At 37.3% G+C, this 72,089-nt stretch overlaps 3 protein-coding genes across 3 annotated transcripts; 1 reads left to right on the top strand and 2 right to left on the bottom strand.

Moving 5' to 3' along the window:
• Positions 1 to 15: 15 nt before the first annotated feature.
• LOC131941389 (trifunctional enzyme subunit alpha, mitochondrial) lies at positions 16 to 10,472 on the bottom strand. The gene is made up of 23 exons (XM_059300637.1): positions 10,367 to 10,472; positions 9,221 to 9,265; positions 8,973 to 9,040; positions 8,557 to 8,690; positions 8,319 to 8,457; positions 7,275 to 7,394; positions 6,330 to 6,432; positions 6,005 to 6,074; positions 5,837 to 5,892; positions 5,531 to 5,649; positions 5,315 to 5,371; positions 5,054 to 5,163; positions 4,682 to 4,754; positions 4,465 to 4,562; positions 3,296 to 3,431; positions 2,935 to 3,021; positions 2,664 to 2,751; positions 2,144 to 2,265; positions 1,619 to 1,814; positions 1,384 to 1,495; positions 1,020 to 1,110; positions 841 to 895; positions 16 to 676 (listed from the first exon to the last, which is right to left on the bottom strand). The coding sequence occupies exons 1-23, from the start codon at positions 10,425 to 10,427 to the stop codon at positions 531 to 533; spliced, it is 2,286 nt and encodes a 761-aa protein (XP_059156620.1). The 5' UTR covers positions 10,428 to 10,472; the 3' UTR covers positions 16 to 530.
• A 33,633-nt stretch (positions 10,473 to 44,105) lies between these two features.
• LOC131941195 (uncharacterized) lies at positions 44,106 to 44,934 on the top strand (the record flags this gene model as incomplete). The annotated part of the gene is made up of 1 exon (XM_059300219.1): positions 44,106 to 44,934. A coding segment is annotated over one exon (513 nt), but the record flags the coding sequence as incomplete, so codon positions are not given.
• Positions 44,935 to 47,471: 2,537 nt separating this feature from the next.
• LOC131941378 (uncharacterized) lies at positions 47,472 to 71,880 on the bottom strand. The gene is made up of 6 exons (XM_059300626.1): positions 71,293 to 71,880; positions 53,779 to 53,860; positions 53,089 to 53,326; positions 49,546 to 50,955; positions 48,661 to 48,800; positions 47,472 to 48,363 (listed from the first exon to the last, which is right to left on the bottom strand). Exons 3-6 carry the CDS (start codon positions 53,316 to 53,318, stop codon positions 47,639 to 47,641), a joined length of 2,505 nt encoding a protein of 834 aa, XP_059156609.1. The 5' UTR covers positions 53,319 to 53,326; positions 53,779 to 53,860; positions 71,293 to 71,880; the 3' UTR covers positions 47,472 to 47,638.
• Positions 71,881 to 72,089: the final 209 nt, after the last annotated feature.

Raw genomic sequence — 72,089 nt, 5'->3', positions numbered from 1 at the left:
ACCAACTCATTCAAGTAATTTGGTAAAATTTAATGACAATTTAATTTGTTCTGTTTTATTTGTATGAGTGAATACATAATTTTCAACATTCATCATAATTTTAACAGAGAAATGAAGTATGTACAAAAGACCTCTGTTAGTAAAAATAAATATTAATTGTGATTTATTTACCTAAAAAACTAACAACTACAAAACTTCAACTGAAGGGAATTATGTAATGAACATTTTACAGAAAACTTTCAAATTGTTATATTAAATTGCAGTCCAAGGATGAAAATCATTATGGCACATCACATAAAAAAAGTATAACACATCTGTCATGGTCCAATATGGTTTACACTGGTATCAGTTAAATCACAAATTTGACATCACAAACAAAATCAATACATTTTCATTTAAATAGATCACACACTTATTAAATAAATCCAATGGAATTTACAAAACAGAATGCAAGCCACTTAATCCCACGTATCACAGGTAGTAGGACTTGTGTACACTAAGAGTTCATTTTAATGTAGGTCAAATGTAACTTATTGATGGAATTTTTTGCTAGGGTCTTTAGCATAGTCTTTAAGGAGCTGGCAGGGTTCGAAAGGCACACCGAAAATTTCCCGGTATCTGTTCATGCGATCCACAAAAGATTTGGCACCGTTGATATCGATATAACGGAAAGGACCTGCAAAAAAAAAAAAAATTATTTTTATTGGTGTAGATGAGAATGTGGTTCACACGTCCACTTTAACAAACGTAGTTAAGACATCCAGAGGCCAATAATTATTTTCAAACTGAGATGACCAATCAAATAAAAGCCTAGAACAACATTGAATTATGTCCACTCACCACCAAGGAAAGGAGGGAATCCAAGGCCAAATACTGCCCCAACATCACCATCCACCTATTTAGAAAAAAAATATTTAAGAATTAAATTGTTCTGGCAATGTTCAGTTATTGGTTGGAAGTCAGTTTAACAAAATAAATTGGTTTTGAGAGAAATAATAAAAACAAATCATTAAATTTACTGGATTTGCTAGGATTCCTTCCTGAAGGCAAAGAACGGCTTCATTGATGAATCTGAACAGGAGACGGTACTTGATGTCTTCATCAGTCAATCTAAAACAAAATAATTTTTGCTTTTAAATGTTGAAGTAATACAATTTAATTTATTTTCTAGATCCTAATAGATTTTCGCAGCTTACATTTTAATATATTAAGTTGTTGCTTAAAATATAAAGTGCATGTTAACAGGCTGAACTCAGAGTTAACAGGTAATTCTTCATTATGTTAAAGATAATCTCCTCCAATAATACAATTAAAAATAAAGAAAAGAATTTTAAAAAAGTCTAAACCTCATAAACCTCAAAATCCCCCAAAAATGTAACATACCCTGGACTAGGTGCTACTGCAAAATTCTTGAGCAGATCAAGAGCCCCTTGATTTTCTGGTTTACTTTTACTTCCTACGTCATACTGGAACCACCCTTTACCACTTTTGCGGCCTAAAATTGATACAGAATTTGTATAGAGTTAATAAATGCAGGGAATAAGCTTTAGACATGATAAATACAATATTTAGAAAATATTTACATCAAAACAATACAACGAATGTGTAATTTAGTTACCTAAAAATCCATTCGACACCATGGCTTTGAGCAGCTCTGGATCTCCACCTTTAAATCTGTCTTTAAAAATCTTCCCAAGATCCTCTGCAACATGTGCGGCTACATCAACACCTACTTCATCAATGAGTGTAGCAACACCCACAGGAAACCCTGCATCCTTTGCTAATGAATCTAACTTTGAAGGTGCAACTCCTTCCTATTTAGAAAAACAAATGAAAATTCAATTTAAGTTGTCAGCACTTAAATAACAAAAAATAAATCACTTAAATTTATTAGTAGTAGAAGGCAATAATATCTTTTTAAAATGAAAACAGATTGATTAAAAAAAACCAATTCTTTGTATTTAAAAAAGTTAAGAAAAACAACATAGTGATAGTTTTTATCATTAGTGATTAATTCTAATGTGCTGGATGTAATTATAGTAATTGGAGACCAAGAAATGGAATCTACTTAAAACAAATAAGAGAGTTTATAAATTTGAAACAGAGTAAGAAAAGAATATTTCAAAGTTGGAAAAATCCTTGCCTGTAACACCCTAATTGCCTCAGACAAAATTGGGGCCAGTATTCTCGTGGTATAAAAGCCTGGACCATCTTTGACAGTGATAACAACTTTACCTTGTCTTAAACCCACATCAACAGCAGATGCTTAAAAAAGAAAAGGCTATTATTAGAATTCAAAACAAAAAATAAAAATACTTTTTGCACAAAAACCTTGCACAAATAAGAGGATTTGAATTTTAAAAGACTGATTTTAGCAATAATGCAATCAACGTTAAAGCCAAAATAAATTTATGGGACTTTATTTGTTGTAAATATTTTTTTTAAAACCAATTTAATCCATTACATTTTTTTTTTAGTAATTTGTGATGAAACTAGGGTTAGCAATCTTTTTGGCTTTTAAGAGCTATTTGAAGTTTATTTAAATAAAAATGTAAGTGTTAGTAAATCTTCATTATTTAAATTTAGAACTGGTATCAGTTTCTTCCCCATTGTGTATTAACACCTAATACAAAAGAGGCACATGCATATATTAACTAGTGTACCTGCTGTATCTTTAGAGGTTTGTTCTGTGGTGATGATCTCAAGAAGTTGCATTTTATCAACAGGAGAGAAGTAGTGCATGCCAATTACCTAGTGTCAAGGAGACACATTAATTTAGTGTATATATATATATATATATATATATATATATATATATATATATATATATATACACACACGATATAAATATATTTTAATTTTTTTTTTTAAAATCTAACGATTTAATACATTTCAATTAAATATAATATCAAACTTTGAAAAGATAAAAAAAACCTTTTCTGGCCTTGCACTGGCTTGAGCTACTAGTGTAATAGGCAGTGCTGAAGTGTTGGAGGCAAATATACAGTCTGGTCTTATAACCTACAGAAATATATTTATTTTCACCTCAGTATCAAAAAGGCAATTACACAATTGCTTACATATTTAACAAAAATAAAGTTAACTCATTATAATGCTTATGCCCAATAACAACCTTATTATAATTTATAAATATTACAATTGTTTATAAATAACTAAGTTGATTTTTATCACATGTAATTTTCTAATACTAAGACCTTAATCTTTTTACAAGAAATTCTAGAATGACTTATGACGTGTAGGAACGTGAGTAAAACGTCAAGAAGCAAAGGCTCACCTGCTCCACTTCTTTAATGACTTTGTGTTTAATGTTGATGTCCTCAAAAACAGCTTCTATTACCATGTCACAAGTCTTGAATCTGTCGTAATTCAAAGTGGCATCCAAGTTGGAAAAGATGACATCTCTCTCCAGACTGAAAATAAAGAATTTAACAATGAAAAGTTATGAGCAAAATAAATTTTTAGACTGAATGTATTTACTTAAGGAAAAAAAAATTAAAACCAAAGTAAAGCATTAAATAAAGTTGTAGGCTGAATTTAAAAAAATGCTAACTAATATAAAAAAAACCCAGCATTCACATATTCAAGGGTACATGTTATGCATAGTGATGGCAATAAGAAATGTAGGTTACGTAAGATAAAAGAGACTCTTTCCCATAGTTGAAATTATAAGCAAAAAAAGTTGGGGAATTCAATTTAGTCAAGTCTTTAAAGGCATAGTAAAGCCATAATGTACTGATGCTTTCTGTTTAGTTTGTTTGTACAACACTTACACTTGATTAAAAATCGAGGTGTCTGTGTGGAAGGGAATGCTTTCAGCCCAGTCTCCCCAAGACCTTAGGCTAGGCTGCATGCAATATTTATGAGCATGATCTGCAAGAGGCTCTAATTCTTATGCTAATGTGTAACTGAGAGGTGAGAGTCCAGTCACAATTGGGATTATATTTATTGCATACTTTTTAAAAATGTGATTTGTTCACTTTTAGGAAAATTATTTAATAACATGAAATTTGAATAATATTAAATGATTATTAATAACAAATGCAGTCTGTGAATCTAAACAGTTGATACCCATCCCATCAAGACCTTTGTTTATTTTTTTACATTAATTAAAATTAGTAATTGGAAACGAGCTAAGTTAATTACTAGTTAATTAGTTAGGGAAATTATTGATGTTACAGAACAATCAGATCTTTATGCGGCATGTATTTTCATTCATCCATACTCAGATGATGAACTAAAAATAACAACAAACATAGAGGATGAGAAAAACCAGGACATGTGTAGTGCTGTTTTGTAAACATAGGCATGCACAGTGGAACAAAAATATTGCCTCGATGGAAGTAAATATTTCCTTACCATTACCCATGCCTATCCCCTATCAGCCTACTAAAATGTTTAATCCTTACAATATTAAATGTTAAAATAATAAAAATTGAGACCTACCCTGAAATCTTCTTCCTCTTAACAGCCCCATCAAGTCCTTTTTGCACCTGATCCTGTCCCTTTGCTAGACCACCCATAGACATATCTTTAAGCAGAACCTAAACCAGCACAATTTTATAAAGTGTAAACATTTCATGAGACACTGAAACTTTCTAGGTATATCTATGGATATAAATTGTAAAAAAATAAAGGAAAATAGTTCAAATAAAGAGCTTACCTTCATGCCTTTATCAATAGAAACCTGTGCAATACCAGCCCCCATCAAACCTGCTCCTAGAATTCCTATTGTGCTGAAAGTTAAAATTTGACAACATATGTACATCCTTTTTTGGAAATGTTGTCAGAAGCAGTAAAAACCTTTTAAAGAAATATGTAAAGAGAATAATCCGTCACCCATCTAGTGTATCTGAAACTGCCTCTATTTTACACCAATCAATATTTTTTTTAGAAATTAACATGAGTTTTTCCTTATTATGTTTTTTAATCTTTAAATATATTATTTTAAAAAAAAACATGAAAAATTTAAGTTTGGTTATAAAAATATTCTGACAAAAGAAATAATAAAAAAAAAGAGTTGGGGAAAACTTACTTGACTTTTTTCTCTGGTTTCCCAAATGGGTTTTTCTTGCAAGCTGTCTGCCCATGGAATAAACCAATCAAAGCTTTGGATTCTGGTGTCATTGCAAGAGATCCAAAACCCTGCAAAAAAACGTTTTTAAATGGTGACAAGCGAACATGTCAATGCCTAACTTATTTTACTTTCATAGAAATACTTAATACTTTTCCATAAAAAGCATTTTAAAAATATGAAATAAAGACGTCTGAAATGAAAGAAGAATCACTGATTTACCTCTGCCTCTGCAGGAAATCCAGCAGCTGGGCCTTTATCAATGCCTGTCCTAACAACCTATAGATCACATGATGGAAATAATGTTACACAAATTACTAATAGTTTTGATTAAAGAAAATTAATTTAACCTCAGTATTTAACATTTGAATTAAAATAATATTAACTCAGCCTACAGCCATACAAAACTAAACTAATCCACAATATAATCATGCATACCTCAAGAATTTTAAGCGGGGCTGGATAAAGTCCTCTAGATAATTTCATAACTTGGGCTTTTGCTTTATTAAATACAAAGTTTTTTCCAAAGTCGTATTTCATGAGGATATCCATAACCTCTGTAAAAGGAAAACAAACCCTATTAATCAATGGCCTTTTAAAATGAACCTTACTATTCTCAAAGAACAAAACAAGCAAATAACTTAAGAGGATATTGGGTGAAAATCTGAACTTATATAAAAAAAGAAAACTTGTATTTAATAGTCAGAAAAACATTTTTTTCAAAAAAGTTGAAAGTAAACTTACTATCTTGGAGTCCTTTCTTCCTGGGTGCCCTCTTCAAAGAGCCATTGGCTAAATCTCTAAGAAAATTAACTTTCACTTAATTATGGGTATTTGGAAAAATAAACTTTTTTAAAAATGCATCATAATTTAAAAAAAAAAGTTGTAAGTAATATCAAAAGAAAATATTACCTTGCAGACTGAATGGCTATGTCTTCTAAGTAGTTTAAGGTTGTAGTGTCGGCATCAACTAATCCAGGGCCTGCAGAAAAAAACAACACATTGTATTTAGAACAAAGTTCAAATGAAAGTACGATTTTTAACTTCTAGTCTGAAAGAAAACATAGGATAAAAACATTGTATTTACTATTAGAAAACAGTTCAAATAAAAGTATGATTTTTAACATCTAGTCTGAAACAAAATATAGGATGAAAACATTAAAAAAAGATATGATTTAAAAACCATAATCAGCATCTAACAAAGAAAGATAAAAACCAAGAATGTTAAAGGGCTTACCTAATGGTTCTATGGTCATGTCCACTAAGCCCATCTTTTTGGCTTTACTTGGCTTGATTGTTTTGCCAGTCAGCATCATATCTAATGCATCAGGTACGGATACCTAGACATTTTTTAAAAGAAAATATTATATTATTAGAACAAACATGGGCAATTTTACATGTTTGTTTAAGGTCTCAGTTTTCTGTGAGTTTGTGGTCAAATTCTATAATGCAGTTTTGATACATTTCTAAGAGAGTCATCTATTTCAATCTTTCCACATAAGTTCATTTCCAATGTCAATTTAAAATTATCTCATTTTCAATGTAATTAAGATATTAAGTCATTTTATCTTGCTCTGTGGTGTCTGTCTAAGAGCAGTCTTTGCTCTCATTTCCCTCTCTGTGCCTAATGACTACTGTCAGTGGTCATTGTTATTCTTTTGAACAAAAATGAATAACTCCTTATTTGTGATGGTATTTGGCCAGAACATTAAATTGGTCATTAAAAATTTAATTAGAGGTTACTGTAATCAATAACAAAAGGGGAGATAACTAGTTAGTGGCATCACATCAAGTGAGCTGGGGTTTACTTAGAATGTTTACAATTCTGAAAAAAAGTTAATAAAGGGCAAATAATACTTGTTTTTTATACATCAGATATTAGTGACATAAGGCAACCAGGAAGAAAGTTAAGTTTGGTTTAGTCATGAGAGAGGGGTGTCAACTCAAGAATGAACTAATTGGAAAGAATTAATAAAATACCAATTTTTTTTTTTAAAAATACACACAAGTTCTGACACTTACTTTTACATATTTGAATACTAAAAGTATAAAAGAAAATTATTAAAGTTAAAGAAAAGAATGTTTATTTTCTTATTTCGATTACGCTTAGTAAAAAGTTTTTAAAAATACATATTCCTTTCATTAAAAAAAGAGATGGTTAAGTAAAGGATGTGCCAATTACCAGTTTAGGGAGTCGCTGTGTTCCACCTGCACCAGGTAACAACCCAAGCATAACTTCAGGTAATCCTAATCCAGTCTTTTTGTCATTCACTGCTATTCTATAATGACAGGCTTGAGCTAACTAATTTTTAGGGAAAAAAATGTTTAAAAAATTTAGGTGAATTGAGTTGCAATAACTTCATTAATTTGCATGTAGAAATGAAAACAAAAAACAAGCCAAAAGAAATTACTATTTTGTGCATTCCTGTTTAACTACAAATTGAGTATGAAATATTTAAAAACAAATCAGCAATGAGTGACATTTATTTCTTACTCGGCATAAACCAACAACACAATTCAGCACCTGTTAATACCATTCATCCATCACTGTGACTCTACAGTGCACAAATGGATTTTTTAGCTTATTTCACAACTTTCTTACACTACTTGTCTGCTGTCTTCTTCCATGGATCCTAAACATTAGAGGTCTGTCTCTACAACTCTGAGTTTAGAGCTGCCTTTTGGTCATTCCACTTTGGTGTTTTGGTCATACACCACTTTGACCCATTTTTGACTTGACATTTTTTCCAGACAATCAAACCATTGCAGTCTTTCTTTTTTAATTTATGTGATTACTGAAGGGTCCTTATACATTTGAAATATCTCTTGGTTGCTTTGTAACTCAGACAAAGCTAGTCCCAAGCTGAGTTAAAAAAGGAGGTGGGTCAAGCATGGGGCTAACCACACATCTTAATAGAACACCATACTAGAGAAACTGCAAGTAGTACATCAGCCCAATGTCAGTTTAGTTGCGGAGGTTCCTCTTTTGGAAGTGGTCATCATACAAACTAGCAACTTAAACATGCCAAACTAATGAGAGCCAGCCAAAATAAAGTGTGTTGGAAAAGTGTAGCTACAGCCATGTGCTTTATCATAGCTTCACAGGCTTAGGTCAAACTGGTTGATTGGTATTCTCGTTAATCAATTCCGTAAAGCATTAATCAACAACCAGCAGACAAGAGTAAGACATCTAAGAAATATATTGTGAGATGTAACAAATTCTTACTTCACATCCTCCTCCAAGACAATTTCCCATGATGGCTGCCACAAATGGTTTCTTGCTACTGGCTATCTTCTGGAAGGCAGCCTGGCCTTTAGTCGACAACTCCGTAACTTCTTTTTTTGTCTTGCACCTGGCAATCATACTAGTAGGAGAGAAATTTAAATTATTTGATAAAAATGACTGAAAGGATTGAAGCCTTAAAAAAATAACATATTTGTCATTAAGTGGTAATAAAATTTACTTTATGTCAGCTCCTGCTATGAAAGACCCCGGTTTCTTCGAGATAAGAACTGCTGCCTTGACGCTATCATTGCTCTTTACTTGTTGTATTACATCCTCAAACTCACTTTGCATTTCAACAGACAAGGTATTTACCTACAGATGTAAATATATTTCTAATAATTATTTTATCCCTTTAAAAAAATGCAAACATTTATACAATTAACTGAATTTACAGAATAATTTTCAAATTAAAAAGGTGTTTTAGTTAAATTACTTGAAACAATGAACACAGCTAATTTTTACTGTATTACCATCCCTGGCTATAACACTAAAAGCATTACATTACATTACAGTAACATATTCTATATCATATTATATTGTCGAACCATAATGCACAAAAGACATTTTTAAAATCTCATCTTGTTTTACACTTACCTTTGCATCAGGGTTATCAAATCTAACAACGGCTACATCTTTTTTCACTTCAACATTTACATACTTTCCTGGAAAATTTTGAAAGACAAAGCAATAAAACAGGAATAAACTACAACTATATCTAGTTGTACTTGTAGACATTGGAATTGGATAGATCGTTCTGAGATAATAAAATAAAGCCAATGTATGAGATAACCTGATAAAAATTTTACTATAGAAATAGACAAATTATTTTCTCAAATGCTCACCGTTCATTACAGACGAAGTAGACAACAGCCTGGTTATGATATTCCCTAATGAGACAAGAATAAAAGCCATTATGAATTTAGTGTTTATTTAACGTTTGCATAAAAAAGATTTTGTATATATTTTGTACTGTGGAATGCAAACAGTCTATAAAATGCCTGTACTGCCACTCTTTCTTATGGTTATATAAATATAAAGGCCTATATGTAGGCCTACTAGTTCGTTTGAGGAAGGGGGGAAGGTACTGGGTGACACCCTACTTACTTAGCTATGCCAATGGTGAAAGCATTCACTATGTCAGCGCAATGGTTTTTTAAAGTATTAATTAAGCCTTCAGTAATAGGTCTGCAGTCTACTGATCTATTTTAATTTTGGAAACTTTCAGCTAACTGTGAGCAACAACAAAAACAATTTAATAATTTATTAAAAACATACAAGACCTAGATCTAGAGAGAGTCAAAGCTCTGCTTTTTTTCTTTCATTAGCATACTATTATTGCTATTTAGTTTGTCTTAGTAATTATTAGTTAGATCTAGATCTATAATAACTGTTACAGCCCCCCTAAAGCCGGCCTAAAATGATAAAATTGTTTGTAGGCCAATATTATTGACTGAAAATTATAAAATTAATATTAATTAGGCCTAACAGTAACATTGTTGGTTTCAAATGAGTGAAATAGGCTTACTCCTAAGCTTTCATAATAATGAAAAATAATATTAAATAACGTAATCTGGAATGAATAGTCATGTCCTTAATCTAATGACTAGGGGTTACAAGTTTCAAAGTCCAAACTTTGGACTCAAGTGTTCTAAATCTTACATTAAATTTATTAATTTATTTAAGGCTAAAAGAAATAAGATAGGCCTACTTAGCTAATAGTAAAATTGATGTAGAATTTAATATTTATTAGATTCTGCATGAAATTAAAAAACTGCTCTGAATTAGAAAGTGCTTAACAAAATTTTCAAACGTTTTGAGTTGAAAAAAAAAGTTGTCAAAAAAAAAATCAGTCACCATCGCGTCTCCAAATCATTCACAAGTCGTTTAATTATTAATTAAATACATTTTGTGGCTGTAGCGCAGATGATAAACTATTTAACACATGTAAGAATCTATATTGTTAATTTTTCAATTGGTTAATAAAATACCTCTGGTAAATGCTTTGGACTGAAGTCCAGAGTAATGGCCTAGCCTTAGGAAACCAGCCATGTTGAGGTTTCTTCTAATCTAACAGTAAATGAACCTTGATCCCAGATTTGTTTTCTTTAAAAAAAAAAACTAGAATCAGGAGAGATAACTAGAAAAAAAAATCCAGCTGACAAAATCACCGTAGCAGTAGCAGGGGCGGAACTACAGTGCCGCCAGACCCCGCAATGCGGGGGGGCCCACGCCATTTAGGGGCCCAGAGCCGACCATAATACACATTTTTTTAGTTAAAAAAAATTAAATTTTCTTTCACTTTTGACTTGATGGTTGTTTTGTAAAAAATTAGCTGCGGTTGGATTATCTTTATTCTATAGACACCACCCCACGCTCTTGTATATTCTTTTTCCCTTTGTTTTTAAACCACTGTGAAAGCCGAGTCTTTCTCTTACCATTAAACTTATCAAAGATAAACAAATGTTCAAACCACTTCCATGACTTATTTCCCTTTTTTTTAAAATAGTCAAATAGGGGTGATCATAAGCTCCTTTTAATAGATTTGTACTAAACAAATTAAAAAGCAATTAATTCTATTAATTATTATATTTTTAATATGTATTTACTAAATAATGACAATGAATAAAAAAGGCAATGTATTAAATCAATATTTAAAAAAATAATAATATAAATAAAAAAAAAACATAAAAACAAACATAACACGAGACACCATTACTTATACAAAGCTTTCATGTTTTATATTATTTTGGCAGATGTGATTTTTTAATTGGGATCCTATCAGTAATTAATTAAAACTGATTTTCACAAAACACAGTAATGCACTTACGACTTACACACATAACATGATGCTGAAATTTTTTAATTGATTTTTTTCAAATCCCGAACAGGCCAGCAATGAGTATCCTATGTTCGTATTTTGTGATTATATATATATATATATATATATATATATATATATATATATATATATATATATATATATATATATATATATATATATATATATATATATATATATATATATATATATATATATATGGGGGAGGGGGGGCCTAAAAATTTTTTTTGCGGGGTGGCCCTTTTTTTCTAGTTCCGCCACTGTTAATGGGCCTATTGTTTTATATGCGTTACGTAGGTGGTATAGAGCAGCTACATAAGAGGCTAGAAACAATTTGCTAAAGAATAGGGGGTCATCCATAAATGACGTCACGCTTTTTTTGACGATTTTTACCTCCCCCCTCTCCTCCGTCACACTTCGTCACAAAAAGCCAGACCCCCCCTAAAATGACGTCACACCTCAACCTACAACCCCCCTCAAAATTGCAGTTGAATTTTTTTAAAACATTGATATTTTTCCAAAATCTTGTCTAAACTATTACAATTTATTAAAACAGTTATCTAAAACGCAAAATAACGTCTAAAATTCGTTTTCTAACATTGCTTTTTTATAATGCAAAAATGTGACGTCGCAACATCTGACCCCCCCCCCCTCCCCCTCATCACACATCGTCACAAAATTACGGACCCCCCCTCCCCCCTACGAGTGTGACGTCATTTATGGATGACCCCTAGGATCTTCCTGACCCACACACTCTCAATAACGCTAATGACAATATCACCCCTACATAATACATTATAGGACCAATAACAAATCTATACACCCAATTCAGAACACGTAACTACTAAAAGTTTGGAGTGTTAAATTATTAGATCAAGTAGCAGAATTATTGAAAAATACAAACAAACAAGGAAAAAATGAGTGAAAACAATGATGTACTAATGCACATTTTTATTTTCTAATATTTAGTTCTTGGGATTGGTTGAATGAATGGCTGTCCATAAATGACGTCACACTCGTAGGGGGGGAGGGGGGTCCGCAATTTTGTGACGGTGTGTGATGAGGGGGAGGGGGGGGGAGGGGTTAAGATGGTGCGACGTCACACTTTTGCATTATAAAAAAGCAATGTTAGAATACGAATTTTAGACGTTATTTTGAGTATTAGAAAACTGTTTTAATGAATTGTAATAACAATTGATTAAAATACTCTATTTTGAAAGAGTTCAGACAAGATTTTGGTAAAATATAGCTGTTTAAAAAAATTTAACGCAATTTTGAGGGTGGTTGTAGGCTGAGGTGTGACGTCATTTTAGAGGGGGGGGGGGAGGTAAAAATCGTCAAAAAAAAGCGTGACGTCATTTATTGATGACCAGAGTTTTTACCAGGCATCTCTTCAGGGGTGCGGAGCCCGCTCGAAGAAAGTCTGGAATTTATATAGTAAACATACAATTTTACTAGTGTCCGCCCCCCCCCCCCCCGAAAAATGTTGACCGCCCTCCGAAAATATCAAGTGGGGTAGAAGTTATATAAAATACGAACTGGTCGTTATAGTTGGTGGATGGAAACAGTAACGTAGCGAGGCCGGGTGTCACCCGGTGCGGCACTCAATGGTGTTACCCCCCCCCCCCCCCCCCCACCAGAGGCGTAGCGACCCTTCCGGGGGACAAACTTTCACATTTTCGATTTGCACCCCCTCCTCGAATTTCCGATTTTCACCCCCTCAAATTTTCGATTTGCACCCCCCCTTCAAACTTTCGATTTGCACCCCCCTCAAACTTTCGATTTGCACCCCCCTCAAGTTTTTCTCTATATATTTTGCTATTTTTTTTGCCTTGGTGTCACCCCCCTAAATGGTGTCAATCGGTGCGGTCCGCACCCCCCTCGCTACGCCTCTGGATGGAAATAACAAATTTTTTTGTATATTATAATGCACGATCACAAATCTGGGCTGTCTAGATCAAAAGTTCAAACATTTTAAACACTGGGCACATAAAGCCCATTTCAATATTATTTTGATAAGTAAACACAGATAAATCAGCTGCTTTAATAACAATATCACTGAACTAAAAAAAAAGATCAACTGTTAGTAAAAATCTCATTATTCGAAAATTTAAATAATAAAAAAAATAGTTTTATTCTGACGGTGTCATACTCTTATTAACCTCCAGATTTTATTTCCGGTGTCATAATTATGTAACTTAAAACCTATACTATCTCTAATGACCCGTATAAATTGTCCACGAATAAACAACAAATGACAAAACAAGTTTTACACGGTTCTACAAGGCAAGTATTTAAATTTGTTTTCCATATGGTTAAACACAATTAAATAAAAATTTTAAAGTCCAGGCCTATATTTCTTTTAATTTTAATTTAACGAAAAATGATATAAGACTCTATTTTAATAAAGTAGAAAATATAAGGGTAGGTGTCTTATGGTTCTTAGGCCTACCGAAACGATCTCAAAGCCATATTTCTTTCCATGATTACTATTCCAGTACAGCTTTTTAAAACACCTGGTTATAAAATCCGAGGTGGTTACTTAAGTTCTACGAAGTAAATGATGTTATGAGTTCGGTTCACGGACATGAGTAGGCAAGACGTTCCTTAATAAAGCCAACCCTGATTGATAACTGATTTGGAGAAGTAAAGGCGGCTGGACATAATGCAGGTCATGCTATTTCTTTAAATAACAAAAAAGAGCGAAACAGATGAAATCTTTTCCACCTGCCATATGGAACACCAGACCTGAAAATTTCTTTTTACAATATAGTTTTTTTTAATAAGCCGCACTTCCCCTACGTTTGTTTTTTTATATTATTGGAGCATGTTTTTAATTAACTTACCACCCAACCCCAATTAAAACAATTAAACGTATTTGAAATACTAAGCATGCATTTTTTTTGCATTTATTTTTTAGATTGGCGTCAGAATGCGTATGCTGGTGATTCTACTAGTTCAAAGTTTCACGACGATTATGTCGGGCAATTTATCACAAGTCAACCCGTCAAAGTTCTCTACAGAACATGATTTAACTTCACTCTGGGACTGGAGTAACTACACAAATACAACATACAACAATTTAACCAAGACTGCCCTCTGGGACTGGAGTAACCACACAAATACAACCTACAACAATTTAACTAAGACTTCACTCTGGGACTGGATTAACCACACAAATACAACCAACAATTTAACTAAGACTTTATTCTGGGACTGGAGTAACCACACAAATACAACCAACAATTTAACCAAGACTTTATTCTGGGACTGGAGTAACCACACACATACAACATACAACAATTTAACTAAGACTTCACTCTGGGACTGGAGTAACCACACAAATACAACCAACAATTTAACCAAGACTTCATCCTGGGACTGGAGTAATCACAGAAATACAACCAACAACACGGAAAAACAAAACTTGTCTAGGAAAAGTAGAACTTGGCAAATAAGCGAAACAAATAATATACTGTCGTGTAAAAACAAATGCGGGGAACTGCAAGGGACACCATGTTCATGTGACCTCATGTGTGCGGTATACAAAAACTGTTGTGAAGACTTTGAATCCGAATGCCCGGATGTTGAGGAAGAGAGCAGAACTATTATTAGAAACACCGGAAGAGATATTGTCTGTACAACATCCGGGTATTTTATGATTGCTAGTTGCCCGGGTGATACATTCCCGTCAGACCCCGAACACCCAACAACTGAGGTAGGAAGCTTGTTGTCTATATTCGCGCAATCGGAAGGTGGCAAAGAAGAAAGCAAGTCCGGATTATCAAAAAATCTGGAAAACACACAGAAGAATAATTCCAAGGATTCTAATCGGCTCGACCGTCTCCTCAGTTTAATACAGAGCACCCCAGTTACGGACTCCGCCACAGATTTGGATTTTATCAACGAAACAATTTTTCTGTGCCACGCAACAACCTCGTCCAAACCGGTGATGTGGAGCTTGCAGCTTGAGCTAAACCAACTGGCCACCGCGCCACACAACGCCACCTACCTGTCGCAGCTTCTAAGCCAGGTCATTCCGCCATATTACATAATACCACGTCATCTGAATGAAAGGTCAAGGTGTTTCCCTAGAGGGGTTAGCTCCTGCCGGGACGGGAATAACTCCGACGTGTTGTCAGTAAAATGTGGGAAGTTCACGTCGTATGTGTATTTACTAGCGAACGAAAGAAAGACGATTTATGCGAATAAATACTGCGCGGAGTGTAACGGAGTGAACAGTTCAAGTTTGTTGAGGCCCGTCAAGATTCCATTCAAAACCAAGCACGATTTTCACTTCTCTATTCTTCTCTCACTGGTGACAGGAGGTCTTAAACTGGAGGCTATTCAAACTTCTAAAGAATCAGTCCACATGCCGTGGGCAAGTGCCACTTGCAGATCGCCAGCCTTGACCTCTGACCTTACATCTCTCGGTAACCTTGGATGTGAAGTTGACTCGTGTAATGAACATCACGTACACAGACCTGATGGAGGTTGCAGAACTCTTTTTCTTTGGCAGATCGCGATGTCTGCTGACGAAATGCCTTTGACAACAACAGAGATGAAGCAGCTTCCCAAACTGTTTGAATGTTTTCTGGGGAACCACCTCAAGCTTGACGTGTCACATTCCGGGGGTGTGGCCGAGCTGAGGTTTGATGTCAGAATGAACAAAACACTGTACGTGTCTAGTATGTATCTGTACAGTAGCGCAGACGTGTCTTCATCATCGGAGTTTTATTTCAAGTATTTTCTCAATATTGTGTCTCTGGTGAACTCCTTAGCATTGTACCGCAAACAGAGATATACACAATCGTCTGATGGTCAAGGGGAATCTATTAATAGACGTCGGATGTTTTTAGAAATAATTGAAACGGTCAGTTATTTCTCTACGTCTGCATTCGTCTGCGCCAACACAACGGACGTTAGCGTCTGCTTCTGTACCTCGCACGTGCGCCCTAACCACCCAATCACGTGCCAGCTCAGATGCGTGCAACAGTGTGATGACTTGCGCAACGACAGTGCTGGACCCGAGTACAGCGACTGTCTGCACGTCATTAGCGGTGGCAGCAGGGGTGTTACGTCATCAGTACTCGCAAGTGTCGTCATTACAGTTTCCATGCTGGAGAGGATGAAGGAAGGCCAAGCCCCCGTACACAACATCTAGCTCGGACACTGCTGTACCGCAGACAAGACGTCGTGGATAGCCCAGCGAAGCCCCCCACCCCCCGAAATTTTTTTACCGCCCCCCGAACGAAATGAAATTTATATAATTTATATAGAAAATATATACTTTTAACAGTGTCCCCCCCCCCGAAGAAAGTCTACCGCCCCCCCCCCCCCCGAAAAAATTTCAAGTGCCCCCCCCCCCCCCCCCCGGAGAAAAAAGTCTGGAAGAAACACTGCCGCAGGCTAGAACAAGTCGTGGACAGCTCAGCTACATTTGTACCGCAGGCTAGAGCAAGTGGCCCAGCTACATTTGTACCGCCGGTTAGAACAAGTGGCCCAGCTACATTTGTACCGCAGGCTAGAGCAAGTGGCCCAGCTACATTTGTACCGCAGGCTAGTTCAAGTCGTGGACAGCCCAGCTACATTTGTACCGCAGGCTAGAGCAAGTGGCCCAGCTACATTTGTACCGCCGGTTAGAACAAGTGGCCCAGCTACATTTGTACCGCAGGCTAGAACAAGTCGTGGCCCAGCTACATTTGTACCGCAGGCTAGAGCAAGTGGTGGACAGCCCAGCTACATTTGTACCGCAGGCTAGTTCAAGTCGTGGCCCAGCTACATTTGTACCGCAGGCTAGAGCAGGTCGTGGACAGCCCAGCTACATTTGTACCGCAGGCTAGTTCAAGTCGTGGCCCAGCTACATTTGTACCGCAGGCTAGATCAAGTCGTGGCCCAGCTACATTTGTACCGCAGGCTAGTTCAAGTCGTGGACCAGCTACATTTGTACCGCAGGCTAGAACAAGTGATGGAAAGCCCAGCTACATTTGTACCGCAGGCTAGAGCAAGTGGTGGACAGCCCAGCTACATTTGTACCGCAGGCTAGTGCAAGTCGTGGCCCAGCTACATTTGTACCGCAGGCTAGTTCAAGTCGTGGCTCAGCTACATTTGTACCGCAGGCTAGAACAAGTGGCCCAGCTACATTTGTACCGCAGGCTAGAGCAAGTCGTGGCCCAGCTACATTTGTACCGCAGGCTAGAGCAAGTCGTGGCCGAGCTACATTTGTACCGCAGGCTACAGCAAGTGGTGGACAGCCCAGCTACATTTGTACCGCAGGCTAGTGCAAGTCGTGGCCCAGCTACATTTGTACCGCAGGCTAGAACAAGTCGTGGCCCAGCTACATTTGTACCGCAGGCTACAGCAAGTTGTTGCCCAGCTACATTTGTACCGCAGGCTAGGACAAGTCGTGGACAGCCCAGCTACATATGTACTAATCAAATTACATGACCACGACTGATAACAATGTTTCTTTCAGAATTTTTATCTAATTCCATCATTGAGGAAATGAATATTTCAAAACAAATTAAAGACCATAGCAGTAAAATGTTTTAATAGGTTGAAAATACGATGTCACTAGTGTTGTTACTGTCTCTTCAGATAGTTTGATATCAAATAAAATGATCAACTGGCAATGGCGTTACAAGGGGGTGCGAGGAATATGGACCACACAGTCTTTTTCAATCAGTGACGCCCTTGTTAACTACAGATTGTTTACATAATTTGTCCTCGATATTTAAAAACCCAGATGTTCCTAATCAACTTTTGAAGCGAGGGGAAGCCAACTAACTTTTTTCTCAAAGATTAACAAGAAAATAATGAAAGGGTATCATTTGTCGGAGATAATTAAAGTTAATGAATGCCAGCGAAGCTTAGTAACACACGCTTTACTTAAAGGTAGGGATAGACCTTGAGGGCTGCATACAACTAAAAAAAACCGTGCAAGTTTAATACACTGAAAGAGGAAAAGATGGTTTGTAAATATATTTAGCTTGTCGAATATATTTTATATTTCATCACTATATCTAAATACATTTTTATTTTTCTAGATTCAAAAGACTATTTACAGTAAAAAGTGAATGTCAATTTATGAAGTATACAGACTCTATATATTTGTGTATCTTTTTAAAAATAAAACATAAGTTGAAGGACTAGAAACTACCGTTCAGAGCTAAATAAATGGCAGCAGTAGTTTTGGAGCTCTATTCAGACTCTTCGTCTGTACTCTTTGTTTACTAATATGGAAATTTATTTTTAATATTTTATTGATCTCGTGGAATTACACTGACAGACCAACTAAAATATTAACCAATATATGCATGAAACAAAAGAAATACGACCAAAATGAAAGGAAGATCTAGAGTCAGTTTTAAAATACAGTGAACTTTTAGTCTTTTTGTATGAGCGTCAATAAACGTGGTTCAAACTACAGCAGTGAAACAAAATCTCAATGTTTTCAATAGTGAAACTTGTTGATTTTTTAAAGTGATAAAAAGAAAGGATATTTCATCTCGCCTAAGTCTAGACTGTATAAAAATGAACTAGATATATGTAGTTTCCGCATTAGGGACGTATTAATTTATGCATTGAACTTCATTAAAGACGATCCAAGTTCTGTTTGCTTTACCAAGATCTGTATTGGGCTTGGGATGATGGAAAGTTGATTAAAATGCGAGCAAGTTTAGCATAGGTTACCACTGATCAATACAATGACGGTAATTTGGGCTCTCTTTGTATTGTCTATAACTCAAAGTGTGGCAAGTTTTGTTACTGGACCTTTACATAAGAGTCACAAGGATGGCCCGCTTGGACGCGAAAATGGCCAATCTGTACACGAAGATGGCCCACCTGTGGTCGAAGATGACTCACCTAGACAAGAGGATGGCCCCTCTGGACAGAAGCATGGGTCAATGTTACTTCCCCCTGCCCGCCACAATGTTGCAGCTACAGATTCTAGCAAGAAAAACTATTCACTAGAGTTTTTAGTAGAATCTTCAAAGTCCTTAAAAAATTCAACAAAAACTGAAACTCACATAGTAAGCACAACTTCAAAACTGTTGAGCAATTTGGCAAACACTATAAGAAAAAATGTAAGCACATCTCTCAACTTGTTAAGCAATTTAACAAAAGCTACGACTGACAATGCAAGAACATCTTCTAAACATTTGAACAATTTGACAAACACTGCAACAAACAAACGAAGAACTTCTTCTAAACTGTTGAGCAATTTGTCAAACGATACGACAAACAACATAAGCACATCTTCTAACTTGAGTAACTTAAAAAACTGGCCAACCAACCTTCCTATCTTAGACTCTGGCAATTTCTCGTGCAGGTACAGCTGTGGAAGCGTCAGGGAAATGCCCTGCTCCTGTGACCTCAAGTGTTTGGTTTTAAGAACCTGTTGCGAGGACATGGCAGCGGAGTGCCCAGACGTTGTCATGGAAACCAGACAAACATACGGGCATATGCTTGGCGCTGGGACCACCTGCAGCAATCGCTTAGGTTTCGGATATTTTCTGATCACAACTTGCCCAAAGCACAATTTGACATCGAGGTATCAGGAACCGAAAAACGCCGAGAACAAAGACGATACATGGCAGCCGAGAATTTTTTCCAGCTCCCAGCAGTCTCGTAAACTTGTTGAAATATTTAACAACGTCCCCATCGCAGATAAGGCCACTAATTTTGATTACGTAAATCTAACAATATTTGAATGCAACGCAATGAACGAGTCAGTTCCTGTGAGTTGGGAAGTGATGTTTTCTGTGGACATTTACATCGGGGCCCCACTCAATGGGGCGTATTTGTCTCAAAATATCTTTAAAAATGACCAACGTTTGTATATTCTGCCTATTGAGCTTGTAGAAACTATGTCAAGGTCGAAATGCTACGCGCCATCTATCAGTTCATGCATCAACAAATTCACAAACAGAACTGAAAAGTTCGTTGATAAATGCCGTCAGTTTTATTCTTTTGTGTTTGATTTTGATTTTGATTATTTTTACAATAACAAATATTGCGCCATTTGTAATGGGGTGAATGAAACGAAGTTAAAGCTTTTTATTGATCCCGAAAGCGACCCAACACGACATGGTAATGAATTATCCGTCCTAGCCTCGTTTGAGGGTCAAGGTTTTAAAGTGACTCCGTTGGGAAAAAAGTTCTCCTGGGAGACTTCTGAGTGCACAGCAAAGGGCCCCAAAGTCGATCCAACATTCCTCGATAACTTTTCTTGCCAGATGGAAAAATGCAAGCCTGGCTTCGAGAAAATGCCCAATGGATTGTGCGTGAAAAAAAATGGAATGCAGGTCGCTGTTGAAGACAACGGGTTTCCACTGTCGGCCACAGAACAAAGACAGTTACCAAAGTTTCTGGAATGTTATTTGAAGGCACATGCCAGTTTTCATGGTCTGCATGCCGAATCCCCGGTTCAGATACGCTTCGCTGGTCGACTGAATCAAGTCATGTACAATACAGTGATGCCTTATTTCGAAACGGCTTTAAGCCAGAAAGATTTCCAGTTTGAAATGTCAGCCTTTAAGAGTATGATCAAAGTTCTGACTCTTCACAGATTACATCAAAATAAAAAGTTGTATGCAACTCATACAAATCGTAACGAGAGCGTACCGCTGGCTCTGTTATATGTCGACAGCATCGTTGCTGAGCCATGCATACAAGTGAATCACACCAGCAAGACGATAAATGCTACTTATTGCATTAGCCAATGTCTTAATCTGTCGGAATGTGCATACAAATGTTACACAGTTTGTGTGGAAGTGAGTCATATAAACGCTAATCACACTACCACAAGCCGCACTACTACACGCCACAATACCACGAGCCGCACTGAAAAGAGTCGCACTGACAAAGGCGATGTCGGCAACATTTGTTTTCATCTTTTAAATAGCCAAAGCCGTTCTGTTTGGCCATCTATCTTGTTTGTCTGGACGATAGCTCTAAATAATTATTTGGCTGTTAACACAATCTGATTGAATTTTATCCTTTCTATTCTTCTTCTTAGTTCTTCATTGCTCTGTATCAATAATGGTATAATAAAGCATTGCATATCACAGTGTTTTGGATTATTTGAAGTTTTTTTGTTAGTGGTCAAATTCTGTGTACATATTTAATTCAATTATGACTTACTAAACACGGTTTTATGGGAAGTCGATGTAAATTTTAGTGTGTATTGTGACTGGGTGTTGTAACCTTATTCTGTGTGAATGTTACTCTATGATTACCACCAATGTTTCTTCCGGGAATCTTCGGGGGGAGGGGGGAAGGGGGGGGGGGTAGGTGTGAACGAAATGGAATATATATAGAAAATATGGTTCTCAGAAAGAAGCGCAACGGAAAAAAGCGCAACGGAAAAAAACGCATTTTTCCGTTTGCGCTTTTTTCTGTGTGCCCTTTTTTTCCGTTCGCGCTTTTTCTGTGTACGCTTTTTTCTGTTTGCGCTTTTTTCCGTTTGCACTTTTTTCTGTTAGCGCTTGTTTTTCCCATTTGTGCCTTTTTCCGTTTGCGCTTTTTTCTGTGTGCGCTTTTTTTCGTTCGCGCTTTTTCTGTGTACGCTTTTTTCTGTTTGCGCTTTTTTCCGTTTGCACTTTTTTCTGTTAGCGCTTTTTTTCCATTTGTGCCTTTTTCCGTTTGCGCTTTTTTCTGTGTGCGCTTTTTTCCGTTTGCGCTTTTTTCTGTGTGCGCTTTTTTTCTGTTTGTGCTTATTTTCCGTTTGTGCTTTTTTCGGTTTGCGCTTTTTCTATTTGCGCTTTTTTCCGATACGGTGCTTACTTTTTGATGTCTCGTGTGCCACTGGTGTTACGGGCCAGTTGTAGGTTAGTTTAGAATAGGTTAGAATAGTCTATAACTAGGGGAGAGTGCCTGTGTGAGTGGAGTTCACCTTACTGTGTAGTTACCCTTGTGTGTTTATGTCTTGTAATCCCAAGGTCGAATGCGGGTATAAAAGGGCGAGTGAACGATTGTGGGGGGGCGGTCAGCGGGTTAGTAGCGGTTAGGACGAGGGCTGTTCTGGTACGCTTGAATGCATTGAGACGAATAAAAGTAGTGAAGTTAAACACGAAGCGTTGTTATTGATTTGAAATGAACCCAGAACGTAACAACTGGTGGCCAGTATAAATCAAGTAGAAGCATAAACGTGATGCTGTCCTGTCGTTTGCCTGATGCTGTCCTGATGTTTGCCTGATGCTATCCTGCCGTTGCCTGATGCTGTCCTGTCGTTTGCCTGATGCTGTCCTGTCGTTTGCCTGATGCTGTCCTGTCGTTTGCCTGATGCTGTCCTGTCGTTTGCCTGATGCTGTCCTGTCGTTTGCCTGATGCTGTCCTGATGTTTGACGGTTGCTGTCCTGATGTTTGCCGGTTGCTGTCCTGATGCTTGCCGGTTGCTGTCCTGATGTTTGCCGGTTGCTGTCCTGATGTTTGACGGTTGCTGTCCTGATGTTTGCCGGTTGCTGTCCTGATGTTTGCCGGTTGCTGTCCTGATGTTTGCCGGTTGCTGTCCTGATGCTTGCCGGTTGCTGTCCTGATGTTTGCCGGTTGCTGTCCTGATGTTTGCCGGTTGCTGTCCTGATGTTTGCCGGTTGCTGTCCTGATGTTTGCCGGTTGCTGTCCTGATGTTTGCCGGTTGCTGTCCTGATGTTTGCCGGTTGCTGTCCTGATGTTTGCCGGTTGCTGTCCTGATGTGTGCCGGTTGCTGTCCTGATGTGTGCCGGTTGCTGTCCTGATGTGTGCCGGTTGCTGTCCTGATGTGTGCCGGTTGCTGTCCTGATGTGTGCCGGTTGCTGTCCTGATGTGTGCCGGTTGCTGTCCTGATGTGTGCCGGTTGCTGTCCTGATGTGTGCCGGTTGCTGTCCTGATGTGTGCCGGTTGCTGTCCTGATGTTTGCCGGTTGCTGTCCTGATGTTTGCCGGTTGCTGTCCTGATGTGTGCCGGTTGCTGTCCTGATGTGTGCCGGTTGCTGTCCTGATGTGTGCCGGTTGCTGTCCTGATGTGTGCCGGTTGCTGTCCTGATGTGTGCCGGTTGCTGTCCTGATGTGTGCCGGTTGCTGTCCTGATGTGTGCCGGTTGCTGTCCTGATGTGTGCCGGTTGCTGTCCTGATGTGTGCCGGTTGCTGTCCTGATGTGTGCCGGTTGCTGTCCTGATGTGTGCCGGTTGCTGTCCTGATGTGTGCCGGTTGCTGTCCTGATGTGTGCCGGTTGCTGTCCTGATGTGTGCCGGTTGCTGTCCTGATGTTTGCCGGTTGCTGTCCTGACGTTTGTTGGATGCTGTGGGGATGCCGTTAGCCCGACGCTATAGCTGTTTGACAGAGTATGTAACAACATTGACTGCGAGTTGCAAAATTTTTTGATGTAGAATGGTTGAGATATAGGTAGGAGTCGTAAACCAGTGTAGCCATAGAGCGCAGGTTGACTCAAATTTTTTGTGATGTAGAATGGTTGAGATATAGGTAGGAGTCGTAAACCAGTGTAGCCATAGAGCGCACAGGGTAGACTCAACTTTTTAGTGATGCAGAATGGTTGAGATATGAGTAGGAGTCGTAAACCAGTGTAGCCATAGAGCGCAGGTTGACTCAAATTTTTAGTGATGTAGAATGGTTGAGATATAGGTAGGAGTCGTAAACCAGTGTAGCCATAGAGCGCAGGTTGACTCAAATTTTTTGTGATGTAGAATGGTTGAGATATAGGTAGGAGTCGTAAACCAGTGTAGCCATAGAGCGCAGGTTGACTCAAATTTTTTGTGATGTAGAATGGTTGAGATATAGGTAGGAGTCGTAAACCAGTGTAGCCATAGAGCGCACAGGGTAGACTCAAATTTTTTAGTGATGCAGAATGGTTGAGATATGAGTAGGAGTCGTAAACCAGTGTAGCCATAGAGCGCAGGTTGACTCAAATTTTTTGTGATGTAGAATGGTTGAGATATAGGTAGGAGTCGTAAACCAGTGTAGCCATAGAGCGCAGGTTGACTCAAATTTTTTGTGATGTAGAATGGTTGAGATATAGGTAGGAGTCGTAAACCAGTGTAGCCATAGAGCGCAGGTTGACTCAAATTTTTTGTGATGTAGAATGGTTGAAATATAGGTAGGAGTCGTAAACCAGTGTAGCCATAGAGCGCACAGGGTAGACTCAAATTTTTTAGTGATGCAGAATGGTTGAGATATGAGTAGGAGTCGTAAACCAGTGTAGCCATAGAGCGCAGGTTGACTCAAATTTTTTGTGATGTAGAATGGTTGAGATATAGGTAGGAGTCGTAAACCAGTGTAGCCATAGAACGCGCAGGGTAGACTCAAAAAAAATTGTGGTCTGGAAAGTTCTTAGATTCGGTACGATGCAACTGGGTGTGTATGATTTTTTTTTGTTTGTTAGTTACACGGATGATTTGTGCTAGCTCGAAATTGTAGCAGTTCTGGATATTGTCATTATGTATTTCATTGTATATACAATCTGTCATATACATTCTTCGGAATGTATATTTTTAACTTGTGTATGTTTTTTATGTATGTTTTTTGTGTATGTATATTTTTTAACTAGTGTATGTGTATGAAAGGCTTTGTGTTTTTTATTTAGCTAGGATTTGTTAGTCAGTATTTGTAGTTATTACTACAAATACTTAGGTGGGGGGTAGTGTTACGGGCCAGTTGTAGGTTAGTTTAGAATAGGTTAGAATAGTCTATAACTAGGGGAGAGTGCCTGTGTGAGTGGAGTTCACCTTACTGTGTAGTTACCCTTGTGTGTTTATGTCTTGTAATCCCAAGGTCGAATGCGGGTATAAAAGGGCGAGTGAACGATTGTGGGGGGGCGGTCAGCGGGTTAGTAGCGGTTAGGACGAGGGCTGTTCTGGTACGCTTGAATGCATTGAGACGAATAAAAGTAGTGAAGTTAAACACGAAGCGTTGTTATTGATTTGAAATGAACCCAGAACGTAACAACTGGTTCTGATTAAAGATGATCAAATTGGAATTACGTTTTAATCCCACATACTTCTACCCCCTGCTTCGCACACATACGTTTCTCTCCCTTTACCCACGTATCAGTGGCGGAACTAGAAAAAAAGAGCCACCCCGCAAAAAGAAATTCTGGGCCCCCATATATATATATATATATATATATATATATATATATATATATATATATATATATATATATATATAAACATTATACAAACATTGGATACTCATTTCTAGTCTGATCGAGCTTTGAAATATTATTTTTTTCAATTTCAACAAATTACAATTACAACATGTCATGTGTGGGAGTGCATTAGTCTGTATTGAATTTTTTTTTAAGATTTAGAATCAGTCGGGGTTTTGGTGCCGTTCAATTTTGCTCAACGTCCCGGCAAGACTTTTTTTAAAAATACTTTTATTAACAATTTAAAACAAGTGCAACAACATCAACATATTTTACATTTTTTCAAATGTTCTTATTAAAAAAAAACAACAACATCAAGATGAATTTACAAATGTATTTTTTTTAACTAGATTTTATCATCTTATGAATTAGAATTATTCTATTCAAAATGTTTGCTGTAATACTGCCTACACTAGTATGAACACGGCCCCTAACAATTCCAAGGATGCATGTACCAACATTACAACCTGCCTCAGTATTAGCAAAACTCCCCGACCCTAGTATGAACTCGACCCCTAACAATTCCAAAACATGCATGGTCTAGCTTCGAACCCTTGCCTCGGTGAAAACGTCACCGACTCGTGTATAAAATCTGTTCCAACCAACTCCAAACTTCCCTGGGCACCCGAATAAAAATAACTCACCCAGCCCCTTAATAAATAAAAATTATTGATTTGTACTTTAGAATGATTAGATTGAATGATATGTATGCTAACGTCATATCATATTTAGTTTATACATCATTATTTTGGTGAAATTTAAATGTAGACATTTTAACGGTGTGTCATTTGACACGACGTACTATAACGTTGTTGATTTTTAAAACTTGAAGTTTATAATCTTAAGCAAATTTACCACCACCTTACCACCACCTTACCACCACCTTACCACCTTACCACCACCTAAGGTGATCAAAAATTAAGATGACAATGTAAGATATAGAAAAAGAAAATACATTGAGTGGTAAAAATAAAAAAATTGTCATTAGACGTAATGTATTATGTATAAGTAAACTTTCTTAAAAATTAAAGAAGTTCAAGTCAAAAAGAAGATTGATGAAAACTGTAATACTAAAGCGAACATGGGAAGGTAATCTGCTGCAAGACTAAGATATATATTTTGTTAACCCTTGTCTTCCTAAATTATTTTTTAACTTTTTAAAGAAATTGACTGTTTAGTTAAGGATTCTGACGCGAATTTTTTCACAAGGGACGATACTCGTGTCTGTAGCCAAGGCTGTTCTAATTTTAGAACAGTTGTCTTTCTTCTCGTTTCTCTATTAGGGAAGCCGTAAGGGGAAGACACGCGAGACGTCTTTTAAAATGTAAACAAGCGTGCACGGGGCGCACTTAAAATAAACCCCGCTGCGACAATTGTTAAATTTATCTGGCTCAGTGTGGTCAAATGGTGGTCAGATCAAAAGAAAATCGGAACGGTCATAAAAAACGTAATTACTTTTCCAGACTTGTAAAAAACATGTCTACCCCGCATACCTACGTACCAACGCACCAAGTCGCCCTGTCGCCCATTAAAAAACACGAACCTACCGAGACTTCGTTTCGTCTCAAAACCTGACTTAACGGTGGTTGAAAGAAAATTCCGACCCTTAAATATATTTTTGTTTTCGGTGACCCTCGCTATAAGCGCATAGTTACAACCAATGTCCTTAGTCGGCGTAATTACAGCACCAGCTGTTACGTGATGGCTTCTCACTATAGTAACCGAGCGGGGAAAAAATCGATTAACGTGGTAACAGGTGTTCCCACACTTAACGCTAGCTTCGGGGAGAGACACTTAGCTCTTTCAATTAATTATCATACCCCCTGCTGTGTTCGCGTCCGTGAACAACACATAAACCCACGAGGCGTGACCAAATTAATTAGGTGTGATGGGCCAGCGGCTGCGATCAATACATTCCCATTAAAACGGGCAGCGGTGAGAAAACTTCGCGGGCGGGTCGATACGTAACAGCTGTGGCTGATCGTTATCTTTAATGGATGTTCTATGTTTGTAACGTTCGTTGTGGTGGAGAATGGTCCATAACGTTGTTGATTTTTAAAACTTGAAGTTTATAATCTTAAGCAAATTTACCACCACCACCACCACCACCACCACCACCACCACCCGCTTGGTAACATCTGTCGCCAATAATTAACAGCAAACTAATTAAAATGAATTTCAAACAAATAAATTATACAAAGTAATTAAATTAAACAACAAGTAAACAACAATTAAAAATAAAATTTAAAAATAATAATTTAAAAAATTTTTTTAAAAAATTTAAAAAAAAAATTAAAATCAAATTACGTAACTAGTTAATAATAATTTAACTAATTATAAAATAAAATAAAATTAAAAATAAACAAAATAAAAATAATTAAAAAGTAAACAAATAATCAAATTACGTAACTCGTTAATAAAAAATTACACAATATAAACAAAGTAATTAAATTAAACAACAAGTAAACAAACAAATTAAACAAAATAAAAATACAATCAAAGTAATTAAATTACGTAACTCGATAATAAAAATTAATTAAAAATTTAAAAACTCCTTAAAAACGCATTAAAATTACGTAACTAGGTCAAAAATTAATTAAAATTTAGCAATTCCTAAACATGCATGGTCCGAGTTCAAAACCAACCTCGGTGAAAACTTCACCGACCTTGGTATAAACTCTACACCAACCAACAACAAAACATTGCCTAGGTGAAAACAAAAAACCTATGATACTGTCCGTATAACTGTTAGTGAAAAGCACGGGACCCAACCGGGGGAAAAAAATCGATTAACGTGGTAACAGGTGTTCCCACACTTAACGCTGGCTTTGCGATAATTACCATAACCCCTGCAGTGTTCGCTTCGCGAACCCACATAAATCATCATGACCTATCAAACCGCTCGGGGGAAACTCGGTGAAGCATAACAAAAATTTAATTAGGTGGGACATCATGCTGTGATGGCCCGTGGGTGCGATCAATACATTCCCATTAAAAACCGGGGAGCGGTGAGAAAACTTCGGGGGCGGGTCGATACGTAACAGGTGTTACATGTCTGGTTAAAGGCTGGTATACAAAGACTGTTCTAGTACACGCTCGTTGTAGGGGAGAATTTAAAAACAGACATACAATCAAATAAACAAACCAACAAATTAAACAACAAAGAAAAGAAATATATCAAATAAATAAATTAAACAAAGTAATTAAAATCAAATTACGTATCTAGTTAATAATAATTTAACTAATTATAAAATAAAATAAAATTTAAAAAAAAAAAATTTAAACTAATTAAAAAATCAAATTAATTAAACTTATTAAAAATAAACAAATAAGCAAATTAAATTAATAATTTTAAAAAAAAAAAAAATTTAAAAATTTGAAAAAATTTAAAAAATTAAAATCCAATTACGTAACTCGTTAATAAAAATTACACACTATAAACAAAGTAATTAAATTCAAACTCATTAAAATCCAATTACGTAACTAGGTCAATAAAAATTAATTAAAAATACAATCAAAGTAATTAAATTACGTAACTCGTTAATAAAAACTAATTAAAATTTTAAAAACTCATTAAAACTCATTAAAAAACGCATTAAAATTACGTAACTAGGTCAATGATGACGTCACAAAGTCACTAATTACCTCACAAGGTCAATGATTACGTCACAAGGTCACCAAAAGGTGACCTACTTCCCCACCACCTCCGCCAACCCCAGTTGGCGTAGTATTTTACTATATGTCTTTGCGCATCCTGCGCATCCTGCTCACCCACCCTTACCCTCCCGATGCGCCAGGCTGGGAGTATTTTGCTATATGTCATTGCGCATCCCGCGCATCCTGCTCCCGAGTATTTTACTATATGTCATTGTTCCTCACCCTCCCCACCTCCGCCAAAAATGATACCCAAAAGGGACCTAATATACTACTCATGTGTGGGAGTGCATTAGTCTGTATTGAATTTTTTTTTAAGATTTAGAATCAGTCGGGGTTTTGGTGCCGTTCAATTTTGCTCAACGTCCCGGCAAGACTTTTTTTAAAAATACTTTTATTAACAATTTAAAACAAGTGCAACAACATCAACATATTTTACATTTTTTCAAATGTTCTTATTAAAAAAAAACAACAACATCAAGATGAATTTACAAATGTATTTTTTTTAACTAGATTTTATCATCTTATGAATTAGAATTATTCTATTCAAAATGTTTGCTGTAATACTGCCTACACGCTAGTTTTTTGCCTGTCAAAAGAATATAAAACGTGAAAGCTTTGTATGTGTAATGTTTTCTCGTGTTATGTTTATTTTTATGTTTTTTTTTGTATTTATATTATTTGTTTCAAATATATTTCCTTTTTATGCTATGTCATTCTTTAGTATGCATTTCTTAAAAAGTAATAATTAAGAGAAGTTATTGCTTTTTAATTTGTTTAGTACAAATATATTAAAAGGAGCTTAGCAGCGCCCCTATTTAACTATTTAAAAAAGGGAAATAAGTCATGGAAGTGTTTTGAATGTTTGCCTATCTTTCACACTACAGCTCAGGCATATATTCCCACGTTTTCTTTAACTTGCTTTCGCGTCTGTTTGTTTGTTTGTTTGGTTCTATAATCAAATCTTGCGATCAAAATTTCTGGCACTTCCCAGTTAGCTAGCGCACTGAAATTTTCAGGGAAGCTTTGTTTCCGATGACAATAGAATATTCAGTTGTTATTATTACTAAATTGATCCATGGAAACATTTTATTGATCATTTTAGACCCCTATATATTTGTACAAAAAACGTGGGGAAAAAGGGACATAACCCAGTAATTGTAATTTGATGAAAACAAGGTTCGGTACTCTCCCTCTTTTGGCTTACTGAGTAGTGGTCACGCGGTGTTTGTGTACAAACAACGGTGAAAGAAACGGAAACACAGAAGAAACGTCGTTTGGAAAAGGCACGTGTTTTTTACGAGTTATCTTCGTTTACCCAAAAACAAAGTGAATGCGAGAAGATAAAATCGATAGCAAGATTTGAATGCAAACAAACAGACAAAGACTAAAAAATAGAAAATAATTATCATTAAAAAAGTTTAAAAAAAACCCACGTTTTCTGATTGAACTAAAAAGTAGAAAATAAATGCTGTACATCACAATAATGCAAGCGATCACTCTACTATAAGCGATGAAAAACGTGGGGCGCCGTGATTTTCTTACAGTTTCTAATACTGTTGACTCTCTACAGGCTCCCTAGTAAAACTCAATAATATTATCTAATCAATAGTAATATAACTTTTACATCTTATATTAACAATGACCGATAAAAAACTTTTACTTCGGCGCCCCACGTTTTTCATCGCTTATAGTAGAGTGATCGCTTGCATTATTGTGATGTATAGCATTTATTTTCTACTTTTTAGTTCAATCAGAAAACGTGTTTTTTTTAAAAACTTTTTTAACGATTATTTTTTTTTTTTACACAACATCATGTGTTAGCTACTGTATAACATCACTACTGTAGTAGATCTGTTTGCTATTTACAAAAGCTTTTACCGTCAAGTCAAAAATGCAAGAATTTTTTTTTTTTAACTATAAAAAATTTATTATGGTCGGCTATGGGCCCCCTTGACTTGGTGTAAGTATAACGGCGTATGTTTGTCTTTGAGTTTTTAGTTTTGTGCTTGACTTGGTGTAAGTATAACGGTGTAAGTATAACGGTGTAAGTATAACGGTGTAAGTATAACGGTGTATGTTTGTCTTTGAGTTTTTAGCAGTGTGCTTGACTTGGTGTAAGTACAACGGTGTAAGTATAACGGTGCAAGTATAACGGTGTAAGTATAACGGTGTAAGTATAACGGCGTATGTTTGTCTATTAGTTTTTAGCAGTGTGCTTGACTTGGAACAACGAGACCACCACACCCAAGTAGGTGGAATACATTTCCCAGCAGTAAAAAATATTTAAAAAAAAAGACAACACCGAAGCCTATAGGTCTTTAGAAAACGAAAGCAACCAAAGTTAAAAGAGTATCCGTCTTTGTCGCGAGGTTTGAATAGAATAAATTAAGCCTTTGTTGGGGTGCCTGCGCTGAAAAATAGGTCTCCTTGTGTGCAAGCTTTGGCAGTGAATAATGTCAATACATCGACGTGATTTCGATCACAACCTACACTAACTTTCTGTACTGGAATTAACCTTTAACAAATTTTTAAAAATAAAAGTAGCTCATGATAAGGTATTACAGATAAATTACGGTAAGGTATGTAAAATTTGATTTAAAATTTTTTAAATGGTCCTCCTCCATGCATGACGTCAGATTCTTAGTTGTGTACGGGGTTCCGACTGTTGTGATCGGGGGTGGGGTGGGGGGGGGGGGGTGAATCAGAAATAATGACGTAACATGGTTGCATTCCAAAATTGATACTAATAATATAGTGTGAATTTTATTTTGCGTTTCCTCAGATAATATTCTTTTGAACTCACGCGAACGTAGGTACCATAGCGTACACGGGAAGGCCCGGGGTGCCAAATAGCACCCTGTCGGGATGCCGGAGGACGCCCGGATTTGATTAACTTAAAGATTATAGTAACCTTTCTTATCCATAGTCTATCGCACTGTTTAAAACAAAATTATGCAGCATAGCGCTCACATGATAGCCCAGGGTGCCAAATCGAACCGTGCAGGGGCGCCGGCGGACGCGCCTGTTTCAATTTAGTGAACAAAATGATAATACTCCAAGCTTATCCGTAAATGGAAAGAAATAAACATAGGATTTGTAGGACCTGGCTTATTAAATGTTATTGATTAAAAAAAATAATTATTGAACAGTATATTCAGTGTATAGAATAAATAAAAGGCAGTATTAAAAATACCAACGACATTGCACTTAATCAATCCCCGCTAATTATGTAATTATTTTTTTTCTTAACACCAAAACAAAGTAATAAGAAGTAAATTCTTTCTTCCCCCGATTTAATGATTTTTTTAAAAAGGGAAATAACTGTGTAGTCAATACATTTCAGACACAATTTTAGAAATTTTATAAACGTAGATACACTTTTTAAAAATTTTGTTATGTTCATAATTAAAAATTATTATTCTAAGTATATAAAATGAAAATTGTTTTTAAGGACTTTCAATAGTAATTTTTTAACTCATAAATTTAGACTATGAGCACTATAATAATCTAACACATAAATCCATTGAAGTATCCACGACAAACAAATTTATTTTTACAAATATTTTACATACAGAATTGAGCTTTATATATTAGATTTTTCTCCCCCCCCCCACTCAACCTGACAGGCGGATATTTCAAGGTAGCGTGCCTTCATCGCCAAGGGTCAATTTAATGTCATGGACATTTTTGGAATGATAGATCAGTATGAGTATTACAGAGACACTTCTCCCACGGTCGTTTCTATTTCTGTCCATGGGTGTCTACAATGTGACTCCACAGCTAAGGACTGAGCACAGTGAAGAGAAACCGAGTTTGCACACTTTATTTTAGTCTAGTCTTATGCCATTTTATTTTCTCTCTTTGATTATTATATATGCAATTGATGTTCATATCTTTGATGCTGTTTAAAACTATCAAACAAATTACTATTACTGATTTAAATGTTTAAAACAATTGATTAAAAAAAAACTGTTTGAGGACTGTATAGATATAGATGTTTGAAAGAGAAGAATGTTTGCTTTGATGTGTCTCGTTGTAATAACATAACTTTTCCGATTGCTTAAAATTTGTATCATTTTAATTATCTGTAATCACAAATTTATTTCAGCTCTACTTAAAAACCGCTCCCCCCCTCCGCCCCCCCCGCCCCCTCACCCACCACGCCGAGGGAAAAAAATCCATTGAATCATCATTTAATTACACATTTGCATTTTCATGTTGTTTTTTATTTATTTTTTAATTTTTTTTATATTTAGACGTTTTGTATTAGATCTATGTATAAGTAAACCATCTTAAATGAATGAAAGTAGGCTACAAGTAAGAAAGAAATATTACTATTGTAAATCTGTATCAGTCCTCACAAGCCGATGATGAAAACTGTAATACTAAAGCGAACACACAACTGATGCTGTAAATTACATGTCTGAGTCAAAAAAAAAAAAAAAAAAAAAAAAAAAAAAAAAAAAAAAAAAATTCAGCTCTACCCCCCTCAGCCCAACACGCCGATGAAAAAAAAATCCATTGAATTAGTATATAATTACAAATTTGCATTTTCAGGTTGTTTTTTACTTTCTCGTATATACAAAGTATAGAGAAAGTCTTGTAATCGTGCAAAAAAAAAAATCGAGATTTTTACAAATCTCGACGTTTCACACCTCACTGATACGGAAAAACATAATTTTGAAATCTTGTCCGTATGTCTGTGTGTCTGTCTGTGTGTCTGTCTGTGTGTCTGTCTGTCTGTCCGTGTGTAAACACGATAACTTGAGTACCTTTACAGCTAGGTTGATGAAATTTCATATATAAGTATTTAATCAAAATCGTAGATCCGTATCAACTTTTGAGCGATTTCCGATAACCGGAAGTGGTACTTTTCCTACTTTGAATTTTTCAAAAGCCTATAACTTGAGTATTATTTCAGATAGATAAATGAAATTTCATATATAAGTAAAAGATCTAATTCTCTACCTTGCATTAAATTTTGAGTCATTTCCGTTGACTGGAAGTAGTACTTTACGCTACTTCCAATTTCTCTAAAAACTAATGTAAATTTTAAAAGTAATAATAATATTGCGCACTATTATGCGCTTTTTTATTTGGCGTTCACTTGGTGTGCAATTAATTTGTCTACGAGATTTTATTCTATTTTTAAAACTTTAAGTATTTAAAATGGATTAAAAATCATGTCTATAGCCCGAGTTCCCATCCCCTGTTATTTTATATAAGAATATTCGAGAAAGTTTAGGGGAGATCACTCCCGGTTTTTTTTAATAATAAAATGGAATTTTGAAAAAAAAAAAACAACTATTATTTCTGATAATAATTAAAATAGGATTTGATATTGTGTATTTGTTTTAGAGGCTAATAATAATTAAAATAGGATTTAATTTAAAATATATATATATATATATATTAGATTTTCTTATGGGCAAAATATTGGCAATTAAACAATTGTTTCGTCTTTCGCTATTATGTAGTAAATCATAAAAAATAGTTAATTTATTTACCTTTAACATAAAACAATTAAGTGGGTCGATGGAGCAGATGAAGTAGAGTACATCTGTTTTTTGTGATCACGGCATATTAAGAAATAGTGTGGTCAGCACTATATTCAGCCGCCTTTACTTTCCCTATCAGAGCTGGGTGGACTCAGGGACGTGGTATAGACTCAAGCCTAAGAACTGACCTCGAAGTCTTTCACGTTGGTCATCAACGTCGTCTTGCGAACCAATAAAGTGTATGACAACAGCAGTTTTACAGTAAAAGTCTTACACCATGTCTGTTATTAGGGTCGAATTTTATCATTGAAAGCTTTCATCAGCTGAAACGATATTAGTAGGTAGCACTACAGAACTGAACAGCTAGGAATAAGACGGAGTCGAATTGTAGAGTTGGATCATATTTATCTAGTTTTACTTGGTACCTGAATCTCCAGATTAGGTGTTCCACAGTTACAGGTAGGTAGCCAAGTAGGTAGCTCGAATCTAGCCGTAGACAAGGTTTGCTTGTGTTGGTGAAAATTAGTTGCCGACAACAAGTAATTTGGTTGTTTTCAATGTTGATAGTACTTTATAAATTATGTGTACACCCAGCCTGATAAGTGGCAGGGGGTGGGTGGGGAAAGGAAGATTACCTAGCTTTAGGGGGTGGTGGATCACCTTCCTTAAAATATAAAAAAAGTATACAGTATCTATTTGTTAAACGTTTTGTTTTCTGTAGTGTGCAATTCAGTCTCAAAATAACACAAACAATATATATGTGTTGTTACATTTAGTAATTTTCTATATGATTTCTGTTTACCATGGTAAAAATTACATCAATTTAAAAAAATACTTAAACCATCAAAGACACCCAATCTTTAGTCAAGTCCTACGAATACCTCACAACAAAGTTTCTGAACATCTATTTTCCCCACGTTTTCTTTAACTTGCTTTCGTCTCTGTTTTTCCAATCAAATCTTGCGATCGAAATTTCTGGCACTTCCCAGTTAGCTAGCGCGCTGAAATTTTCAGGGAAGCTTTGTTTTGGATGACAATAGAATATTCAATTGTTATTATTGCTAAATTGATCCATGGAAACATTTTATTGAGCATTTTAGAGCGCTATATAATTGTAGTAAAACGTGGGGAAAAAGGGACATAACCCAGTAACTGTAATTTGATGAAAACAAGGTTCGGAACTCTCCCTCTTTGCTTACTGAGTAGTGTTCACGCGGTGTTTGTCTACAAACAACCGTAACAACTGGTGGCCAGTATGGGGGAGACGATATGGTCGAGTGGTTGGGCACACGATTGCTATCTCACTCGACACGGGTTCAAATCTATGTGTTCTAGTCAGTAGCGTATTCACACAACGTGTTTTTTACGAGTTGTCTTTTTACGAGTTGTCTTCGTTTACCCAAAAAAAAGTGAAAAGATAAAATCGATGGCAAGATTTTAATGCAAACAAACAGACAAAGACTAAAAAGTAGAAAATAATCATCATTAAAAAAGTTTAAAAAACCCACGTTTTCTGATTGAACTAAAAAGTAGAAAATAAATGCTATACATCACAATAATGCAAGCGATCACTCTACTATAAGCGATCAAAAACGTGGGGCGCCGTGATTTTCTTACAAACAAACTTGAGTTTTAGTAGTATGTAGATTTCTGTTTACGTCAATTTTTAAAAAATACTTAAACCATCAAAGACACCCAATCTTTATTGAAGTCTGACGAATACCTCAAAACAAAATTTCTGAACATCTATTTTTATAACACCCCACATGACTTAAAAAATATTTTCAATAAACCTTTCAACACAATTCCGCTGGAGTACATTAGAAGAGTGCTCGTTCGTCAAAAGTACTTTTATATTTTACCTGTCTTAATATAATCTACAGCTTTGATCCTATTCGTTTGCTTTGTATGTGTTGTAAATGTAATTTAAATAACACTGAATGGCGCTTTTTATGTGTGGTTGCATCTGTTGTATGTGAATGATTTAATCACTTGAATGGTTGCATGTTTTGTGTGAATGATTTAATAACTTGAATAGTAGCATCTTTTGTGTGAATGATTTAATAACTTGAATGGTTGCATGTTTTGTGTGAATGATTTAATAACTTGAATGGTTGCAATGTTTTGTGTGAATCATTTAATCACTTGAATGGTTGCAATGTTTTATGTGAATGATTTAATAATTTGAATGGTTGCATGTTTTATGTGAATGATTTAATCACTTGAATGGTTGCATGTTTTGTGTAAATGATTTAATCACTTGAATGGTTGCAATGTTTTGTGTGAATGATTCGATTACTTGAATGGCTGCATGTTTTCTGTGAATGATTCGATTACTTGAATATGTTGCATGTTTTGTGTGAATGATTTAATCACTTGAATGGTTGTATGTTTTGTGTGAATGATTTATTCACTTGAATGGTTACATGTTTTGTGTGAATGATTTAATAACTTGAATGGTTACATCTTTTGTGTTAATGATTCGATTACTTGAATGGCTGCATGTTTTCTGTGAATGATTCGATTACTTGAATAGTTGCATGTCTCTTGTGAAAGGTTCGATCCACTGATTGTTCGCCCCTGGTTTTTGTGCCTGTTCAATGATTGGTCTACACATGTCGTGTTTCGATTCCTTTGAACGGGCCATTGAATGCCGTATGAATGCGTTATTTCACAGGGGGTGTGTAGATCAGGGTTCCCACGATACATGAGACGATTGCATTCTTCGATAGTTTTTCTCAGAGGTTCTCCGGTTTTTCATCTGTTGGGAGCAGAGCCAGTAGAAGAATAGGCTTAGAGAAGTCCGTTTAAAAGAGATTATACCCAGTTTTTAGCTTAGTAAAACAAACTTGTAAGTAACAGCTTCTTTTCACTGCTAGGTATTAGAACATGACGGTCGGGTGGATAAAAAGATGGGTGGATATAGATATGTATGGTCGAGTTGATGAATAGATAGTTGGATGAGTAGATGGGTGCCTGGGTAGATGGATGGATGGGTAGATGGGTGGATGGGTGGTTGGGTGGATGGGTGGATGGGTGGATGGGTGGATAGGTAGGTGAAAAGATGGGTGGAATGGTGGACAATAAGATGGGTGGAAGGGTGGATGAATGGATGGGTGGATGGGTGGAAGTGTGGATGAAAAGATGGGTGGATGTGTGGGTGAAAAGATAGGTGGATGGGTGGAAGGGTGGATGAAAAGATGGGGGGGATGTGTGGGTGAAAAGATGGGTGGATGAGTGGATGAAAAGATGGGTGGATGGGTGGAAGTGTGGACGAAAAGATGGGTGGATGGGTGTTAGGGTGGACGAAAAGATGGGTGGAAGGGTGGATGAAAAGATGGGGGGGGGGATGTGTGGGTGAAAAGATGGGTGGATGGGTGGATGAAAAGATGGGTGGATGGGTGGAAGAGTGGATGAAAAGATGGGTGGAATAACGAAACGATGCATGGGCCAATGCGTTGATTTACGGATAGACTGGGGGAATGGGTGTAAAGAAATATGGAAGGACAGAGATCTATGAATCGCTGGATGAATGGATGGATGCATGAATGGATACATGGATGCACGAATGGCTAGATGAAAGGATGCATGAAAGGATGGAGGAGTGGATGGACGAGATCTGATATAATATAAAATTAATTCATATTATTAATTTTTTTTTATCAAAACTAAACTGACAGTCCAATGACGTTTTCCTTTGACAAACCCGATCGCCAGCGACTGACTGCAACAAAGACGTGAGTCTACAGTGTGAGGACCGCTGATACAGAAAACTGATTAAAAAAATCCCCCGAGTAAGTAATCGTGTGTAGAAACCCTGTAGATCGAACCGGCATAAAGACCGGTGTGCAATCAATCAATAGCGGCGTTGCCGGCTTAATGAATTTATTTGTTCCCGACCGAGACACAATGCCTAGCTCATGATATTCTTGTCAGGTTTATGGGAGGTGGCAGCAGGCAATGATAAACTCCTCAGGTGGCTTATAGGTAGGTAGGTAGGTACGTATATATACAAGTTATATTTTTTATATGTACGCTACACATTTGTTAACAACTGTATTTACACCTATATATATATATATATATATATATATATATATATATATATATATATATATATATATATATATATATATGTATATATATATAGGCCTACATATATATATATATAGGCCTATATATATATATATATATATATATATATATATATATATATATATATATATATATATATATATATATATATATATATATATATATATATTGTAAATATAAGTACAAAAGTGTGTGTATAAGTACACACACACAAATATATATATATATATATATATATATATATATATATATATATATATATATATATATATATATATATATATATATATATATATATATATATATATATATATATATATATATGTGTACTAGCCGTCCCGGCCAGGCCCTGCTCTGGCTTCTGTGATAAACCTTTCTGTTAAAGACCATTACCTGTGTGTTTAGTAATCATCATAAACCCGGCATTGCCCAACCAAACCACAACCAACCAAAACCAAAACAACAAAACGCAAACATAACGCTAACACAATTACAAATACAAACGAAAACAAAAACTTACAACAAACCAACCACAACCACAAACACCAATACGAACACAAAGAAAAAAGCAAACGAAAACAAACCAAATCCAAACACAAAACCAACCACAAACACAAACCCAAAGAAAAAAACAAACGAAAAAGCAAACGAAAACAAACCAAATACAAACGCAAAACCAACCACAAACCCAAAGAAAAAAAACACAAAAGAAAAAACAAACGAAAAAAACCAAATCCAAACGCAAAACCAACCTCAAACACAAATACAAACACAAACCCAATGAAAATAAAACACAAACGAAAACGAAAAAAGAAAGAACAAAAACGAACCAAATCAAAACGCAACCACTAACGCAAACCCAACCTAAACACAAAGAAAACACTAACGCGAATATAAACGCAAAGTGCTCACGGGGCTGAATCGCCTACTTCAACTTAATAAACGACTATAGTACCCCAACTTATTCATAGTCTTTTGCACTCACTTTAATGAACGTAGGCGCGAAACCGAACACGGGAGGCCCGGGACCCCAAAAAGCACCCTGTCTGGGCGCCAGAGGACGCACCATGACGTCACCGCCTGATTGAACTTAGTAAACGCCTATAGTGCATAACTTATTTATAGTCTTTTGAACTCACGCGAACGTAGATACCATAGCGTACACCGGAAAGCCCGGGGCGCCAAATAGCACCCTGTCGGGGTGCCGGAGGACGCCCGGATTTGATTCACTTAAAGACTATAGTAACCTTTCTTATCCATAGTCTATCGCACTGTTTAAAACAAAATTATGCAGCATAGCGCTCACATGATAGCCCAGGGTGCCAAATCAAACCGTGCAGGGGCCCCGGCGGACGCGCCTGTTTCAATTTAGTGAACAAAAATGATAATACTCCAAGCTTATCCGTAAATGGAAAGAAATAAACGTATATGATTTGTAGGACCTGGCTTATTAAATGTTATTGATTTAAAAAAAAAAATAAGAATTATTGAACAGTATGTTCAGTGTATAGAATAAATAAAAGGCAGTGTTAAAAATACCTAACGACATTGCACTTAATCAATCCCCGCTAATTGTGTAATTATTTTTTTTTTCTTAACACCAAAAACAAAGTAATAAAATGTTAATTCTCTCTTCTTAAGGATTTATTTTTCATTAAAGGGAAGTAACTTTGCAGTCAATACATTTCCGACACAATTTTAGAAATTTTATAAACGTCGATACACTTTTTAAAAATTTTATGTCGTGTTCATAATTGAAAATTATTCTTCTAAGTAAATAGAATGAAAATTGTTTTTAAAGACTTTCAATGGTAATTTTTCGACTCGTAAATTTAGACTTTGAGCACGATAAAAAATCTAACACTTAAATCCGTAGAACTGTCAACGACAAACTTTTTTTTTTTGCCACACGTTACAGAACTGAGCTTTATATATTAGATATATATATATATATATATATATATATATATATATATATATATATATATATATATATATATATATATATATATATATATATATATATATATATATATATATTTACCCCTCACCTTCTCTGTTTTGTCAAGATGCTACTCGCTGTTCGTCCTCCCTCTGATTCAACCAACCCTATCGTGTGCCTATATGATGCGCCTAGCATAGGATTGCTTTACTCTAATTATACAAGCACGATTAGCCTATCAAACATGACAACATTCAACTGCTAATAGACAGTTTTCATACCCTTGTGAAGTCTTAAATTTAAAAAATGTTTATATATTATAAGAACATTTAACCCTTTCTTTTTCCACTTGTATTTTTACTTTTTACTGCCCACTTCTTACTTTAACCCCTATATGTAGCTAATTTTATATTTATAGGTTTTCATATCGCAGCCCCTGCCCCCTGCCCTCCTCCCCCAATCTAGCTCTTGTCGAACGTCAGATTTACTAAAGCCCTACCACAAGGGCAACTGTTGACTTATCTTAGATAAGTTTTAGATTGACGTAATAAATCGAGAAGTAAGGAATCAACTTTGACCTTATAAAGAGCGTAAATCAATTATTTATTTGAGATTGGGCGTGTTTAAAGGTCTAGTCAGTACTAGGGCTCTGATTACAGGTGTTCTAATGTCAGTACTAGTGCTCTGATTACAGTTCTAATGTCAGTACTAGGGTACTAGGGCTCTGATTACAGGTGTTTTAATATCAGTACTAGGGCTCTGGGGCTCTGATTACAGGTGTTTTAATGTCAGTACTAGGGCTCTAGGTCTCTGATTACAGGTGTTTTAATGTCAGTACTAGGGCTCTGATTACAGGTGTTCTAATGTCAGTACTAGGGCTCTAGGGCTCTGATTACAGGTGTTTTATATCAGTACTAGGGCTCTGATTACAGGTGTTCTAATGTCAGTACTAGGGCTCTGATTACAGGTGTTCTAATGTCAGTACTAGGGCTCTGATTACAGGTGTTCTAATGTCAGCACTAGGGCTCTGATTACAGGTGTTCTAATGTCAGTACTAGGGCTCTAGGGCTCTGATTACAGGTGTTCTAATGTCAGTACCAGGGCTCTGATTACAGGTGATCTAATGTTAGTACTAGGGCTCTAGTGACACATGTTAAACCCCCACACGCTAAACCTCACACGTTAAACCCCCACACGTTAAACCTCACACGTTAAACCCCCAGACGTTAAACCCCCACATGTTAACCCTCACAGGTTAAACCTCACACGTTAAACCCCACATGTTAAACTCCTGCTGCATTTGCCCACGACTCAAACATCACCAGTCACGTGATCTACCTGTGATTGAAAAATTCCTCACTAGTCACGAACGTGACAATTCACCAATCCGATTCTTCTTGAGCCTGACGTGATGACGTGCCTGTATCATATATCAGTGTTTTAATATTTCGCGCGACATAATTATATCGTTGCCCTGGGGTGTATCAGATTACCTAACTAATTAGTCCCGTGGTGTTTTAATTACTATAATTACACACCAGCGAGAAAAACATTTGTTACAAAAATACCTCGAGTTAAAAACATAATTAATATTTTTTGTTTGCTAATTACGTGCCACAGAGGGACACATTGTAAAGCAACAAAAATGGTTAGAAGTTTTTTCGGTAAAAGATGTCCAGATAAAAAAAAACACTTGAAAATATTCCGTTTAGTTTTACATAAAAAAGCAACAATATTTAAATACACGTTGATCCAGTGAGTACCGTTGATTTTGATCGCGTATGTATTTTATCGAAGAAACCATTTGCTTTATAATCGCTTTCTATAATATTTATTGTGTTTTTTCTCTCTAGCGTCTGGTTTTATAATCTTCAGTTTGAAACAATTATCGCATTAGAAGATCTGGGATGGGATGGGTGGGGACAAGAGCAGTGTTTCTTCCAGACTTTTTTCTCCGGGGGGGCACTAGAAATCTTCGGGGGGGCGGTAAACTTTCTTCGGGGGGGCGGACACTGTTAAAAGTATATATTTTCTATATAAATTATATAAATTTCATTTCGTTCGGGGGGGCGGTAAAAAATTTTCGGGGGGGCGAAGCCCCCCCGAAGAGATGCCTGAAAGAAACTCTGGACAAGAGGGTGGGGGAGGTATGAACGAGATATGTACAAGACAATAGCGAACATATATGCAACGAACAGATATGGACGAAAGATGCAAGAAATATAAACTAGAAAGAGCAAGATATGAACAAGATAATAGCGAAAAATTGACGAAATATACAAGAAATATAAACTAGAAAGAGCGAGATATAAACTAGATAATAGCGAAAATAGGGACGAGATATGCAAGAAATATTAACAAGAAAAGAGCGAGATATGAACTAGATGTGAAAGAAATAAGACCAAGAAGTGGTCAAAACGTGGTAGGTTTGCCAAATGGCGATAAGTTCTAAATCTTAAACAGCATCCAATTATTTAAATTTAAAAAAAAACAAAATCGACCTGATTGCAATAATTTCCTTCCGATATGGTTGCGCCAATCTGAACCTTATAACTGTTATGATAGTTCGATTGTTCTGGGTCTGTTAGGTAACTTGATGTTGATTTACAAAAACACCGTCAGTGGCTCCCTGTAGAGTGGCGCTTACATGTTTCAAATTACCGGTCACGGCGGAAATCAATAATAATATTGAACTTTGTTTCGAATAAAGAATTAAAATCGTATTGTCGAAATATTTATTAGTTGATTATTCCGCCGAATATGTGTGTGTGTGTGCGCGAGTGTGTGAGAGGGTGGGTGGTGGTGGGGGGAGGGGAGACACGGACCAGCACCTCTGGTGTGTTAAGCACAATTTAAATAGGTCAACCGTTCAACTGCTACAAACACGCCGTTTGTGTAAGTCTAGTGTACTGTGACTCGCGATAATAGCATTAAGTGCTTACAAAACACAAGTCTACGACTTAGTTTAGTTGCGGTAAGAGCATTAAGTGCTTACAAAACACAAGTCTACGACTTAGTTTAGTTGACAAACATAATTAAAGTTAATTTAGCGTAAACACGTGTGGAGGGGGATTGGGGTGGGACGGATGGTTATGGGGGGGGGGGGGGGGTGTAGACACTGGTTAAAGTAGGTCAATATTATATCCTACATGTTTATAAAAAATTGTATTTTTCAAAATTCAGATACTGGAACGAAAATCGTTTTGATTCTTTCTTGCTCAACCACACCTTGCGTTATAGCATAAAACATGACCCTACCTCAAACCTATTGAAACGAACATAGTTTTTGTGAACTTATCGAGGTGTTTTCAAATACAAAATGTAGCAATGTTTTAGTAGACTCATAGATCTGTTAAAACTTCTTATATTTTATTTGCTTCTTGTTGCAGCGCGCTTTATTGCAGCCAAGCCAAACAGTGGATTGATGATTATACCAAAGTATTTTCCATGTTCGTCTCGACATTCTGTGCCATTAAGTCGGAAAATGAATCTAGGTTCATCACTGGATAAATCTCTTTAAAGACTAGAGAAAAATGTCTCGGGCCGGCAAAAGTTCGGCCACTGATTTCTTCTCCACATTGACCAGACCAAGCCTGCTGACCGCTTCCTACTCGTCCGTTTACCAAACCGAGGGTCTCAAGTCTGCAAGCAGCCGCACCCTCTCCACACCCGCCGCGCGATGGGACGCCTACTCCCACGCCCTCCTCGAGAAAGGCATCGTTTCTCGTTTTGCCGTGTACTCTCGCGATAAATTCCGCGAGTGGACAGCCACGCGAGATTTCCGCTTGGAGCCGTCGGAGATCCAAGCTATCATTTCCGGTTTCGATGACGACATTAAGCTCCGCCTCCACGGCATTAAGATCCAGAACGAGGCTTACACCCTGACGCGGATGGGCATGAACCGTGTGATGATGGTGGGCCGGTCCTCCGTGGACGGCTCAGGTTGCGTCATCTATTTGTGTCGGACTTGTGTCTTGGTGGCCCTGCACCACGACGGCCCACAAACCAGCCTCTGCTTCAACACCATAGAGAACATCGGAGACTATCTGGTACAGCACGGCTTCTAGATCACACAACAGAGAACATGGCTTCTAGATCACACAACATGAGTTTTTGACCTTTTAAAAAATGTTTTAGATTCAAAACTATATTGAACACTACATTTAACACCACATCCAACTCCACATCCCACACACCATTCAACACTATTTTGAACACCCCATTAAACACCACATCCAACACCACATCCAAAACCACATCCAACACCACAACCAAAACCACATCCAACACCATATTGAACAGCACTTTCAACAGCACATCCAACAGCACATCCAACAGCACATCCAACAGCACATCCAACACCACATCCAACACCACACGTAACCTGAGACTATCACAATTGTGTCGTACCCCTCCCCTCCCCCATACCCCCCCCCCCCCCCCCCCCCAAACGATTCTATCCGAGGACAAAACTAACGAGATCCCACAACTAATTAGATCTAGATTCTAATGATATCACAATCGAAATCATTTTAATTACCATGTTTCTATAATTATTTAAAACACCATCTTGTTACAACTCCAATTTTTAAAAGTCTGTACTCTTCTTATTTATCTACACGAACAAAGTAGCTGATAAAGAATGTATTTACTGACAATAATGCTTGTAATAAAGTACAAACTAATTGATAATTCGATCAAATCTGCGAAAATAAACGCAACGTATACTAACCAAATACCGCAAAGACACATGAAGAATATGTCCATTGTGTATTATGAGCTGGGAATTTTTTTTAAAGGAGGTAAGATTTAGCGACACTTTGTTTACATTAATGTTACTGTGACCTACAATTTGACTGTACATTTTTTTGATTTCTGTGTTTTAAAACTTATATTCACATTTACTCAATTAGGGGTTGGCGTGGTCGAGTCGGTAAAACTCATGGTTGCTAAAACGAAAAGTCTCGAGTTCGAACTCTCGGACAGATGAGGCTCGTTAGCTGGAGAGACAACTCCAAAATCAAACAACTGCTGCCTTGTAGTTTGTTCTTGGTTGAACAAAGGCTATGGAAGCAAATCCAAAAAGAAAGCAGGCTGAAATCGGAGTCAATGGCCTCAATGGCGCATAACCAGTTGACACGTATACTCAATTGTGTTGGAGAGTGATCCCTTCAAACACTAAAATTAAGAAGGAAGAAGAAGATTTACTCAAAGACCACTATGTGCATTTTAAAACCATTGGCAATATATTCGCTATATAAAACAATATACAATAAAATATTATGTAAAATACTGCCATCTTTCGATTTTTTACTTTCTCGTATATACGAAGTATAGAGAAAGTCTTGTAATCGTGCAAAAAAAAAAAATCGAGATTTTTACAAATCTCGACGTTTCACACCTCACTGATACGGAAAAACATAATTTTGCAATCTTGTCCGTATGTCTGTGTGTCTGTCTGTGTGTCTGTGTGTCTGTGTGTCTGTCTGTCCGTGTGTAAACACGATAACTTGAGAACCGTTACAGCTAGGTTGATGAAATTTCATATATAAGTATTTTATCAAAATCGTAGATCCGTATCAACTTTTGAGCGATTTCCGATAACCGGAAGTGGTACTTTTCCTACTTTGAATTTTTCAAAAGCCTATAACTTGAGTACTATTTCAGATATATAAATGAAATTTCATATGTAAGTAAAAGATCTAATTCTATACCTTCTATCAAATTTTGAGTCATTTCCGTTGACTGGAAGTAGTACTTTACGCTACTTCCGATTTCTCAAAAAACTAATGTAAATTTTAAAAGTAATAATAATATTGCGCACCATTATGCGCTTTTTTATTTGGCGTTCACTTGGTGTGCAATTAATTTGTCTACGAGATTTTATTCTATTTTTAAAACTTTAAGTATTTAAAATGGATTAAAAATCATGTCTATAGCCCGAGTTCCCATCCCCTGTTATTTTATATAAGAATATTCGAGAAAGTTTAGGGGAGATCACTCCCGGTTTATTTTTAGAATAAACCCTTTTTACTTTCTCGTATATACGAAGTATAGAGAAAGTCTTGTAATCGTGCAAAAAAAAAAATCGAGATTTTTACAAATCTCGACGTTTCACACCTCACTGATACGGAAAAACATAAGTTTGCAATCTTGTCCGTATGTCTGTGTGTCTGTGTGTGTGTGTGTCTGTCTGTCTGTCTGTCCGTGTGTAAACACGATAACTTGAGTACCGTTACAGCTAGGTTGATGAAATTTCATATATAAGTATTTAATCAAAATCGTAGATCCGTATCAACTTTTGAGCGATTTCCGATAACCGGAAGTGGTACTTTTCCTACTTTGAATTTTTCAAAAGCCTATAACTTGAGTACTATTTCAGATAGATAAATGAAATTTCATACGTAAGTAAAAGATCTAATTCTCTACCTTCTATTAAATTTTGAGTCATTTCCGTTGACTGGAAGTAGTACTTTACGCTACTTCCGATTTCGCAAAAAACTAATGTAAATTTTAAAAGTAATAATAATATTGCGCACTATTATGCGCTTTTTTATTTGGCGTTCACTTGGTGTGCAATTAATTTGTCTACGAGATTTTATTCTATTTTTAAAACTTTAAGTATTTAAAATGGATTAAAAATCATGTCTATAGCCCGAGTTCCCATCCCCTGTTATTTTATATAAGAATATTCGAGAAAGTTTAGGGGAGATCACTCCCGGTTTATTTGGTAAGGACCAGTGTTTCCAAATCCAGTTTTGCACACAAACACACAAGCAAACAAACACACAAGCAAACAAACACACAAGCAAACAAACACACAAGCAAACAAACACACAAGCAAACAAACACACAAGCAAACAAACACACAAGCAAACAAACATTCCTTGTAAACTAAATAAAAGCCAACAATAAAGCGAACGGGCATCTCAAATCAATCAATTTTATTGCTGGTATAACAACAATCAAACAAAGTTAAAAAATAAATATACACACAAACATGGAATTCTTTGCTTACATTAAAATACAATGTTTCATATCAACAATCAGTCAAGTGTTCAGCTGAGCTAAGGCCTGGTTGAGAAAATTATCCAATGACTGGCGGGCTTTCTCCAGAACTTGGGCAGTTTTTCGCTGTACACCTGGGACCCGCATTTGTACACTGGCAACTGTTACAACCCTCCGCGTAAATTTCTCCAACAGCATGGTCCCCGCAGTCCGCGACCCCGGGTGGGGGCCTGTATACGATAGGCCCCGTCCGGTGCCCCCATACGACCGTGTAGGGGATCATGTACTGGAACGTTGTGGTTCTGGGGGTGGATCTTACGGAGGGCGTTGTCGTGGGTACCGGTGCTGTAGTCGTTACCACATGTCGAGTGATGGTGCTGCTTCTATTTGACGATGTAGTATTTACCCGTACCGTAGGGCGTACCGTATATCTTGGCCGGAAGTTCAACCTTCGCGGCAGTCGAGCGGAAGTTGTCAGGCTACCCGGGGATCGGGTCGTGTCGTGTGTTTCCGTGACCCCCGAACGCTTTTCGGCATTTTCTGAGCTCTGAGACGATGAGTTGGATTTAGAGTTAGTCGCCCCTTGTTTTGTTTTGGATGAGGTGTTTATCTCCCTTTTAATGAAACTGTCAGGCCGGTCTACGAATTCTCCGGTGCTGTCGACGTTTTCATCCACGAAATTCCAAAGGTGTTGGATGGGAGGGGTGGCTGAACAACTTCCCTCACCTGATCTTGAACACAGAGGAAAGCCACTAAACTGACAAAGGCAGACGAGACAATAGTCTAAGAGTTCAAACTTAGATCCTGTTGAAAGAGAAGAAGCAGGTACTTTTTAAACGTACAACTTTCTATATGGAGGAGTCATGTTTTCTCCATGTTTTCTAAATTAATCTTTAGAGTAAACAAGTACAATTTGTATTTGTTGTATTAAATTAAACACCCCCGAAGAAAGTCTACCGCCCCCCTCCCCGAACGAATTGAAATTTATATAGAAAATATATACTTTTAACAGTGTCCGCCCCCCCCCCACCTGAAAATTTCAAGTGCCCCCGGAGAAAAAAGTCTGGAATAAACACTGCTTGTTAGGGTCACCGGGCTTACCTTTTCGACACTCCCAGTTGACCAGCCTGATGAAACTGTCGTTGATGGCGTTGACAGAGCTTGGCTCCCCACAGGTCACCGTGGACCCAGCATCGAGACACCGACAGCGGAGACTTCCGGTATACCATCGGTCAGCCAACCTGATCACGTGATAGAAGAAACAATGGCGCGCGTGATAAACTTGCTGATAACAGATGGGCTTAAAATAAATGGGCCGATAGCAAATGGGCAGATACATGGTCAGCTACCATATGGGTAAAAGGCAAGTCAGCAACTTGCATACATGTACATGACTCCCCCCCTCTTCCCCCCCCCCCCCCCCACTGCCGTAGAACTAACACAGAGATATTAATCTAGAGGGAATGTAGTAAGTAGGGCGTGTGTCGCCAGCATCATGTTCAGCTTACTGCTCAGTTGAGGTACTCATTAAAACTGAGTTCGCTCACTGAAATCATGCAAACACAAGACTAGAACCGAACTCCAGATTTATGGATAAGTAATCTCGTGTTCTGTGGGACGGTGTGGTCTAGCGGTAGAGAGCTGGACTGCTAACCCGTAAGTCAAGAGTTCAAATCCGGGTTCAATTCAGTAGAACGTCCCTGAGTCCACCTAACTCTGATGGGTACCTAACTCATGCTAGGGAAAGTAAAGGCGGCTGGGCATAGTGCTGACCTCTTCATATGCCGAGGTCACAGAAACAAGTGAACTCTACTTCACTTGCCCTATAGACCGTCAGGTTTGAAAGGGGAACTTTTAACTTTTAATCGAGTGTTCTACAACAGTTTCGATTATATGCGTGTACACTACCTAAACAAATTAATAGCAGCAATGTACTGAAGGATTATGTGTACACTACTAATTAGGATTGCAATTTAGCAGACGTACTTGCAGCGATTGTGAGATACCCGTACAGGCTTCGGATGCTCAACCCGCGTAGGTTGAAAGGGTTGATCTCCTTGTACCCCGTTAGTCAACCACTGCTTCAGCATACTGGGGTCGAAAACATGATGCGGTATCATGTCTTCGTCAGATCTCTTGTTTGGGTCTATATGTGGCTCATCTCTCTGTTGATCTTTCGTCCCTTTTCTCCCATCATGTTTTATGTTCCTATCACCAGTAAACAATGCCCTAACGATCTGACCCAACTCGTTATTTAACTGTTGACTGTCTTCTCTAAAACTATCAAATTTGTGTCCTAGATAATTGACTTTATGTTTATGAGTTTTTTTAAAGTGCCTAGCTGAATTAAGATATGTTTCTCTTTGATTTGCGGGTACATTATTTTGGAGTCTTGGCATTGGTTGGAAAGGATTGTCCCCGTATAATCCTTGATGTCTCGTCCCCTCACTGTTTTCTCCGTGATCTTGTGGCAGTCTATTGTCATTGAAATAATGCGAAGGTTGATACAGATCATCTCCAAACAAGTCGTTCAGGGTGTTGCTCTCATCAGTTGTCCTGTGGTGTGGTCTATCTTTACCTTTTGGCTTGTGGTTCTTTACCAACTGATTGTCTTCTAACTTATCTGGATGGATTGGCGTTTGTTCATAACGATAGTCTGCAAATGAATCTTCTTCGAGTAGTCTGCTGACATCAAGCTGGCTGCTGTCATCAAGCAGGCTGCTGTCATCGAACTGTCTGCTGTCATAGAACTGTCTGCTGTCATGATATTCTCCGTGCTTCTGTCTACTGTTGCCCGTGATAGCTCCGACTAACTCCCCTAGTAAGTTATCCAAACTTTGACTGTTATGTCTATAACTATCCAACTCCCGAAGACCGTCACCTTTATTCTTGTGAGAACGACCTTCACCTTTATTCTTGTGAGGACGACCTTCACCTTTATTCTTGTGATGACGACCTTCACCTTTATTATGGTGTTGACGACCTTTACCTTTATTCTTGTGAGTTTTTACAAATGAATTGGGTGGACTAACTTCTACATCTATTTGATTGGTCGGCAAGTAATCATGACGTCCCGACTTAACCAACCAATCAACGTCACGCTTATGAATTCGTTTCGCCTGGTTGTAGGGCTTTGCCAGGGAAGGATCGTGGTGGCCCGGTCGTATCTTGATCTTGGTCTTCCTGTTGGCGTTTTCATCTCTGGCTTCGGCGCTGCAGAGCTGAACGCCGTCGATGTCGCAGACACAGCGACGGTCGTTGATGCTGGTGCAGGTGCTCTGGGACTGGTCCTCCCACCCCGGGACCTCGTGCCACAGGTGATGGACCAAATCTTTGTTCGGCTCACACGTGATGCCGCTCTTGCTGCACGTGCAATAGTACGAGCCGTCTCTCCACCTGTGGAAATATTCACACATTGTCTCAGTCTATGGGGCATCAATCCTGCTCCTAAATAATACACACATTGTCTCAGTCTATGGAACATCAATCCTGCTCCTAAACAATACACACTGTCTCAGTCTATAGAACATCAATCCTGCTCCTAAATAATACACACATTGTCACAGTCTATGGAACATCAATCCTGCTCCTAAATAATACACACATTGTCTCAGTCTATAGAACATCAATCCTGCTCCTAAATAATACACACATTCAGTCTATGGAACATCAATCCTGCTCCTAAACAATACACATAGTGTCTCAGTCTATGGAACATCAATCCTGCTCCTAAATAATACACACATTCAGTCTATGGAACATAAATCCTGCTTCTAAATAATACACATAGTGTCTCAGTCTATGGAACATCAATCCTGTGCCTAAATAATACACATTGTCTCAGTCTATGGAACATCAATCCTGCTCCTATATAATATACATTGTCTCAGTCTATGGGGTATCAATCCTGCTCCTAAATAATACACATTGTCTCAGTCTATGGAACATCAGTCCTGCTCCTAAATAATACATTTTTAAACTAGGTATCAGTATAAAAATGTGTTAACTTTACCAATATAAAGATCTACCCGTGGAAAAAATTCCCAAAGTATATTATTTGAAATATATTGGGCAGTTGCATTCACATGTAGGATTGTTGCAACTAAGGTTCCGTGTAAACACAATATAAGTAAAATAACTCGATTTTATGCTAGGACAGTACCAGGGGTATAACACAAGATAATACAGTAAACAGGAAAACAACTATATCTTATCTGCTAATACCAAAACAAATAGCGAAGGATTATAGACAGAAAATAAATGGTTTAAAAACTGCACCCTTAAAACATTAACAGAAGGGAGACAACTAAGAGATATATGCCCTCACAACATACAAGGGAAGTAACCAGTATAAAACGAAAATCTACGACCAAAACAAATCTTTTACAAAGGTACGCATTACGCAACACTCCTAAGTACGCCCTACACCACACACATCAGTACGCCCTACACCACACACATTGTATTAACTAGCCAAACGTTCTTTTAAAAACATCCAAAATAACCACAAACTCAAATGTAACATATCACCAAACAGACTAGTCCACCCGTGGTATCTTGTTTCCATTCTTACTCCTCTCACATTTCAAGTGCTCTGACACGTTCGTCTCAGGGTAGGTAAATGTGAAAGGAAGATGGCAAGTTCCATTTAAATGGATTACCTCCCTGCTTTTATCGAGTTATTCCACATAAATCCACAACTGTCTACAGGGCATTAATCATATTCCATTTTTTAAAAAAAGTTCACCATCGTAAGCAGGTAAACAAACGCTGGTATTTCTTAAAAATAACATTTTATGTATTTATAGGAGTAACGATATAAAATTTAAAATTTGTTAATTTGATGGATAGAAAACAAACTACGATTTAAGCTGAACTTAAACCTATGGCTAGATACGGTTAAGGTTTGAACTTAAGTAATGCTTTGTTTATTATTTATTTTCAATCGATTCCAGCACTTTGTAACTCATGTCTTATTGGAAAGTGCTGTGAGAATCCAGTAGAGATTGTATAAAAATCTTCTATCTATAGGTTTTATCACGAAAAGAAAAGAAAAATGAAACAGGACTAGTGGATTGTACACAATAATTTAAACATTTAAATATACCAGTCTGATTTCTCTCAGCATAATCTTGTGGCGGTACCTTCATATTAAAAACCGCATATTTTACCTATTTGAAATTTTATTAACGCTTAGTACAATAAAAAGTAACAAGCGCAAACAAGCGAAACAAAGTAACGCTGAAATAATTTAAATAAAAGGTAAACAAAAACACGGATTACAGAACGAAGAACAACACTATCATGAGTCAGCCTGATGCTGCAACAGATGAGAACACCTGGATAGGGGCGTGGTAGGGGGGGAGGTCAAGCCAGTCCGTGCACCACGTCTGCCCGGTTTTAACCACTTCCTGACATGCGCAGACACTCGTAACTTAACTTAATATAAAATAATTAACTTAGATTTTAATTGGCGAAACTGAAAAAAAAAATCTGTTAACATTATAGCTAAAAATAGATTGCACTGACCTAGATCCCAGAACCGAGCAGGGAGGTAACAACGCGACGAGACTCGAACACTTTTCTGTGGAGCATACTGGTCCATTGGGGTAGCAGACACACCATCGGCAGCCGTCGAACCACTTTTCTCCGGTATAGCGGTTCGAACCACAGGCGGGGTTCATGCCCCTGACGAACCCTGTCCAAGTCAGCTGAAGTAAGACGATACCAATGGCCGCCACAGGAAGTGGATTCTTCATCTTTTCAACTTAGAGACATACGTTATATATATATATATATATATATATATATATATATATATATATATATATATATATATATATATATATATATATATATATATATATATGTACGTGTTACTGTACTTTTTATACACCTCACTAGTAAACACAGGTATTTTATAACAATAAAATTTAGAACTAAAATAAATCTAAACGAAATCCTATGGCTGACTATACCTAAACCCTAAGCTAAAGTGGCATGTACTCTGGCTAACCATTCTGCATTGAGGCAATCGCCGATTATCCTACTCCGTTTTATCCACATTCAACTCACAAGGGGAGGTAACTAGCTACAGCGACAAGGGGAGGGGGTAACAACCGCTGATTTCTGGTAATGGTTGCCTACGGCTATCACTTCCGCCCCCCCCCCATTTCCCCCCGCCCCCGACAGATGCACGCGCAAAGCTATTCTACTCACTCGTCCAGTAGCTCTAGGTGTTGAATAAAGTCTGTGCGAGCAAGTCCCGTAACTCCAGAGGTCTGTACAGGGTGTGAGTTATCTGCGGAACAAGAAATAAAAACACTAATGAGCTTATTTAAAGTGCTGTAGGTAGTGATCTGGGCAAAATGATAGTAACCTACGTTTGATCAGTTTACAACACCCACCACTATATAGCCTAAGTTTAGTAGGTTCAGGGCAGTTCACTAGGTTAAGTAGGTTTACAACACACACCACCATGGAACCTAAGTTTAGTAGGTTCAGGGCAGTTCACTGTTGGGTAGGTTTACAAGACCCCCCCACTCTCCTGATAATGTATCAAGATTTCTTGCTGACCTCGGTGCCACTGATAGGAACTGATAGCCCTACCCCCCACAGAAAGAAACGAATTGACCCACTCTACAAAGCAATCCACCATTGGTACACTTAAATATGTCTTCAGAAACAGGAAGGTCTGGTTGAAACTATTATTATTTATTCAAAACAGTTGTTTTAGTTCATTGCATTGAAAGTTCTAATTTAAGAGTAAAAACTGGACGCACTTTTCTAATTTCTCACTTGTCCTAACGCACTAATCAACGCTTTAATTTCACTCGTCTCTTATGCACTTATCAAGCTTAAATTTCCCCTTTTCCCCCATAGCAATTATCAATGTTAAAATTTCCCTTTTCGTGTAAAATAAAGCTTAACTTAATCACACATTGCTTAGTGTGGGACATGAAAATAATTACATTTCTTTGTAACACGTTTTTTTTAACTGAAGAGAAAATTCAACATATATATATATATATATATATATATATATATATATATATATATATATATATATATATATATATATATATACACCACAATTTCAGTCAGTTTTAAATACTATTGTTGTTTTGCGAATGTATACCCCATATAACATAATATAAGCCACTCCCAACCACCCTGTAATATATTATATATAGTATAATCACAATCTATATAGAGGACTGCTACTGTTGCAATGAGAAACTATTTTTTGATCTGTCGCCAGTCTTGTGAAATTCTATTGATCCAGATTCTAATTGCCTGCTATCGAGTCACTTCCGTGACCACCTTCCCTTGACATAGACGAGCGATGGCGGTGATTCAAGGCTAATGAACGACAACTCAGTTCCGCTTGCCTAATAAATACTCGTCACGGGAGGTAATCCATGAGATCACGCGAAGACAGGAAATGGTGTGTGGGCGTGAAGTTGGCTGAACAAAGGGGAGTAAGTCCAGACAAAGTAAAAATTTGTACCGGATTCACGTTATGTTGAAAGGGGGGGGGGGGGGGGAGAACACAGCACCCCCACCAACATCAGACACACACAGACAATAAATAAAAAAAAAAACTACGTGCAGCTATACCAAGGTCGATAACTTTTTAATTTTTTTTAAAGAGGGTTGAAAAAGACCGAACTCAAGTTGTTTATTTTCTACTTTCTGCCCAGTGTTTCATCCAGACTTTTTTCTCCGGGGGGGGGGGGGGGGGGGGGCACTTGAAATCTTCGGGGGGGGGGGGGGGGGCGGTAAACTTTCTTCGGGGGGGGGGGGGGGGGGGCGGACACTGTTAAAAGTATATATTTTCTATATAAATTATATAAATTTCATTACGCCCCCCCCCCCCCCCGAAGAGATGCCTGGAAGAAACTCTGTTTCTGCCGTCTGTTAGTGTTAAGTGCTGGGGGTCAGAATTAAGATTCATCACGCTTCAGCAAAGGGCTTTAATATTATAGTAGTGTTTGTAGACATGGGTAAAGTATCGTATCTATACTGAGATATTTATATAGAAACGGTTTATAAAATTTGAACATGTGCCTACATACACTATAAGAAGATGTACCAGACTGTCGAGGAGGGGGGCGTGTCGGAGTTTACACCCCTCATAAAGATTGTAATCTAGGAGCGTGTGACGTCACGCTCACGGCAAAGGAACAATGACGTTGTTCATAACACAGAGGTTTTTTTTTACTAAGTAATGTTGTAATGGAGCTAAAATCAGAGCTAAATCATCGGTCGTGTTTATGTTAATGATGTAATGGAGCTAAAATCTGAGCTAAATCATCGGTCGTGTTTATGTTAATGATGTAATGGAGCTAAAATCTGAGCTAAATCACCGGCCGTGTTTATGTTAATGATGTAATGGAGCTAAAATCTGAGCTAAATCATCGGTCGTGTTTATGTTAATGATGTAATGGAGCTAAAATCTGAGCTAAATCACCGGCCGTGTTTATGTTAATGATGTAATGGAGCTAAAATCTGAGCTAAATCATCGGTCGTGTTTATGTTAATGATGTAATGGAGCTAAAATCAGCTGACGTAACTTGATGTTTTCAGAGAGTTGAAACTGTGTAGACACCTGAGCTTACGATTGATTAATCTGAGTTCATGTGCTGGAGTCATCCCAGCACAACACCGTTTTCCTTTCCACGACGATGCTTTTGCGCTTCATGTTTGAATTTAGTACACGCTTTTTGGTACCGGTTTTTATTTTAGTTTTTAAATAGATTTTATAATATGCTTTATTGTTTTTTTTAGATTTGTAAAAACACTTTTTATTTATTGTTTTGTATTTTTGGTAATTTAAAAAAAAAAACAACAACATACAATGCTATTTTGGGTATTTTGTTATTATTCTTAATGACATCTGTTTGGTAATTTTAAAAATATTTTTAAAATCGCTTTTTTTGTAATTTAAAAATACATTTCTTTTTGGTAATGTAATGTAACATGTGTTTTTTTTTGGTATTTTGTTTTTATATTTTATAAAAATATTTGTATATAACTATTTTAAAACAATCATATTTGGTCATTTAAAAAATATATAACGTGCTTTTTTGGTAAATAAATGCAAATTCTAACATGTTTCTTTGGAAATTAAAAAAAAAATAACATGCTTATTCTGTATTCAAAAAAATAAATTATAACATGATATTTTTTTGTAGGGCCTAATTAAAATAAATATAACATGCTTTTTAAATTATTTTAAAAACTTTTACAACGCTTTTTAGTAATTAAAACAAACAGACTATATGCTTATTTTTTTTAATAATTTAAAATTTAATTTGACATAATTTTTGGGTAATTTAAAAAATATCTTACAAATACGCTTTTCTAGTCAATAAAAATTATAACATTTCTAATAAAGGTATCTAATACATAATATAGCAACCTGTAATTTTATTTTTAAATAATTAAATAGTAGTTTATAATTATATATTTAAAGAAAATCATTTATTTTCACCTTTTTATTGCACTATAACATAAAAGCTTGTTATTTAAACGTTTTTAGCTTTTATTCAACGTGATTGCTGTATCGTCCTTTTATCTTTTTACTTTATGTGTCGTCGCTTGCAAGCAAAATCTCAACCACTTAAACATGGTTCAAACTTCGAATATAAGTCAAGATGTGACGATAGTGCAGCAATCTCACATCATTAGATGTTTAATTAATTTTTAAAAAAGTGTTAATCTTAAACTTGTTAGTCTTACGCTAATATTAAACGTAAACGGTTAAACAGTTAAATAAAGTTAAATAATAAAAAATAAATAAACATTAATTAAAACAAACTTTTAAATATACATTATAAAAGAAAATACTTTTCTTTTTGAAAATTAAACTTTTATGATAACAAGCTTTTATATATGCTCTAAAAAGATGATCACATGACTTTCTTTAAAATATAACAATGTACACGTATTTTTAAAACTATAAAGAAGAACATGGGTTCTCATAATCGCGACCACTAATTATTATTTCCGATTTTCTCATTGAATAGACATTCAGTAGGCTGTAAAATATGATATTTAACCGTGTTTATTGTGTTAGTTAAAAGTAAAGTAAAGTTTCCCTTTCAAACCTGACGGTCTATGGGGCAAATGAAGTAGAGTTCACTTGTTTCTGTGACCTCGGCATATGAAGAGATAGTGTGGTCAGCAATATGCCCAGCCGCCTTTACTCTCCCTAACCTGAGTTAGGTACCCATCAGAGTTGGGTGGACTCGAGACTTACGGGTTAGCAGTCCAGCTCTCTACCGCTAGACCACTCATAAACAAAATTTCAAATCCAAGGGATATAACAAACGTTATTTAAAAATGCAGAGAAATTCGGTGACTATTAAATAAAAAATGCATATCATTGCTTGTTATTAAGTACAATACACATATTTTAAATTTTAATAATGTTTTTTTTATCATTAATTGTCTTAATTTTGAAAATTATTATTTAATTTTAGCTTATTCAAAAGTATATCAGCTTACTTAAAAACTGATTAGTAGACAAACAAAATCTCATTTAGTCAAAGTGTTAATTTACTCTTGTCCTGGTCTCGTCATGCGTATACACTTTTTTTTTTAAAGAAAGTAGTATTACTATTGTAATCTCTAGCAGTCCTCACAATCCGATGTTGAACGCTGTAATACTAAAGCGAATATGCAAGACAAACTGACGCTGTAAATTACATTCTGAGGCGACAAATTTTTTAAATTTAAAAAAAAATAAAAACATTCCATATTGTCAAGTGGCTTACAGAAACATTGGGTGCAGCAGTTGTAGGATTAGACGGTGGACTAGATGATAGCAATTAATTATAGCATTGATAGTGTAATAAATGATGACAACATCTCACTGGCAACAACAGCTGACGATTAGCTTGAACCCCAACCTGCAGTCTCTCCAGAGAAAGTTAAAGTAACTGCATCAAATGGTGTTAAGAAACTTGGCAGATGCAACGAAACAAAATACACTGATACTACCAAGAGTGCTAAAAAAGCAGAAATGGGCAAACTTTCAGAAGAAGAGAGACTGAAACTCAGTGTAAAAAAGTTAGTTCAGATTATTTAGAGGCAAAAAAGAGTTGAGATAACTAGGCATTTTTAATTAATTTAATATTGCTACATGATATGGACGCTGAGATAACTAGGTATTTTTAATCCAATATTGCTAAATATAGTACTCATCTTAAAGCCAGAGGCATAGCTAGGAAAGGGCGGATTGGGCTCCTGCCACGGGCGCCGATCCAAGGGGGGATGGGGGCGCCAAACGGAATAAAAGTATAAATAAAAAGCTAATTTTGAGCTGCATGTTTTAGTTATACATAATTGTGAATAACTTTATATATAAATGTGTTCGGCTGATTTTGATATCAAAGTTTAGTTTATAATATCAAATTTTGTGTTAACGTCTAAATAGTGTTTCAAAAATCTGTCTCTCACAAAACATCAAGGATAATTTGTTTGTAAATAAAGTCGACATGCATTCTCATCCACGTGACTTGTTTGTTGTGGTGACCCAACACATCTAAGTCAAGTCACCATGTGCTGTGCTTGTTGTGGTGACCCTGCACATCTAAGTCACCATGTGCTGTGTTTGTTGTGGTGACACAGCACATGTAAGTCACCAAGTGACGTGTTTGTTGTGGTGACCCAGCACATGTAAGTCACCATGTGACGTGTTTGTTGTGGTGACCCAGCACATCTAAGACAAGTCACCATGTGACGTGTTTGTTGTGGTGACACATCACATCTAAGTCACCATGTGCTGTGTTTGTTGTGGTGACCCAGCACATCTAAGACAAGTCACCATGTGACGTGTTTGTTGTGGTGACACATCACATCTAAGACAAGTCACCATTTGCTGTGCTTGTTGTGGTGACACAGCACATCTAAGTCACCATGTGCTGTGTTTGTTGTGGTGACACAAGTCATAGTTTGTGCTTTCTCCCAACAGACAAATCCTGCAAGACTTCTCCAACAATCAAACTTGTAATCCTCCACTTTCCAGTCTGTTTGTTCTTGCCCCCCCCCCTCCACCCCCTAGACAAACAACCACCCCCACCCCTCGCTTGGCGCTCCCGGGGGTAACACAACTCCTATATTTAACCTCCCCAGTAATTTACGACTCCGTGTTTGGCCTAGTATCGACAGCGAGCCCAAAGGTCTGAATGGGTGTTTTATTTGCACATCCATTTTAAAAAGTCTTGAGATGTAAGTCAACATGACCCCGAGGGGCGGAGGTGTTCGGCACGGGGGCCTTACTTTGTAGCGAGGAGCGGTGCTCGGTTTGGGGGTGGGGAGTGTGTGTGTGTGTAGAATCTAGTACTTTGTATCAAGGAGCGGTGCTCTGCAGGGGGGGGGGGGTCTAGAATCTAGTACTTTATTAGCAGTTGCTTTCGCTGATTTAGCAGCATTTGTGCATATAATGTTTCGGTCCCATCATATTTTTCCGTGTCCACATAATTTTTTCTTAAATGTGTACACACCAAATTTAAATACATCATAGTATTTACACAAGCTATGTTTTTAAGATGTGAATCGTGAACTGCTACCCCATCGAATGGACGGTTATAGTAATGTTATAGTAGGGTCTTCATAGGATGCTAGAGAAGTTGGCTGACCCAACGAATGAACGGTTATAGTAATGTTATAGTAGGGTCTTCATAGGATGCTAGAGAAGTTGGCTGACCCAACGAATGAACGGTTATAGTAATGTTATAGCACGGTGTTCACAGGGTGCTAGAGAAGTTGGTTTCAGGAAGGCGAGGCCATGCTTCAGCTGTGAGCGATTCTAGCCTCTGGACCAAACAGCTGTTCGCGCGTGCTTCATAATGCATTGTCAGTGTCAAGGGCGTAAGTTAAGCATAGAGCTAGTTGGGGCAGTTAATTTCAGAATGGTACACCAAGTTCCTAACGTGAATTAAATACACTTTCAGTGCTAGGCGGACTCAGTGACATTCTACTGACTTGAACCCGGATTCGAACTCGAAACATTCGGGTTATGAGTCTAGCGCTGTACCACCAGGCCACGTCAAGGAAAGTGAAGCCGTCTGTGCATATTGCTGATTACACAATTCCTTTATATGCCGAGGTAAAAAAACAACAGGCGAACTCTACTTCACTTGCCCCATAGACCATCAGGTTTGAAAATGGAACTTACACAAACTCACTGTCACGTAAACCGTAACATTCAAAATCAAAAACACGCATGCGAATAAACGCACATTCATACCCACAAACACGCATACGAATAAACGCACATTCATACCCACAAACACGCATGCGAATAAACGCACATTCATACCCACAAACACACATACGAACAAACATAATCTATTACGGTATTCACCTTTATACTCTTCACACCTCTGGCTGTATATAATCTCGCCACTTGTCCCCCCCCCCCCTCTAGTTTACCAGTTAGACAAAAGTTTTCCCCCTATCATACACAAAAAAAAAGAAAACACCGCCTCCTGCTTTGTCATTACAGCCAGGGAATTCTAAACATTTTTCTCCGGCTCAAAACCCAGCCTGTTGTTTACTTTCAAGATAAAAAACACATTAAAAACGTGGAGGCCCAATTATGTCAATAAAAACGACAAGTTTTGGACTCTCTGCGGATCTTTATCTTTATCTGCGTTCTGACGCAACGTGCCATAAAGATAATTGAAAGCAGATAAAGTGTTTGATATTGCATTCCTCGCTGTACCACATTGGCCCGCTGTCGTTATTATATACTTACTCCCCCCCCCCTCTCTATTCATGTTGACGGGTGTAATATCCCATTTAGTCCATTCCTCCGTCCTGTTATTTGGTTTCATACTTCCACTCTGCACCCTCCCCCAGTTATGTTATCGGGTGTAATACTCTCTCCTCTCTCCCTCTGTGTATAATACTCCCCCCTCTACTCTCACTGTGTGTAATAACCCCCCCCCCCCTCTACTCCCTTCTCTCCGTCCCGTTGTCTGTTGTGATCCTCCTCTCCCCCCCCCTCCCTCACGGTCTTACAAAAGCCAACACTATCTCCTTGCAACCCCTGCCTTACCTTGTATTGTATTTGAAATTGCCCCACCTACCCTCACCTCTCCCAAGCTATTATAACCCCTGAAGTCTCTTTATCTACCTCCCTGCTAGCAACGCTACCCCTCCCCGCCCAACCACGGTCGTGTCCCTGCTAGAAAGGCTACCCCCTCCCCACCCTAGTGTCCCTGCTACTCTATCCCCCACCTTCCACACCTGTTTGACTTCTGGGATAACAGTGATTCCCTTTACTTCTGGGATCACAGTGATCCCCTTTACTTCTGGGATCACAGTGATCCCCTTTACTTCTGGGATCACAGTGATCCCCTTTACTTCTGGGATCACAGTGATCCCCCTTTACTTCTGGGATCACAGTGATCCCCTTTACTTCTGGGATCACAGTTATCCCCCCCCCCCCCTTACTTCTGAGATCACAGTGATCCCCCTTTACTTCTGAGATCACAGTGATCCCCCTTTACTTCTGAGATCAGTTACCCCCCCCCCCCCGTTACTTCTGGGGTCACAGTGACCCACCCCCTTACTTCTGGGGTCACAGTTATCCCCACCCCCCCTTTACTTCTAAGATCACAGTGATCCCCCCTTTACTTCTGATATCACAGTTATCCCCCCCCCTCTTACTTTTGGGATCACAGTGACCCCCCCCCCTTTACCTACCCTCCGACACAACCACCAGGTGATGACAGGTGCCTACAGCCCTACACGACAGAGTCGTAACAATAGATTGTCGGGATAACGGACCGACTACTGGTGGATCGTGTTGTGGGTGGGGGTGGGGAGGGAATAAACACGCACTTTTGTCAAAATAATTTTTATGGCGTCGTGCATCATAAATGACGGCATTCACGGCCGACCGTTAATGCCAGATATAATACTGTGTATAGTAAGTATTCATAATTGCAAGCCTATAGCCTACATGTTATGTTTATTAGTTTATTTAAAGAAGTAAAACATAATTGAGGGGGGAGGGGGTGTTAGACCGCAATGCGAGTGTAAGGATTACATTGTGTAGAGTTGTAAGGAGGACGATGGGGGAATAGAGGGGGAATAGGGGGGGAATAGAGGGGGAATAGAGGGGGGGGTCATGCTTTGAGAGCGTTTGTGAGAACAGGACAAGCGTGACTGAGGATACGTCACCAGGAATGTAAAGCATGTTGCTTTACATAACTCGACACAGGAATGTAAAGCATGTTGCTTTACATAACTCGACACAGGAATGTAAAGCATGTTGCTTTACATAACTCGACACAGGAATGTAAAGCATGTTGCTTTACATAACTCGACATTCCTCAGACCAGGGGGTGGCGGCGGGGAGGGGACGGGGGTGTAAAGAATGGCACTGTCGTTTGTTTTTGTTTTTTTAACATCCGAGGATTATCATCTGCTAGTACCCTTGAACGGACGATAACATGTTTGTGACAGCATCTAAAGAGGGGGGGGGGGGGGGGGCGAGAGTCCCCAAAAGACCCCCAGGGGGTGATTTTGTGTCGCCTAAAAAACCAGTCTAGACATTCTGTGAAGTGGAGAGGAATGGCATTCCTTGCATAATTTGATTTGGCAAAAAACCACAACAGGAAAGGAACGTTTGATAATAGATTCTTTATCTCTGTGGTTTGGGTCATGTGACTTCGTGGTTGAATCCGGTGGGTATTGAATAATATCTGACATTTGTTTTACTATAGACAGGAGACCCTAAGCGTAAAAAAGTATTTATCAAAGAGGAAGTAGATTCATGCTAGATGGATTAAGCAAAAGCCTAATTTAGTTTGATGTAATACTAGATCGTGAAGCTGTTCTAGACAGTGGCGGATTGGGGCGGAGGGTTACAAGGCAGCAGCCTAGGGCCCTCCATAGTTTAGGCCTCGTAACTCGTCAATATAAGTTTATTTTATATCACAATTCTATATAAACAGCTGTTGTACTTCGAGGGAATGGACGGATAAAAACTATAAACAAAGATGATGATTTGCTAAACAGTCATATGGATATTATATTTGGTAGAATATGTTAAAGATAAAATGAAAAAAAAATGACGGTTTTAACATTTATTTAATTCATATTTTCCCATTTGTATACCATACTGTTTTCGACTATATTAAAATATTATTCATCTAACCCAGAAGAGAGGATTTTGTGCAGTATTCAAATTTTCTGATCCTATCATTAACTAACATTAGGTTTTACAAAAGGTCTGTTTGTAGGTGCGCTTGATGTTAATTAAATCGTGTTACCAAAATTTGATTAATTTATAATCGAGATTTTTGTTTGTTTCAAGATAAACGCAGTGGCGGAACTAGAAAAAAATGGCCCCCCCGCAAAAATTTTTTTTAGGCCCCTATATATATATATATATATCTATATGTATATATATGTATATATATATATATATATATATATATATATATATATATATATATATATATATATATATATATATATATATATATATATATATATATATATATATATATATATATATATAATATATATATATATATATAATATATATATATATATATATATATAATATATATATATATATATATATATATATATATATATATATATATATATATATATATATATATATATATATATATATATATATATATATATATATCGGGTGCAGTGGCGTAGCGAGGTCGGGTGTCACCCGGTGCGGCACTTAATGGTGTCACCCCCCCCCCCCCCCCAGAAAGAAATTAATTTTATATAATTTATATAGAAAATATATACTTTTAACAGTGCCCGCCCCCCCCCCTCCGAAAATTTCAAGCGCCCCCCCCCCCCCCCGAAGAGAAACGTCTGGAAGAAACACTGCCAAAGACCCACCCATATTATAACCGAATATAACCCCTCCCCGTTACGGGCTAAACATGAAATTAAACATTAATACATTCAAAGGTGATATAGATCTTTTGGTTGTTTTTAGCCTTAAAAGCTAGATCATTGTATCCTAAATTTGATTAACTTTAATGTATTTAGTGTTAATAACTAATGTTCAATTAATACGTGTACTAATTATAAAACAATTAATAATATAAAGACGAGCCTTACCTTCCTTGTTGTGTGAATTAGACTCGTCAACAAAATACTTCATCAGGTAAATGAACAACTACTGACTAGTGTCTTTAACAAAATGTGCAGAAGTGGTCAGTTTACAGTTCAGTAGTTCATAGACGGTTCGTTAATCTATGCATTACATCTTATTGTAAGAGTAAGGGTGTGGTGAGGGGTAGAGGTGAGAGGGGGGTGAGGGGGGGAGGGGGGAGAGTTGGGAAGGTTCAAGGGAAGGGGACTAGAAAGTGCCGATAAACATCTACATCAATAGTGCCGACTTTTTCCGGTCGTCTAGAAGACCAGAATAGTCGCCGCAACATTTCCCCAGCCCGATTTCAAAGCGTGCCGGCAAAAACTTCAGATGCTTCGCTAAAGGGAGATAACTTAAACTTTCACAAGTTTATTGATACAGTTGTTAAAGTAAAAATTAACGCAATTATAAATGAATGACATCGAAATAAATAATTATATTTTTTGTAGAGTCCAGGCCAGTAGTTTAAACACACAATCATATATATATATATATATATATATATATATATATATATATATATATATATATATATATATATATATTTATATATATATATATATATATAAATATATATATATATATATATATATATATATATATATATATATATATATATTTAATAATGTAAACAATATAACAATCCTTTTTTGTTCTCCTAATCGACGCCACTAAAAGTAAAAAGGTAGGTTACGTCTTTGAAGTTGTCTATATGTCTGGCGGTCTCTCGAGCTATAGTCTGTGCATTTTTCTCAAAGACGTTTGCCGACTATCGTGTTTTTTTGTAACTGTAGAAGAAAGATAACTCAACCTCCACCTAATTTTAAAAAAAAATTAATTTTAATTTTTTTTTTTTTACATTTTTTTTTTTAAATAATTTAGCCAGGATTTTTGGACCCCCAATCGGTCTGCCCCCCCCCCCCCCCCCGCATTGCGGTGTCTGGCGGCACTGTTGTTCCGCCCCTGCGTCTTTGAAGTTGTCTATATGTCTGGCGGTCTCTCGAGCTATATTCTGTACATTTTTTTCAAAGACGTTTGCCGACTATCGTGTTTTTTTGTAACTGTAGAAGAAAGATAACTCGACCTCCACCTAATTAAAAAAAAAAAAATTAATTTTTTTTTGTTTTAATTTTTTTTTTTTACATTTTTTTTTTAAAATAATTTAGCCAGGATTTTTGGGCCCCCAATCGGTCTGCCCCCCTCCCCCGCATTGCGGTGTCTGGCGGCACTGTAGTTCCGCCCCTGCGTCTTTGAAGTTGTCTATATGTCTGGCGGTCTCTCGAGCTATATTCTGTAATTTTTTTTCAAAGACGTTTGCCGACTATCGGGTTTTTTTTTGTAACTGTAGAAGAAAGATAACTCGACCTCCATCTTTTTTTTTTTTTTTTTTTTTTTAAATTTTTTTTTTTTAAATAATTTAGCCGGGATTTTTGGGGCCCCATTCGGTCTGGGCCCCCCCGCATTGCGGGGTCTGGCGGCACTGTAGTTCCGCCCCTGGATAAACGTATTTCGGATGGCGGCACAAAATCGATTGCATTAGATATTACCGAATAGTACACCCTACCACACGTCACCCCCCACCCCCACCCTGCCAGCTATTAAATTTTCCCCAGTGAGCCTGCTGCTGAACCAACCAAACCTAGCCATGGTTGATTGGCTTCAGTATTTTAACATTGAGACGAATGCTCACAGTCAGCTTTAAAGGGGAAAATCCTCGCGCATTTAATCATCAGAAATGTAAGAAATAATACAAAATTTTAAAATAATTACCCCCCACCCCCCCCCCCCACCCCCTCCCGGTGAGCTCACCTAGTGCCTACATAGACCTATCTCAGAGTGACGCGAACAATCGTCAAGATGTTTCACGCGGCAGACGTTAACTGCCGCTGGGGAGTGGGGGGGGGGGGGGGGGGGGGAACGTAAAGCGGAGCCCGGGGCTATTTTGTTATGACGGGCTGGAAGTTTTATCACCCGCCCTTCATAGGGAGCTACATTTGTCTTGTCTCCGTCTGTTTTGCGAGTCTTAAGATATATATATATATAAATATATATATATATATATATATATATATATTATATATATATATATATATATATATATATATATATATATGTTACGGTCAAAGCCCGAAGTGCGGCCAAACCCCGGATTGGCCGGCCAATGCGCGGATTGGCCGGCTCTCTTGGCCAAAGCCCGAAGAACTTAGAACTAAGATCGTATTTCGTACATTGGCCGGCCAATGCGCGCACTGGCCGGGACGTACTGGCCAAAGTCCGAAGTACTTAAACTTGACAGCATATTTTGTACATTGGCCGGCCAATGCGCGCATTGGCCGGGTTGTCCTGGCCAATGTTGTATCTAGACTAAGTTGTGATCGCGTTTTAATTATTCTGGGTGCGGTTTCATTGTGAGTAACGTATTGTTTAGCTCTTGTTTGTATAGCATTCTATTTGCAAGGCGACATGGATCAAAAGGGCCGCCAGACCATGAGACAGACATAGCAGATGGCTGTCAAAAGAAAAAAATGTAAATCCATGTTAGTTTCCATATATGGGCTACAACTGTATGTGACAGCCTCCTCCATGATGACGAGGTGAGACAATCATCAAAGAACAAAATCAAAGGCAGTCGGCGTCACCGACCACGTGCAACAACACGGAACGTTCAAAAGACTTTTCCGCGTTCCTAGATGTTCAAAACATGATGATGACATGGATGCAAACAAATGAATCAGCTCATTGGGCTGAGAGTCTCAAATTCATTCAATTTATGAAAAATCGTTCTTTTCATCAAGGAATCCAACAATCACCATACGAAGCCTTGTTTGGATGCAAAGCAAAAGTGGGACTTAGCACTTCAAATCTACCAAGAGAGGCTCTGAATAAAATAGTTACTGAGGCAGATCTTGAGAACATTGAACAAGAAATGGAGGTTGCCATAAATGCAACTACATCCTCAGCTAACACATCTACTGCCGTGGCGGAACGTCCAGACCAGTTGCGTGACAATAATGTGGCCAACAGATTCTGTATAGTTTGTGAAAAACATTGTAGTGCAGCTCATTCTTGTGGATCCTGTGGCAAAGGTCAGCAGCTCATACTGGCTTGCAAAATCAAGGTGCTAAGATGCTTAAAACATCAAATACAAAATTAAAAGATGGTGAAGTGGGTGACAATGTACGCATCCGTGTTCCAGATGTTGACAGAGGTCGCGGTGATCCCCGAAGCGTGATTGCATTTGTCATGAGCGTCGAGGGCGGTTTCTACAAATTAGGAACGGAACATGGTGTTCTAAAACAACTGTATGCTAGAAGTGAGTTTTCAATTCTTCACGAAAAACTGCTCTTATTGTCGTCAGTTGGCACTGAGGAAAAATCACTACGAACCATCGCATCTTCATCGCATCTTCACAATCATTGACTGGGGGCCAAGGCTACACTCGCTGCAATTGCACAACCAAGTGTACAACAAATCGCTGCAAGTGTAAAAATAACAAGCTGCTTTGTAATTCTAAATGCTATAAAAGTTCAACTTGTTGTAACAAATGATAATATTGATTGATTGAGACTATAGTACAATAAAAAATTTGAATGTTTCTGTCATTTACTTTAATTAATAATCAATAAAGACTTAATTTCATGATCCTACCGGCATAAAAAAAAACAAAATCTGCTCATGATCTTCTAATTAAGACTTTGGCCGGTCCACCATGGCCAGTCCGCGGACTGGCCGGGACTGGCCGGCCAAAGGCCGAAATCAAGAGCTATTTCAGACTTTGGCCGGTCCACAATGGCCAGTCTGCGGATTGGCCGGCCAAAGGCCGAAATGAAGCAAAGTTTCGGACTTTGACCGACCTATGGGAGGCGATATTGGCCAATGCGCGGATTGGCCGGCCAATCCTAGCATTGGCCGACTTCGGGCTTTGACCGTAACATATATATATATATATATATATATATATATATATATATATATATATATATATATATATATATATATATATATATATATATATATATATATATATATATATATATATATACATATATATATCAATAAATAAATACATAAATACATAAATAAATATATATATATATATATATTTAGAGTATAAAAAAAGAGAGTATAAAAAATACTAACTGTAACCCTAACAAAAACTAATGAAAGCAATCCGGTAGAAATTCTACTTAAAGTATGTTTACATTAAACTGGCTGACACGATAGTAGCTGCCCATAACACCCCCCCCCCCCACCTCCGACCTCTCTACCTGCATGCATGTATAGGTAGTGCAGTAGTTTTACAGACAGTAGTAGCATCAGATATACATACTTTATTTTTATCTGAGAGTATCTAGTGGGACTGAGGTGAGGTACCTTCAGTGAAAGGTGTGCGGCCTACACATAATTCACATACATAATATGTACTTAAACCAGCCCCTCCCCCCCCCCCAAATTATAGTACCACCCCTCCCCTTGAAAACTTCAAGTACCCCTACCCTCCAACTAGAATGTTTAAAACACTGCCTACGATGTCAACAAGTCTATGTGCGGGCTGTTGCTTCAGATTTAAAATTTAGCAAACATTTATTCTTCAGCTTAATCAAACGGAATGTCTGCTGTTAAATTGTCGCTGTTGGCAGTATTAGTAAAACTGTCGCAGCTGTTTACTTATGAAAAGGTTTGTGTCTCTCTCCCCTAGCTTTAAACAACCATCGCTGAGTAGCGATTAAAATGAATACAGTATTTATAGTACTCCATTTGTATTATTACTCTACAAATATCTGATCTTTGTTATTGGTTGATAAGGGATGACTAAGTTGTAGGATACCAGACTAAGATGAGTTGTCTTTAACGGCATTCTATTATATAGGGCTATTTATTTGTTTACAGGCAAGGCTGTAGGCTCGGGCTACAGGATTATAGGGAAGGTCGCAGGGTTGGGCTACAGGATTATAAGGCAGGTCACAGGGTTGGGCTACAGGATTATAGGGCAGGTCGCAGGGTTGGGCTACAGGATTATAGGGCAGGTCGCAGGGTTGGGCTACAGGATTATAGGGCAGGTCGCAGGGTTGGGCTACAGGATTATAGGGCAGGTCGCAGGGTTGGGCTACAGGATTATAGGGCAGGTCGCAGGGTTGGGCTACAGGATTATAGGGCAGGTCGCAGGGTTGGGCTACAGGATTATAGGGCAGGCCGCAGGGTTGTGCTACAGGATTATAGGGCAGGTCGCAGGGTTGGGCTACGTGCTAGGGCTACAGACTAGAGCTAAAGGTTTGGGCTATAGACTTGGGCTTTAATCTATTGCTACAGTTTAGGGCCACAGGCCGCACGCATTATTTGTGAGTGTTATAGTTCATAGACCATCGGAATGTATTGAAGAAGAAAATTGTTCTTTTGATTTTCATTTATCAATTATTTCTTTTTTTTTTTTTTTTTTTTTTTTTTTAATTATTTTAATTTTATGCAAATTATATTGAAATGCGCAATTTGGATCAAGTGAAATTGAACTTAATCTGATTATATATACTAAAACATTAAACTATTTATTGCAGGTAATAGTTTAATTATATAAACTAAAGCCAATTGATAATTCTGAAATGTATCATATAGCCTATTTAAACAATGTTACAATTTAAAAAATATTTATATTTACTTCTATAGTTGTATTAGTATTTTATTATTATTATTTTTTAAATTAGTATTTTTAATCAACTTTCATGAATATAGTGAAAAGTTATTCACCTTGAATTCTAAAACTTATAAATGGGAAGTAACTAATAAATTTAATAAACAAAGTTATCTATTTTTACTCAAGCTACATTTATCAAATGTCATTATTAAATGTGTCTGTCATTATCAAATGTGTCTGTCATTATCAAATGTGTATGTCATTATTAAATGTGTCTGTCATTATCAAATGTGTATGTCATTATTAAATGTGTCTGTCATTATCAAATGTGTCTGTCATTATCAAATGTGTCTGTCATTATCCAAAGTGTTGGTCAACAACTTATGAGTCGGTCACCACCTAATGAATGGGTCACCACCTAATATGTCGGTCACCACATAATGAGTCGGTCACCACCTAATGTGTCGGTCATCTCCTAATTAGTAGCTCCCTCCCTTATGTGTCAGGAGGTAGCTAATATGTCGGCCACTAGCGATAAAGTTTGTGTCACCGTTTCATTTGTGTGCCAACAATAACTGGCCTAAATATCCACCCACTGTCTCCCGACTTTGGACAACGTAGATTTCTTAATCGCCAATTTCTTCCTGTATATCATTCAGCCATCAATAACGACATGTATTTCATGCTACTACCAATAACTATCTCACTTAGTCACCAATAACTACCTGTATGTAAATTAGCCACCAATAACTATATGTGTCTCATTCAGCCATTAATAACTACCTGTTTGTTATGCTGCCATAAATAACTACCTGCATCACACAAAAACCAATAACTACCTCTACCTCATCTAAAGAACTACCTAAACCACACAGTCACGTAATGTACCTAGCACTACCTACATCCAACTATTCCTCACTATACAGACTTCAAATGTCAACGTGCTTACCTTTCCTTTCAAATCCATTTTTTTCCCAGCCGTCTCCCAGAATAAAGACAACTTTCTAATCGCCGTACGAAGTTCCCTGGCTGGGGCACATTCCTGAACCTAACGTGCCGACGACACTTAACCGTGACACAAAAACCTACACACTACTACTGATGTCACGAGCTAATGCAAGTTAAACAGTAGCACTCGTTATTTGCTGGAATATTCACTCACTACAGATTTATTTCTGTTATCTAAGCGTTGAGGCTATTCTTATTTACCAACACACATCTCACTAGATCTTGATGCAACTTGTCTTCAATAAATGTCATACATTACATTTCCCTTGATCTAAATAATAAATATTGATACAAACTTATTTCTGTCTAACAGTTAACTCGTAATTTTCTTAACACTTGGTAAACAAAAGATACGTATCAAAACACATTTTAACCACACGTTTTTTAACCACGAGAGGTTATATGTAACTTTGTATGTATCAGTGAACAGCGAACGAAATCCTCTACTACAACAGAATGCATGTGTCAAGACGTCTGTAATTTCTCCACTGCTAATCCGTGGGACTTGATTAGCCAGCACTGCGGAACAGACCCCAATTCTCAACCCCCCACCCCCTCCCCTCGCTCCAAACACAGTGGTAGCTTAACCGCGAACTTTCGGGCTTTCCCGAAATTCTTCGTCACGATACGAAACCGGATGAAAGAAAAAAATAAAAAAAATAATTATAATAAAAATAAGAACGCTATAATTTTCTTTTAGGTCATCGTTTTTTTTTAAATTTATAAACAACGTTACAC

This window comes from Physella acuta, unplaced genomic scaffold, assembly GCF_028476545.2.
Source record: "Physella acuta isolate Inbredline_101_S28 unplaced genomic scaffold, ASM2847654v3 ptg000028l, whole genome shotgun sequence".
In the NCBI taxonomy this organism is placed as follows: Eukaryota; Metazoa; Mollusca; class Gastropoda; family Physidae; genus Physella; species Physella acuta.
The sequence above is the reverse complement of the archived record's forward strand: the minus strand, read 5'-3'. Positions and strand labels throughout refer to the sequence as shown.

Coding starts and splice junctions, on each gene's coding strand:
- LOC131941389 (XM_059300637.1), bottom strand. CDS start 10,427: ATGGCTGGTTTCCTAAGGCTAGGCCATTACTCTGGACTTCAGTCCAAA. Junction 3,432..4,464: donor AAGAGGAAGAAGATTTCAGG/GTAGGTCTCAAT, acceptor CTTTATTTTCAG/TCTGGAGAGAGATGTCATCT. Junction 1,496..1,618: donor GGTGTCGAATGGATTTTTAG/GTAACTAAATTA, acceptor TATCAATTTTAG/GCCGCAAAAGTGGTAAAGGG.
- LOC131941378 (XM_059300626.1), bottom strand. CDS start 53,318: ATGAAGAATCCACTTCCTGTGGCGGCCATTGGTATCGTCTTACTTCAG. Junction 50,956..53,088: donor TGCTCGGTTCTGGGATCTAG/GTCAGTGCAATC, acceptor ATATTTCCACAG/GTGGAGAGACGGCTCGTACT. Junction 48,364..48,660: donor CAACTGGGAGTGTCGAAAAG/GTAAGCCCGGTG, acceptor CTCTTTCAACAG/GATCTAAGTTTGAACTCTTA.